At 44.1% G+C, this 72089-nt stretch overlaps 1 protein-coding gene across 1 annotated transcript; it reads left to right on the top strand.

Moving 5' to 3' along the window:
* The first annotated feature begins 42012 nt into the window (after positions 1-42012).
* On the top strand, positions 42013-47996 carry LOC125538663 (LRR receptor kinase SERK2). The gene is made up of 11 exons (XM_048701931.2): positions 42013-42341; positions 43603-43735; positions 43829-43900; positions 44458-44601; positions 45048-45119; positions 45242-45313; positions 45387-45499; positions 45625-45753; positions 45852-46193; positions 46716-47110; positions 47406-47996. Exons 1-11 carry the CDS (start codon positions 42242-42244, stop codon positions 47715-47717), a joined length of 1884 nt encoding a protein of 627 aa, XP_048557888.1. The 5' UTR covers positions 42013-42241; the 3' UTR covers positions 47718-47996.
* Positions 47997-72089: the final 24093 nt, after the last annotated feature.

Raw genomic sequence — 72089 nt, 5'->3', positions numbered from 1 at the left:
TAGAAGGATAAACTCATGCAATATGATGAAAACCTCATCTTGTTATCCTCGATGGCAACAATACAATACGTGCCTTGCTGCCCCTACTGTCACTGGGAAAGGACACCGCAAGATTGAACCCAAAGCTAAGCACTTCTCCCATTGCAAGAAAGATCAATCTAGTAGGCCAAACTAAACTGATAATTCGAAGAGACTTGCAAAGATAACCAATCATACATAAAAGAATTCAGAGAAGATTCAAATATTGTTCATAGATAGACTTGATCATAAACCCACAATTCATCGATCTCAACAAACACACCGCAAAAAGAAGATTACATCGAATAGTTCTCCACAAGAGAGGGGAGAACATTGTATTGAGATCCAAAAATAGAGAAGAAGCCATCTAGCTAATAACTATGGACTCGTAGGTCTGAGGTAAACTACTCACACTTCATCGGAGGGGCTATGGTGTTGATGTAGAAGGCCTCCGTGATCGATGCCCCCTCTGATGGAGCTTCGGAACAGGCCCCAAGATGGGATCTCGTGGATACAGAAAGTTGCGGCAGTGGAATTAGCTTTTTGGCTCCGTATCTGATCGTTTGGGGGTACGTAGGTATATATAGGAGGAAGGAGTACGTTGGTGGAGCAACAGGGGGCCCACGAGGGTGGAGGGAGCGCCTGGGGGGGTAGGCGCGCCCCCCTACCTCGTGGCCTCTTCTTTTGTGTCTTGACATAGGGTCCAAGTCTCCTAGGTCTTGTTCATTGAGAAAATCACGTTCCCGAAGGTTTTATTCCGTTTGGACTCCATTTGATATTCCTTTTCTTCAAAACCCTAAAACAGGCAAAAAACAGCAATTCTGGGTTGGGCCTCCGGTTAATAGGTTAGTCCCAAAAATAATATAAAAGTGGAAAATAAAGCCCAATAATGTCCAAAACAGTAGATAATATAGCATGGAGCAATCAAAGATTATAGATACGTTGGAGACGTATCGTAACCCGGCGGGCAGTCATAACCCAGCAGACAGAGTCGCCTGGAGTTAAGAAGCCCGAGACGTTAAGAAGCCCAAGATGTTAAGAAGCCCATGAAGAGAAGTCAGAATAGGTTAAGTCTTAATCTGAGTTGGACTCTACATGTAACCTTGCCCCTTCAACTTATATAAGGAGGGGCAGGGCACCCCAAGGGGGAAAGGGAAATAATCTTAAGGGTTAGACACAACTAGGAGAGCCAGTTTACGGTGACTCCCTCGTGATGATAATGAGACCTAGCCACAAACAGCATGTAGGGTTATTATCGGATGATGTTTCCCGGGGCCCAAAGCTGTCTAAATCCTCGTCTTGTGTGTTGCGTTTCTCGATTCTGCTCAATCCCTCTCAAGCTACCACATAGATGCGTTGGCCTCACGACTAAGTCCTCACACTAGGACATCTGACGTGACAAATCCACGACAGATGGGAAACTTAAATACATGTGTGAATACATAAACAAATATTGTGTCCCTAGTAAGCCTCTATTAGACTAGCTCGTTGATCAAAGATGGTTAAGGTTTCCTCACCATAGACATGCGTTGTCATTTGATAACGGGATCACATCATTAGGATAATGATGTGATGGACAAGACCCATCCGTTAGCTTAGCATAATGATCGTTCAGTTTATTGCTATTGCTTTCTTCATGTCAAATACATATTCCTTCGACTATGAGATTATGCAACTCCCGGATACTGGAGGAATACCTTGTGTGCTATCAAACGTCACAACATAACTGGGTGATCAGCAAGATGCTCTATAGGTATCTCTGAAGATGTTTGTTGATTTGGTATAGATCGAGATTAGGATTTGTCACTCCGAGTATCAGAGAGGTATCTCTGGGCCCTCTCGGTAATACACATCATAAGCTTGCAAGCAAATGACTAAGGAGTTAGTCACAAGGTGATGTATTATGGAACGAGTAAATAGACTTGCTGGTAATGAGATTGAGCTAGGTATGAAGACACCGACGATCGAATATTAGGCAAGTAACATATCAATGGACAAAGGGAATTACTTATGTTGTCATAATGGTTCGACCGATAAAGATCTTCGTAGAATATGTAGGAGCCAATATGGGCATCCAGATTCCACTATTGGTTATTAACCGGAGAGGTGTCTCGGTCATGTCTACATAGTTCTCGAACCCGTAAGGTCCGCACGCTTAACGTTCATTGACGATATAGTGTTATATGAGTTATATGTTTTGGTGATCGAATGTTGCTCGGAGTCCCATATGAGATCACGAACATGACGAGGAGTATAAAAATGGTCGAGAGGTAAATATTGATATATAGGACAATGGTATTTCGACACTGGAAGTGTTTTGGGACGTACCGGGAAGGAATCGGGTCACTGGAAGGGGTTCCTTGCACCCCTGGCAAGTTATGGGCCTTATGGGCCAAAGGAGGGGACATACCAGCCCACAAGGGGAATGGTGCACCCCCTCCCTTGTTTGGCCAGCCCTAGGGAAGGAAAAGGGGGAGGGCTAGCCCCTCCTGTCTTTCCCTCTCTTGGGAGAAAGGAAAAGGGGGGGCACCCTCCCGTGCCTTTTTCCCGTACTTATACAAGGCAGGGGGAGGGCGCGACTTGGGCGCCCCGTTTGGCTGCTCCTCCCTCCCAACCACCTAATATATGTGGGAGGGGGCGCCTAGCATAGAACAGACAATTGCCTAGCAGTGTGTGGCGCCCTCCCTCAACCGTTTACACCCTCGGTAATATTTTCGTAGTGCCTAGGAGAAGCCCTGCGGAGATCACTTCACCATCAGTGTCACCACGCCGTCGTGCTGCCGGAACTCATCTACTACCTCATAGTCTTGCTGGATCAAGAAGGCGGAGAACGTCACGGAGCTGAACGCGTGTAGAACACGGAGGTGTCGTACGTTCGGTACATGATCGGTTGGAGCGCGAAGAAGTTCAACTACATCTACCGCGTTGTTAAACGCTTCCGCTTACGGCCTACGGGGGTACATAGACACACTCTCCACTTCGTTGTTATGCATCTCCATGGATAGATCTTGCGTGTGCGTAGAATTTTTTGTTTTCCATGCAATGTTTCCCAACAGCGCACTACTTAGCAGATTCTGGGGGCTTGGAGCCAAACTTGAAGCATCCAGTGAAGCCATCAACAATGAGATCATCTTCAACGCATAACAGCGTGAGGCTCTTCCAAGCTCTCCTATTGGCTTCATGGGCAACGAATGCATTATTGGTGGAGAGGTTGCAAATGCGATTGACGTCAACAATAAAGCTCTGCATCTCGTGCTTCATCCAATCATGATGCTTATCATGATTTTGATGAAGAGAAACAAGAAGTTCTTGATCATTCAGCGTACGAGCCCGCTTCTGAGCCCCTGTGGTACTGTGCTGGTGGTCACTTCACTACAAAAAAAGACACATCTGTGACATTATGGCCCGAACTAAAAAAATTCTTTCATGGTTATGACACTTCTATGATAATAATTGTGACAAAAACACATATCATTATAGATGTGGTGGGCTCCTACTTCTATGATAGAATATCATGACAGAAAATAGGCTTTTCTTCCTGGGCCGGCCAGAGACGCACCTGCATGACATTCTTTGGGCCGTCCATGACGTAAAAAAATCATGGTAGAGGTGAGGGCGAGGAAAATATCGGGGAGTTCTCGGTTATGGTGGGTGGTCGGGGCCGAGTGATGCAGTGTGGTTTGCGCGTTTCTCTCATAGCGTGTGTGCGAGGTGCTCGTAGCTACATAGTGAACACGAGGGATCGATCCCACTACATATTGAAGTCGATCGATCCATCCCTTCGCTGCTAAGTGAAGCCGGCTGATTCCTTCGCTGCTAAGTGAAGCCGGCTGATTCCTTCACTGCTAACTGAAGTCGGCCGATTCCTACGCTGCTAACTGAATTCGATCCATCCTTCTCGCTGCTCACTAAAGTCGATCGATCCCCCGTGCAAGATGTAGCCAGCCGGTGTGTTGGGTTGCCTCTAGATGAACAGTACTCGTTGCTGTCATGCGCGAGATACGTAGAAATGAGTCGAGACGTGTGGTGAGTCCAGACGATTGGTTGGCTGTGGATGAACAGTTCCCGTTGCCGCCGCCCACTCGTACGTACGTGTACGCCCCACCCTAGCTGGCGGGGGTTGGATGAATAGGACCCCATGGTAGTAGGCGGTTGCCGCTGGAGGAACAGGACCCTGAGCAGGCCGCCACACCCCAGCCGGTTGGGGGTGGATGAACAACACCCCATGGAGGCTCTATAAACAGTAGCCGGTGGAGCCTACTGGAGGATGGCAGTGGATGAACAGTACCCCGTGGAGTCCCATTTGGTGGTAGGCCACACCCCTTCCGATGAACAGGACCCCGTTTCGACCGTAGGCACTCCAACAAAAGTCTGTTTCCTTTGTTTTGCGGTACGCCAAACCCCTCCCGGTCAACAGGACCCCATTTCAACCGTAGGGGCTCGAACAGAAGTTTGTTTCCTCTGTTTTGTTGTACGGCAGACCCCTCTCGATGAACAGGATCCCAGTTCGACCGTAGGCAGTCGAAAAGAATGCCATTTCCTCTGTTATGCGGTGCGCCATGCCCCGTTTTGTCTGTTCCGTCCAAGCAGTTGGCTCCCGATGAACAGGACACATTCCATTGCCTCCCGATGAACACCACGCGGTTTCTCCGTTCCGACCCAGCCGATTGCCTGCCGATGAACAGGACGTCGTCGCTGTCGTCCGTTGCCTCTCCATGTACATGAGCCATGGCCGTACGTATGCGGGAGTAAACGCTCGAGACCCCGCCCATATGTACATACGCGGCCATATTTTTTGGCATGTGGTTGTACATAAGTGTACACAGTTTAGAAGGGACTGCCTGAACTGATACGTCGAGGGCTCTACTAATACACATGTCGCTGCTTGCTCGGCCACGGTTCATCGTTGCAGAGAGACCAATCGACCAGTATGTACGTACACATTCGCGACCAGACAGACAACGCTACGTACACTTCGACCGGGTGGGTCCCAGCTATCAGGGAGGATAAGGACGCACTTCCTTACATGCGAAGATATAGCCGTTGGGTCCTAGCTGTTAAGGGAGGAATCATTTTTATTTTGCGAGTAATAAGGACTTCCTTGTGTTCCGAGATGTAGCTGGTGGGTCTAGTTGTCAGCCTCGCCACCTAAAGTCCTTTTTCGATGGCTATCGTTCATTGACCTCGTTGACCACACCGCGTCAAGAGCATCAAGGCGGTGGACGATGGCGAGGCCTAGGAAGGGAACGACGCAGAGCTAGGGAAGACGAGGCATGTGGATGCCCATGCGGAGGGGAGTATGAGGGTTCACTGGTTCGGCTGCGGTGTGAAGCTGTCGTCGCCGAAAAATAACAGGAGGTGTGGGTGAGTAGAAGGATGACATGGCCAGTGGTGGCAGCACAGCCGACCACGGAGGCAAGAGCAGGCGGTCTCGCCGGCACTGGTTTCGGCGGCTAGAGCAAGAAGATCATAGATTGAAGAAGCAACACGGTCGTTGGATGTTAATCCAACGGTCACTGCTGCTGGAATTGTTTGTTTCCTTGTCGTCTCCTTGTTTGTCGCATGTTCTCCTCCCGAAACTTCTGAGATCTCTTTTGTCCAGGAAAAAGAACTTCAAAAAGTTTCATAGCATTTGGACTCCGTTTAGTACAGATTTCCTGGAAAACCAAAAACAAGCAGAAAACAACAACTGGCACTAGACACTGGGTTAATAGGTTGGTCCCCCAAAGTGGTATAAAATTGTATAAAAAGTATTCAAGATTGATAATATAATAGCATGAAACCATCAAAAATTATAGATACGTTGGAGACGTATCAGTGGTCATCATGAACGAAGGAGCAACTTCCAAGCAAGATACTGTGTCTGAATCTAAAACAGCAGCCGAATACATTGTGTCTTCAGAAGCCGCAAAGGAAGGTGTTTGGATTCGAAAGTGTCTTGAAGATCTTGGTGTTTTTATGGGCTGGGAAAATTCGTTGGACCTCTATCATGATAATATGGTGTCATCACATAGGCCAAGGAATCACTACAACATCACAAGATCAAAGGCATAAAATGACATTATAATCTAATACGATCTATATAAAAGATGATGACATGAATATATGCAAAGTTCACATGGATGAAAATGTTGCAAATCCACTGACTAAGTTGCTTCCCCAACCCAAGCACGAGGGGCATGTTAGAGCTATGGGCATTATATGCCTGTAATATTGACTCTAGTGCAAGTGGGATACTGTTCAAAATATGCCCTGAAGACAATCATATATGATAATGATATTCCACAAGGTATTAATGGGTAAAGATAGTCCTTTAGGCATTATCAATGATGTGTATCAACAAGTACGTGACTTATTTGTGAGATTATGGATTGTATGATGATCATCCTAAATGGTCCCTACTCGAAAGAGTTGTGTGGACTCGCAGCCGACTAGACTAGCATATGATACGATGGATGGCTTGGTCTCACTTGTCATGTAGCATTGGGTGCTAGATGGATAATATGGACATGAAAAGTTATGGTCGGATACGATAGTCAGATCCAGGTTGAGACAAGGTCCGAATCGGACTGACCCAATTAGAGATGCAACGAGATATGGTAATCTGTTAGTCTTTAGTACGACATGTGTTTTGTGTCCTAAGACTTGAGCTAGGTGCATGGACTTGGGATGATGACCGACCTACTTTGTTCCGGCCAAACGCTACTCCATGACTGGTTAATTATAAAGGTTAGTTTTAGACTTGTCTAGATCCATGTCATGAGACATGGTCGAGCAAGATGAGATTTGCCCCTCCGACTGGAGATATATACTCTTGGCCCCTCGTGTGATCCAATCAGGATTAGCATGGACATGCAATGATTATTATGAGATAATCTGGTTCTGAGGTTGGTATCACTGGAATGAGAAAGAGGTCGGGCTGGCACAAGGATGACCAACTCGCCTTGAGCCTGGCAACTTATAGCGTGAGGTGGAAGGAACGAAAGCTAAAACATCGTACATGTTTGCCTACCTAGCTTCATCAAACATTTGGCTGTCGGCACACTTTGCTAGAAGTGATTACTGGCTGGCCGAGCCGGATATGATGCAACTCATGACCGAGTGGACGAGAAACTAAGGGTTTCATGCTTAAGGGTTAAGGGACCTACGAGGTTGCGTCCGATTTCGCTGGTCGGATGAGATACAACCAAGACTTGGATCCGAGCCGAGTAGAATTTCGGAATATAGAGTCCCGTGGTCCCCAAGTGTTGAGACCATGATGGGATGTCTAGTGGAGAGACACCCTCAGTGTTGGGTAATCGTCTTGGATCAGGAGCTGGTCTGAATAGAACTACAAGAGTTGCATCTAGCCATTCTCCACCCGTAGGCTATGCAGATCAGACCTAGCAGTCCACCTCCAGGTGTTCCTCTTGTACGTGAGGATACCATTAGAGGCGGTGCACTTGCGCTGCCCCTGTAAGCCTGTTCGAGGGATCGGGTGATTGATTATACGTGGGAATTCGGTGACGAGGAAGAGACGAATCCAAGGATGCGCTGCTCTGACTCTTCTTCCGGTGCTAGGGACTGCACATCTAGTGGTAATCTCATGATCTTTCTCCTAAGCATGCTCTTGGGTTGTCTGCATTGTAGGATTAAATTTTAATTAGCAATAGTTGCACACCGCGTAGCCCAATACGAGTAAGGACTGATCATAACACTCTTTCAACATTGGTGATTGGGTGTTCGTCAAGTTACAACCGCATTTCCAAGTATCTGTGGCGATGTGCTCTAATCATAAACTTACTTGGTATTTTGGAACCTTCAAGGTGGTGGCTCAAGTTGGTAACGTTTCGTGCAAACTGGAGTTGCCGACAACAAGCCACGTTCATCTTGTGTTTCACGTCTCACTACTAAGGAGTACTCTATCGCCAGTGTCTGAAGTGTGCACCAAAGTTTTAGGACCAAAAAGGTGCACACACACGCCCCTCTAGTACTTGAAGCTGTATCACCAAAGAGATCCATTGCGTGAGGTACAACATCCATTCCTCAAGCCCTCGTCAAGTGCTCCACACAACAGGCGTCGCTAGCGACCTGGGAAGATTTCCTTGAGGTGCAAACCAATTTCCATGGGCAACAACTTGGGGACAAGACGTTTCTAAAGGAGAGGTCGATGCCCCCTTCTACTACCCCTACTATTGGAATGGCTCAAGAGGAAAGCCCAAGTGTCGCAAGAAGCCCAACCAGAGGTTGACCCATCTACTTGGCTAGTGTGACTGAGTGATATATAGGGAGTGCACTGTGTGTATGAGAGGGTGTGCGTTATGGTCTAGCTTGTATTTGCTCCCCTGTCCTCTTCTTTTATTGCCCGAATCCCTCCTCTCTTGCTTCCTGATTCCCAATTGTCTCTCCCAAATACTCTTGTGAAGTGGTTAAATCTAGTTTCATTGATCGGGGCACACAACAAGGTAGTAGGGTAGTTGCACCTTGTCCACTACAAATCGGACCCTATTTTTTTTACATCTTAAGTGTCTCATTAAAAGATTATCGTTTTCGTAGGAGATGACATTGTCGTCGATGGTAAAACTGTAGTGATGACTGTCAATTTTGAATCTCCGGAGTCTCGGTCGTCAGTTGACACTACGTAATACAAACGAATTACGGAGAGGCAACCCATGATTAGATGACTTGAATGGGTAGTGGAATCAAACCTTTGTATGTGCTACCTCCGTCCTGATTTGGGTTTAAAGTTTGATCATATATTTAACTAGCAAAATCTTAATCATGTCACCAAAATTATATTTTTGAATTCATATTTGAATATAGTTTACAATAATATTGTTTTTATACATATAACTTATATTTTATATTAGTTAAAAGCAGGGTCAAAATATGAGAAAGACTAGTAGAGATGTAATACACATGCATTATATAATCCCAATCACCGCATCCAAGCTTGGGTTCGAAAAGCCAGTGAAGATAATCTTTCACTGTCCAAAAAATTACCTAGTTTGACCCTATAGGGCAATACTCGAAACCATAAAAAGATGACAAGTTGTGGTAGCGGCAGATCTGAGATCTGCGCGAGTTCTTGGCCGCGATTCCATTCACACCGCTTTCACCCAAAAGTGGAGGTCGCCCTCCATGGGCCTGGAGGCTGTAGCAACATGGCCAAGCCACGGCTGGTCGAGCCGGATATGAGGTGACTCGTGACCGAGTGGACGAGAACCTAAGGGTTGCACGCTTAAGGGTTAAGGGACCTACGAGGTTGGGTTCGATTTCGCTGGTCGGATGAGACACAACCAAGACTTGGATCCGAGCCGAGTAGAATTTCGGAATATAGAATCCTGATGGGCCCCAAGTGTTGAGACCACGATGAGATGTCTAGTGGAGAGACACCCTCAGTGCTGGGTAATCGTCTTGGATCAAGAGCTGGTCTGAATAGAACTACAAGAGTTGCATCTAGCCATTCTCCACGCGTAGGCTATGTGGATCAGACCTAGCAGTCCACCCCCAGGCGTTCCTCTTGTACGTGAGGATACCATTAGAGGCGGTGCACTTGCGCTGCCCCTGTAAGCCTGTTCGAGGGATCGGGTGATTGATTATACGTGGGGATTCGGTGACGAGGAAGAGACGAATCCAAGGATGCGATGCTCTGACTCTTCTTCCGGTGCTAGGGACTGCACATCTAGTGGTAATCTCATGATCTTTCTCCTAAGCATGCTCTTGGGTTGTCTGCATGGTAGGATTAAAGTTTAATTAGCAATAGTTGCACACCGCGTAGCCCAACACGAGTAAGGACTGATCATAACACTCTTTCAACATTGGTGATTGGGTGTTCGTCAAGTTACAACCGTATTTCCAAGTATCTGTGGCGATGCGCTCTAATCATAAATTTATTTATGGTATTTTGGAACCTTCTAGGTGGTGGCTCAAGTTGGTAACGTTTCGTGCAAACTGGAGTTGCCGCCAACAAGCCACGTTTATGTTGTGTTTCATGTCTCGCTACTAAGGAGTACTCTATCGTCAGTGTCTGAAGTGTGCACCAAAGTTTTAGGACCAAAAAGGTGCACACACACGCCCCTCTAGTACTTGAAGTTGTATCACCAAGGAGATCCATTACGTGAGGTACAACATCCATTCCTCAAGCCCTCGTTAAGTGCTCCACACAACAGGCGTCGCTAGCGACCTGGGAAGATTTCCTTGAGGTGCGAACCGATTTCCAAGGGCAACAACTTGGGGACAAGACGTTTCTAAAGGAGAGGTCGATGCCCCCCTTCTACTACCCCTACTATTGGAATGGCTCAAGAGGAAAGCCCAAGTGTCGCAAGAAACCCAACCAGAGGTTGACCCATCTACCTGGCTAGTGTGACTGAGTGATATATAGGGAGTGCACTGTGTGTATGAGAGGGTGTGCGTTATGGTCTGGCTTGTATTTGCTCCCCCTATCCTCTTCTTTTATTGCCTGAATCCCTCCTCTCTTGCTTCCTAATCCCCAATTGTCTCTCCCAAATACTCTTGTGAAGTGGTTAAATCTAGTTTCATTGATCGGGGCACATAACAAGGTAGTAGGGTAGTTGCACCTTGTCCACTACAAATCGAACCCTATTTTTTTTACATCTTAAGTGTTTCATTAAAAGAGTATCGTTTTCGTAGAAGATGACATTGCCGTTGATGGTAAAACTTTAGTGATGGCTGTCAATTTTGAATCTCCGAAGTCTCGGTTTTCAGTTAACACTACGTAATACAAACAAATTACGGAGAGGCAACCCATGATTAGATGACTTGAATGGGTGGTGGAATCAAACCTTTGTATGTACTACCTCTGTCCTGATTTGAGTTAAAGTTTGATCATATATTTAACTAGCAAAATATTAATCGTGTCACCAAAAATTATATTTTTGAATTCATATTTGAATATAACTTACAATAATATTGTTTTCGATACATATAACTTATATTTCATTAGTTAAAACCAGGGTCAAAATATGACCCCAAAAATGAGAAAGACTAGTAGAGATGTAATAAACATGCATTATATAATCACCGCATCCAAGTTTGGGTTCGAAAAGCCAGTGAAGACGATCTTATAGGCCAATACTCGAAACCGTAAAAAGACGACAAGTTGTGGCAGCGGCAGATCTGAGATCTGCACCAGTTCTTGGCCGCGATTCCATTCACGTCGCTTTCACCCAAAAGTGGAGGTCGCCCTCCGTGGGCCTGGAGGGCTGTAGCGACATGGCCAAGCCACGGCTCGCAAGCTGTTACGTGCACAAGTTGTGCGCCCCCAAGGCCCCCGTCGCTCACGCTGGATTATTGCGGGTCGCGACCGCGCAACGTTGTTTGGTAGTACTGTACCACTTTAATTATTGAGCGGTGGGCCAGCTAAATATCACGACAACATAGTACTAAAAGAGTCGAAAAATACAGCCAGCCTCGGCCCGCGGCGCCGCAGCCAGGCCCGGCTCGGCTCGGCTCGAGTCGCCCTCCACCGTCCGTTCCGGGAACCGCATCCGGTTCGCCGTGATGGCCACCTGTCGAGATCCCACAGGCCGCCCGAATTCTTTTACTGGCGTCCACGCGCCCGGCCCGCCCCCCCGGGCGAACCAAAAGCAGCCCAGCAGCCCCGGCCCCTCCACGCCGACCGGTAGGCCCAGGGGATGCCTGCCACCCACCCGTCATCGGGCGTCCCATGAATCTCCCCGCTGGGATTCCCGGTAGCTCTCGCGCCAGGCAGCGCCAACGTCGCGGCGCCCCGGGCCTGTCGGGCCCCGCCACGCCGCGCGCAGCCATTCGCCCGCCCCACCGTGCGCGTCGGGCGCGACCGGTTGGCGAGGGGGCGGGACGTCACGGGGACAGCGGCCGGCCGCGTGTTCGTGGGTGGGTCGTGGGCGGGTGTGGTGCCAAGCCTGTGGTTCCTCCTCACTCGGTTGCGACGCGGGAACGTCGGGGAATCTCCCACCCCTTTTCCCTTCCGACGGCGATTACGACGTTAACGTCTCGTCAGCGCGCGAGGTTAACAAGTAATTTGGCTGCGTGCTCCTCTTTGCCTTGGCCACCCAAACGGACGATGATGGGTGGTGGAGGCACTGTGCAGGAGTTGGTGAGGCGCGCGGGAGCCAATCATCCCCCGGTTTTGTTCGCCTCCGTGACGTGATCGCCATCCGATTTGGAAGTTCTCGCACGTTTAGTAGCCCCCAAGATTCCACAGGCCGGGCGGGGCTTGCGTCTCCGATGCGAATTAGACCGGCTGATCGGCTGTTATTGGCTGAGCCTGGTTGTTTAAGTGGGAAAAACTGGTAGTTTATGGGCCGTGGGCACGCGCGAGGGATCCACAGGCACGATCGTGCTTCCTGCGACGACGATGAGATCACAGGTTTAAAATGAGCGCCTCCTCCATGAATCCGCGGACGGAACCAATGCTTTCGTCAGTGAATACGGGATGGGAGCAGCGAATGCCTTATTTTTCAGCAAGTTGGCCGAGGGGCCAGTGGGGTTATGGCGTGGGTCAAAATGATTAGGTTCTCAGAATCTAAATCATCGGCGCAACCTTCCATTGGTGGTCACTCGCCAGTTGTGACTTGTGAGTTGTGTCGGCTCAAAAGATGCACGCCAGTTTTAAGGTAATGGCGAAAAGGCATCAGCTTTTTTTTTTGAGTGGAAGCTTTCACCACAGATATTACACAATGTAATGCACGTTTACACAGAGCCACGCACAAAAGAATGCAGGAAGATTTCTGCAGGTACACACTCATGTAGTTCCGTGTAACAGAGGGCCGAGAGCAGAAACAAAAAAAGTGATTCGAAGGAGAGGCAACATAAGCTACGTGTACTAGCCTTGTAGCACAAGCGTTCGCCGTGTTGTGTACCAAGCTAAACATCCTCCGTCGTCGTACGGTATGGAGGGTTTGTTTTCTTAGAAAATTTTTGGAGGTGAAGCAGGGTTTTTTTTTTAGGGGTGGAGGTGAAGCATGTGAAGAAGACAACGGGCCATGGGCCTTGTGCAGTCATCAATTATCTTCTTTAACCCCCCAACAGATGAGCTAGACTTTAAGGTGGTGTTTGGTTCTCTAGTCCTAGGATTTTTTCTAGTCCCAACTAAAAAGTCCCTAATCACTAACAAGTCTCTCCCTGTTTGTTTACAGATACTCCCTCCGGTCCTTTTTACTCTGCACATTGAATTTGCCGAAAGTCAAACTTTGCTAAGTTTGACCAAATTTATATTAGAAATTATTAGCATCTATAATATCTAATAAATATAATATGAAAATATATTTCAAGATGAATCTACTGATATTGGTGTTGTTATGTGAATGTCTATAATTTTTTATATAAACTTGGTCAAAGTTGGATGAGATTGACTTTAGACAAACCTAATATGCAGAGTAAAAAGGACCGGAGGGAGTACTAAAAAGTCCATAGTCCCTTCCTAGAGGTTATTAAATGACCATGTTGCCCCTAGTATATAGAAAAATAACGATCAAACAACACCATGGGATGGCGGGCCAATGGATGCATGGAGGGGCATTGTTGGAAAAGTCTCAAAAAGACCCTCCTTAAGAGTCTTCTTCATTTAGTCCCAAATGCCTAGTTTAGTCCCTAAAAAGTCTCTCCTGTTTGGTAAAAAAGTCTCTAAAAGGGACTTTTTTAGTCCCTACACAAAAAAGTCCCTGGAAACAAACACCCCCTAAGTCCAGAAAGAATAGATCCACTAGAACAGAATTTAGGGGAACTCCTATTTGCCGCTCTCTGCGGCAAGTTGTCGCCCCCACGTACAGGGGATTCTACGACTGGGCCAGCCCACGAAGGTAACCACACGCTGCGAAGTGTTGTAGCTCCCGAAAAAAAACCTCGCGGGGTTATCGAACAAACTGAAAGAACATGCGGTGCCCCCATGTTTGGTTTTGGTAATTGATGACAATCTCTATGGACTAATGGTTGCCTTGAGTTATATTTGAAGGTTTTGTCCATAGGATTTTCTTGGAGTACATGTGTTGGTTTCAAGGAGAGTTTGTGTCGACCAAGGTGCTATTCAAAGAATTACCTAAAGATTGGTCTTGTGAGAGGTCGATCAAGGCTAAGTTAAAGAGTGAATCAAGTTGATCAACCCACAAAGCGTAGAAGATGTACCGAGAGGGATCAAGTGATCCCATGGTATGGTAAGCATTGTCAATTACGCTTTGTGTACTAACCCATGGTCTTTGTGAGGGTTCTTTGTGGGATTAGGTTGCGGTGTGCAAGTTCAAGTGGAGCACCACGAAGAGATCAAATGCTTGAAGCTTGCTGTCCTTTGTGGTGACAATGGACCTGTGAAGATGTGCGGAAGAGTAGCTCACCCATAGTAGAGTATGGGGAAGCAATCAACTAGTCTTCATCGAGTCAACACAATCAAGAAAGGTTGCGGTGTGCAAGTTCAAGTGGAGCATCACGAAGAGATCAAATGCTTGAAGCTTGCCGTCCTTTGTGGTGACAATGGACTTGTGAAGATGTGCGGAAGAAAGGCTCACCCATAGTGGAGTATGGGGGAGCAATCAACTAGTATTCATCGAGCCAACACAATCAAGAAAGGTGGTCCAACTTGAGGAAGTCAAGATCGTCATCATCTAGCTCAAATGGACCATGTGCAAGGCAAAGGTTTGCCCTTGATAGGTTTTCTATTTTACCGGTCTCATGATGGTAGTTGGGAGACCGGGTTATAGGATCGATTGCCGTACTATCAAGGGGGGCTCTCAATGAGTAGCTTGATCGTATCGTTCGTAGAGAGCTCAAACCATTGCATCCTTGCATCATCTTTCTTGGTTCTTGTTTGGTTCTCTTTGTGAGTCTTAGAGCTTACGGTCATCTTGTTGACAAGCTTGAGTTCATCGAAAACGGAGTTCGCTTGCATCTTCTATGATGTTTTCGATGTTGGAGGTTTTGCCGGTTCTTCTCGGTTGGAGGTTTCACTCCTCTTTTTGTTAGGCATACCTCTCCTGCCTCTTCTTACTATAACCAGTCGTTGTTTTGATGCTACTCGTCGTCTTTTTTCCAACAAGCTTGAGTTTGCTCAATTCGGAGCTCATATGCAGAAGTTATGGCAGTTCTTGTTCTCTTGAGTGTGGTTTTGTCAGGGTCCGCGTTGGAAAGGTTTGGGTGGATTCATCACGTACACGTCTCCTTCTTTTCCCCTCCTTCTTCCTTGGAGCTTCCTCCGTTTTCTTGCCTCCCTTGTGTGGCTGCCGTTGTTGGTTGCGGTAGTACTGCTTCCAGGAAAGCGGTAGTACCGTAGGCATCAGCGGTAGTACCGTGCAGTGGCACGGTAGTACCGCAGGTGCCCACGGTAGTACCGCTCCCCTGGAGCCGCACTACCGCTGCCCACCAGGCTAGTGCCGCCCCTTTGCGGTAGTAGGAGCGGATGTAATTTTTTACATCCGCACCTACCGCGGTAGTACCGCTTTCGCCGTGCGGTAGTACCGCGCTATGCGGTCAGGCAGTAGTACCGCCCCTCGGCAGTACTACTGTGTCGGGTTTTTGCTACTTCCGTTTCTTTGCGGAAGTAGGCACGGAAGTTTTCCTTTTCCCCTGGCTGGGACTTTTGCCTCGCGATAGTACCGCATGGGGTGCCCGGTAGTACCGCGCGTGCGGAAGTTCCGCCCCCAGCTCCTGTGCGTCTGTTTAGTGGTTCTGTGCTGGGGTTGCGGCAGTACCGTGGGTCGGTACGGTAGTACCGCACAGCCGTGCGGTAGTACCGCTTGGATCCAAGCAGTAGTACCGCGCGGCCTTGCGGTAGTACCGCTGGCCAGGCGCGGTAGTACCGCTGGCCGCGGGCTGGTTGGTGGGTAACGATTGGATTTTTCCCCACCTATAAAAGGGGGTCTTCTTCCCCAATGAACCTAATCCTTTTAGCTCGTGTTCTTCCCACATTGTTGACCTTCTTCGAGCTTGCTAACTCTCAATCCCTCCAATGATTCTTGCTAGTTCTTGAGGGAAAAGAGAGAGGAGATCTAGATCCACGTTTCCACCAATCACTTTCTCCTCTAAGTGAGGGGAACCCCTTGGATCTAGATCTTGGAGTTATTCGTGTTCTTCTTTCGTTCTTCCTCTCATTTTCTTCCCTAGCATTAGTTGATTTGGTGGGATTGGGAGAGAAGGACTTGGGCACTCCGTGTGCCCTTGCCATTGCATTTGGTGCATCGGTTTGAGTTCTCCACGGTGATACGTGTGTTGGGGGAACGTTGCAGAAAACAAAAAATTTCCTACTCGTTTCACCAAGATCCATCTAGGAGTTCATCTAGCAACGAGTGATTAGATGCATCTACGTACCTTGTAGATCGCGAGCGGAAGCGTTCAAAGAACGGGGATGATGTAGTCGAACACGACGTGATTCAAATCACCGATGATCAAGCACCGAACGGACGGTGCCTCCGCGTTGAACACACGTACGGAACGGATGACGTCTCCTCCTTTCTTGATCCAGCAAGGGGGGAAGAGAGGTTGATGAAGATCCAGCAGCACGACGGCGTGGTGGTGGATGCAGGGCGTCACAGTAGCAGGGCTTCGCCTATACTACGAGAGAGAGACGTAACGGGGAGAGAGGAAGCACCAAAGGCTGAGGGATGAAATCCTCCCTCTCCTCAACTATATATAGGAGGTCCAAGGGGGGGGTGCGCAGCCTAGGAGATCCAATCTCCTAGGTGCGGCGGCCAGGGGAGGGTTTCCCTCCCCCCCAAGGCACCTCGGGGTGCCTTCCACCACTTGGACTCCTCCGTGGTGGAAACCCTAGGCGCATGGGCCTAGTAGGGCTGGTGCCCTTGGCCCATGAAGGCCAAGGCGCACCCCCTACAGCCCATGTGGCCCCCCCGGGACAGGTGGCCCCACCCGGTGGGCCCCCGAGACCCCTCCGGTGGTCCCGATACAATACCAATAACCCCGAAACTTGTCCCGATGGCCGAAACAGCACTTCCTATATATAATTCTTTACCTCCGGACCATTCCGGAACTCCTCGTGACATCCGGGATCTCATCCGGGACTCCGAACAACATTCGGGTTACTGCATATTCATATGTTCATAACCCTAGCGTCACCGAACCTTAAGTGTGTAGACCCTACGGGTTCGGGAGACAAGCAGACATGACCGAGACGACTCTCCGGTCAATAACCAACAGCGGGATCTGGATACCCATGATGGCTCCCACATGCTCCATGATGATCTCATCGGATGAACCACGATGTTGAGGATTAATCAACCCCGTATACAATTCCCTTTGTCAATCGGTATGTTACTTGCCCGAGACTCGATCGTCGGTATCCCAATACCTTGTTCAATCTCGTTACCGGCAAGTCACTTTACTCGTACCGTAATGCATGATCCCGTGATCAACCACTTGGTCACCTTGAGCTCATAATGATGATGCATTACCGAGTGGGCCCAGTGATACCTCTCCGTTATCCAGAGTGACAAATCCCAGTCTCGATCCGTGTCAACCCAACAGACACTTTCGGAGATACCTGTAATGCACCTTTATAGTCACCCAGTTACGTTGTGACGTTTGATACACCCAAAGCACTCCTACGGTATCCGGGAGTTACACGATCTCATGGTCAAAGGAAAAGATACTTGACATTGGAAAAGCTCTAGCAAACGAACTACACGATCTTTGTACTATGCTTAGGATTGGGTCTTGTCCATCACATCATTCTCCTAATGATGTGATCCCGTTATCAATGACATCCAATGTCCATAGCCAGGAAATCATGACTATCTGTTGATCAACGAGCTAGTCAACTAGAGGCTTACTAGGGACATATTATGGTCTATGTATTCACACGTGTATTACGATTTCCGGATAATACAGTTATAGCATGAATAAAGACAATTATCATGAACAAAGAAATATAATAATAATGCTTTTATTATTGCCTCTAGGGCATATTTCCAACAGTCTACCACTTGCACTAGAGTCAATAATCTAGTTACATTGTGATGAATCGAATACCCATGGAATTCTGGTGTTGATCATGTTTTGCCCTAGGGAGAGGTTTAGTCAACGGATCTGCTATATTCAGGTCCGTATGTACTTTACAAATCTCTATGTCTCCATCTTGAACATTTTCATGAATGGAGTTGAAGCGACGCTTGATGTGCCTTGTCTTCTTGTGAAACCTGGGCTCCTTGGCAAGTGCAATAGCTCCAGTGTTGTCACAAAAGAGTTTGATTGGCCCCGACGCATTGGGTATGACTCCTAGGTCGGTGATGAACTCCTTCACCCATATAGCTTCATGTGCTGCCTCCGAGGCTGCCATGTACTCCGCTTCACATGTAGATCCCGCCACGACGCTCTGTTTGCAGCTGCACCAGCTCACTGCTCCACCATTCAACATATACACGTATCCGGTTTGTGACTTAGAGTCATCCAGATCTGTGTCGAAGCTAGCGTCGACGTAACCCTTTACGACGAGCTCTTCGTCACCTCCATAAACGAGAAACATTTCCCTAGTCCTTTTCAGGTACTTCAGGATATTCTTGACCGCTGTCCAGTGTTCCTTGCCGGGATTACTTTGGTACCTTCCTACCAAACTTACGGCAAGGTTTACATCAGGTCTGGTACACAGCATGGCATACATAATAGAACCTATGGCTGAGGCATAGGGGATGACCCTCATCTCTTCTATCTCTTCTGCCGTGGTCGGACATTGAGCTGAGCTCAATTTCATACCTTGCAAAACAGGCAAGAACCCTTTCTTGGACTGATCCATTTTGAACTTCTTCAAAATCTTATCAAGGTATGTGCTTTGTGAAAGACCTATGAGGCGTCTTGATCTATCTCTGTAGATCTTGATGCCTAATATATAAGCAGCTTCTCCAAGGTCCTTCATTGAAAAACTTTTATTCAAGTAGGCCTTGATGCTGTCCAAGAGTTCTATATCATTTCCCATCAAAATATGTCATCTACATATAGTATGAGAAATGCTACAGAGCTCCCACTCACTTTCTTGTAAACACAGGCTTCTCCATAAGTCTGCGTAAACCCAAACGCTTTGATCATCTCATCAAAGCGAATGTTCCAACTCCGAGATGCTTGCACCAGCCCATAAATCGAGCGTTGGAGCTTGCACACCTTGTTAGCATTCTTAGGATCAACAAAACCTTCCGGCTGCATCATATACAATTCTTCCTTAAGGAAACCATTAAGGAATGCCGTTTTGACGTCCATTTGCCATATTTCATAATCATAGAATGCGGCAATTGCTAACATGATTCGGACGGACTTCAGCTTCGCTACCGGTGAGAAAGTCTCATCGTAGTCAACCCCTTGAACTTGTCGATAACCCTTAGCGACAAGCCTAGCTTTATAGATGGTCACATTACCATCCGCGTCTGTCTTCTTCTTAAAGATCCATTTATTTTCTATGGCTCGCCGTTCAACGGGCAAGTCAGTCAAAGTCCATACTTCGTTTTCATACATGGATCCTATCTCGGATTTCATGGCTTCTAGCCATTTGTCGGAATCCGGGCCCGCCATCGCTTCTTCATAGTTCGAAGGTTCACTGTTTTCTAACAACATGATTTCCAAGACAGGGTTGCCGTACCACTCTGGTGCGGAACGTGTCCTTGTGGACCTTTGAATTTCAGTAGGAGCTTGATCAGAAGTGTCTTGATCATCATCATTAACTTCCTCTCTAGTCAGTGCAGGCACCTCAGGAACATTTTCTTGAGTTGCGCCATTTACCGGTTCAAGAGGTAATACTTCATCAAGCTCTACTTTCCTCCCACTTACTTCTTTCGAGAGAAACTCTTTCTCTAGAAAGAATCCATTCCTGGCAACAAAGATCTTGCCTTCGGATCTGAGGTAGAAGGTATACCCATAAGTTTCTTTAGGGTATCCTATGAAGACGCATTTTTCCGACTTGGGTTCGAGCTTTTCAGGTTGAAGTTTCTTGACATAAGCATCGCATCCCCAAACTTTTAGAAACGACAGCTTAGGTTTCTTCCCAAACCATAATTCATACGGTGTCGTCTCAACGGATTTCGACGGAGCCCTATTTAAAGTGAATGCGGCAGTCTCTAAAGCATAGCCCCAAAAGATAACGGTAAATCGGCAAGAGACATCATAGATCGCACCATATCTAATAAAGTGCGATTACGACGTTCGGACACACCATTACGCTGAGGTGTTCCAGGCGGCGTTAGTTGTGAAACTATTCCACATTTTCTTAAGTGTGTGCCAAATTCGTGACTCAAGTATTCTCCTCCACGATCTGATCGTAGAAACTTGATTTTCCTGTCACGTTGATTCTCAACTTCACTCTGAAATTCCTTGAACTTTTCAAAGGTTTCAGACTTGTGTTTCATTAAGTAGACATACCCATATCTACTTAAGTCATCAGTGAGGGTGAGAACATAACGATAGCCACCGCGAGCCTCAACACTCATTGGACCGCACACATCAGTATGTATGATTTCCAATAAGTTGGTTGCTCGCTCCATTGTTCCTGAGAACGGAGTCTTGGTCATTTTTCCCATGAGGCATGGTTCGCACGTGTCAAATGATTCATAATCAAGAGACTCTAAAAGTCCATCTGCATGGAGCTTCTTCATGCGTTTGACACCTATGTGACCAAGGCGGCAGTGCCACAAGTATGTGGGACTATCATTATCAACTTTACATCTTTTGGTATTCACACTATGAATATGTGTAGTAATACGCTCGAGATTCATTAAGAATAAACCATTGACTATCGGAGCATGACCATAAAACATATCTCTCATATAAATAGAACAACCATTATTCTCGGATTTAAATGAGTAGCCATCTCGTATTAAACGAGATCCCGATACAATGTTCATGCTCAAACTTGGCACGATAACAATTATTGAGGTTTATAACTAATCCCGTAGGTAAATGTAGAGGTAGCGTGCCGACGGCGATCACATCGACCTTGGAACCATTCCCGACGCGCATCATCACCTCGTCCTTTGCCAGTTTCCGTTTATTCCGCAGCTCCTGTGGTGAGTTACAAATATGAGTAACGGCACCGGTATCAAATACCCAGGAGTTACTACGAGTACTGGTAAGGTACACATCAATCACATGTATATCAAATATACCTTTGGTGTTGCCGGCCTTCTTATCCGCTAAGTATTTAGGGCAGTTCCGCTTCCAGTGACCCTTCCCTTTGCAATAAAAGCACTCTGTCTCAGGCTTGGGCCCATTTTTTGACTTCTTCCCGACAGCTTGCTTGCCGGGCGCAGCAACTTCCTTGCCGTCCTTCTTGAAGTTCTTTTTACCCTTGCCCTTCTTGAACTTAGTGGTTTTATTCATCATCAACACTTGATGTTCCTTCTTGACTTCTACCTCTGCTGATTTCAGCATAGCAAATACTTCAGGAATGGTCTTTACCATCCCCTGCATATTGAAGTTCATCACAAAGCTCTTGTAGCTTGGTGGAAGCGACTGGAGGATTCTGTCAATGACCGCGTCATCCGGGAGATTAACTCCCAGCTGAGTCAAGCGGTTATGCAACCCAGACATAGTGAGTATGTGCTCACTGACAGAACTATTTTCCTCCATCTTGCAGCTGAAGAATTTATCGGAGACTTCGTATCTCTCGATCCGGGCATGAGCTTGAAAAACCATTTTTAGCTCTTCGAACATCTCATATGCTCCATGTCTCTCAAAACGCTTTTGGAGCCCCGGCTCTAGGCTGTAAAGCATGCCGCACTGAACGAGGGAGTAGTCATCAGTACGTGTCTGCCAAGCGTTCATAGCGTCTTGGTTCTGTGGGACGGGTGGATCACCTAGCGGTGCTTGTAGGACATAATCTTTCTTGGCAGCTATGAGGATGATCCTCAGGTTCCGGATCCAGTCCGTATAGTTGCTGCCATCGTCTTTCAGCTTGGTTTTCTCTAGGAACGCGTTGAAATTGAATACAACGTTGGCCATTTGATCTACAGGACATATTGTAAAGATTTTAGACTAAGTTCATGATAATCAAGTTCATCTAATCAAATTATTAATGAACTCCCACTCAGATTAGACATCCCTCTAGTCATCTAAGTGTTACACGATCCAAGTCAACTAATCCGTGTCCGATTAACACGTGAGACGGACTAGTCATCGTCGGTGAACATCTCCATGTTGATCGTATCTTCCATACGACTCGTGTTCGACCTTTCGGTCTCTGTGTTCCGAGGCCATGTCTTCACATGCTTAGGCTCGTCAAGTTAACCCTAAGTGTTTTTGCATGTGTAAAACTTCTTACACCCGTTGTATGTGAACGAAAGGATCTATCACTACCGATTAACACGTGGTGCTTCGAAGCGACGAACTGTAGCAACGGTGCACAGTTAGGGGAGAACACTTCTTGAAATTGTTGTAAGGGATCATCTTATTTACTACCGTCGTTTTAAGTAAACAAGATGCTAAACATGATAAACATCACATGTAATCAAATAATAATAGTGACATGATATGGCCAATATCACATAGCTCCTTTGATCTCCATCTTGGGGCTCCATGATCATCCTTGTAGATCGTCATACTCATCGACATATAAGTCGTGATTCCTTGTACAAGAACATGATCAATCTCATACATCACATATATCATTCATCACATCCTTTTGGCCATATCACATCACATAGCATACCCTGCAAAAACAAGTTAGACGTCCTCTAATTGTTGTTTGCATGTTTTACGTGGCTGCTATGGGTTTCTAGCAAGAACGTTTCTTACCTACGCAATGACCACAACGTGATATGCCAATTGCTATTTACCCTTCATAAGGACCCTTTTCATCGAATCCGATCCGACTAAAGTAGGAGAGACAGACACCCGCTAGCCACCTTATGCGACTAGTGCATGTCAGTCGGTGGAACCTGTCTCACGTAAGAGTACGTGTAAGGTCGGTCCGGGCCGCTTCATCCCACGATGCCGCCGAATCAAGATAAGACTAGTAACGGCAAGTATATTGAACAAAATCAACGCCCAGAACTACTTTGTGTTCTACTCGTGCAAGAGAACTACGCATAGACCTAGCTCATGATGCCACTGTTGGGGGAACGTTGCAGAAAACAAAAATTTTCCTACTCGTTTCACCAAGATCCATCTAGGAGTTCATCTAGCAACGAGTGATTAGATGCATCTACGTACCTTGTAGATCGCGAGCGGAAGCGTTCAAAGAACGGGGATGATGTAGTCGAACACGACGTGATTCAAATCACCGATGATCAAGCACCGAACGGACGGTGCCTCCGCGTTCAACACACATACGGAACGGATGACGTCTCCTCCTTTCTTGATCCAGCAAGGGGGGAAGAGAGGTTGATGAAGATCCAGCAGCACGACGGCGTGGTGGTGGATGCAGGGCGTCACAGTAGCAGGGCTTCGCCTATACTACGAGAGAGAGACGTAACGGGGAGAGAGGAAGCACCAAAGGCTGAGGGATGAAATCCTCCCTCTCCTCAACTATATATAGGAGGTCCAAGGGGGGGTGCGCAGCCTAGGAGATCCAATCTCCTAGGTGCGGCAGCCAGGGGAGGGTTTCCCTCCCCCCCAAGGCACCTCGGGGTGCCTTCCACCACTTGGACTCCTCCGTGGTGGAAACCCTAGGCGCATGGGCCTAGTAGGGCTGGTGCCCTTGGCCCATGAAGGCCAAGGCGCACCCCCTACAGCCCATGTGGCCCCCACGGGACAGGTGGCCCCACCCGGTGGGCCCCCGGGACCCCTCCGGTGGTCCCGGTACAATACCGATAACCCCGAAACTTGTCCCGGTGGCCGAAACAGCACTTCCTATATATAATTCTTTACCTCCGGACCATTCCGGAACTCCTCGTGACGTCCGGGATCTCATCCGGGACTCCGAACAACATTCGGATTACTGCATATTCATATCTTCATAACCCTAGCGTCACCGAACCTTAAGTGTGTAGACCCTACGGGTTCGGGAGACAAGCAGACATGACCGAGACGACTCTCCGGTCAATAACCAACAGAGGGATTTGGATACCCATGATGGCTCCCACATGCTCCACGATGATCTCATCGGATGAACCACGATGTCGAGGATTAATCAACCCCGTATACAATTCCCTTTGTCAATCGGTATGTTACTTGCCCGAGACTCGATCGTCGGTATCCCAATACCTTGTTCAATCTCGTTACCGGCAAGTCACTTTACTCGTACCGTAATGCATGATCCCGTGATCAACCACTTGGTCACCTTGAGCTCATAATGATGATGCATTACCGAGTGGGCCCAGTGATACCTCTCCGTTATCCAGAGTGACAAATCCCAGTCTCGATCCGTGTCAACCCAACAGACACTTTCGGAGATACCTGTAATGCACCTTTATAGTCACCCAGTTACGTTGTGACGTTTGATACACCCAAAGCACGCCTACGGTATCCGGGAGTTACACGATCTCATGGTCAAAGGAAAAGATACTTGACATTGGAAAAGCTCTAGCAAACGAACTACACGATCTTTGTACTATGCTTAGGATTGGGTCTTGTCCATCACATCATTCTCCTAATGATGTGATCCCGTTATCAATGACATCCAATGTCCATAGCCAGGAAATCATGACTATCTGTTGATCAACGAGCTAGTCAACTAGAGGCTTACTAGGGACATATTATGGTCTATGTATTCACACGTGTATTACGATTTCCGGATAATACAGTTATAGCATGAATAAAGACAATTATCATGAACAAAGAAATATAATAATAATGCTTTTATTATTGCCTCTAGGGCATATTTCCAACAACGTGGAAGTGAAGTTTGAGAAGCTTATTACTCTTGGGTGTTTGGGCACCCTAGAGCTTGTTCCTCTTGGGTGCCTTGGCGCCCTAGACGGTTGGTGGTGTTCGGAGCTCAATCATTGTGGTGTAAAGCTCCGGGCAAGCGTCGGGGTCTCCAATTAGGTTGTGGAGATCGCCCCGAGCAATTTGACGGGTACCGGTGACCGCCCCCAAGGGTTGCCAAAGTGTACGGGTTCGGTGACCGCCCCCAAGGGTTGCCATTTGTACGGGTTCGGTGACCGCCCTCAAGGGTCCCTTAGTGGAATCACGGCATCTTGCATTGTGCGAGAGCGTGAGGAGATTACGGTGGCCCTAGTGGCTTCTTGGGGAGCATTGTGCCTCCACACCGCTCCAAACGGAGATTAGCATCCGCAAGGGTGTGAACTTCGGGATACATCGTCGTCTCCGCGTGCCTCGATTATCTCTTACCCGAGCCCGTTACTTATGCACTTTACTTTGTGATAGCCATATTGTTCTGTGTCATATATCTTGCTATCTCATAGTTGCTTCTTGCTTAGCATAAGTTGTTGGTGCACATAGGTGAGCCTAGTTGTTTTAGATTTTATGCTTGGCAAATTAACTGCTAGGTTTATTCCGCATTTGTTCAAGCCTAAACCGTAATTATTTTAAAGCGCCTATTCATCCCCCCCTAGGCGACATCCACAATCTTTCACAAATGATCTCATTCAGGAGACAAGGTGATACAAACCAGTTGAGTTACCAAACATTTGTGGTTATAAAACAACACAAACTTTTAAGAACCAGACCCCAGCGCAGATCCGAAAATATATCTGAATTTCGGAACGCATTTTTTTCTAAGGCAGCACAAATCATTACAACCTGAAACATTTTCTGAAAATCATGAACAATTTTTTTAAACAAAAACATTTTTTGTAAATATAAAACGAAATTTGAAAATTGAACAATTTTTGGAACTCCTGAAGAAAATTTGAAAGCTTGGACATTTTTTAGATTTGTGAACAATTTTTAAAGCGGGTGCATTTTTTGAATCACCCAAAAATGGAAACATGAACATTTTTTAAATTTGATAAATATTTTTAAAACGGGAATTTTTTTGAAGTTTTGAATATTTTTTTAAAACCTTCTGAACAAATTATACACAAACATTTTCTGCAAAATGCGAACAATTTTTAAACGCGACACAAATTTTGAAAATCCTAAAAAAAAGAAACATGGGAACATTTTTTGAAATTCTGAACAACTTTTGAAAAAGTTGTGAACATTTAGTAGAAAACGTTCCGAACAAATTATGAATAACACGAACAATATTTGAAAGCTCGAACGTTTTTTGAGATTTGTGATCAATTTTTGAAATGTGAACATTTTTCAAACTCCTGAAAAAGATGAACATTTGCGAACAATTTTTAAAATGTGAACCCTCTTTCAATTTTGTCCACAATTTTGGAAAAATGGGAACATTTTTTGAAATTCTGATTTGTTTTTGAAAAGATCTGAAAGTCTAGAACCAAAACATTCCGAATAATTGATGAATACTTTTTGAAAACAAAAAGGAAAATAAAATTGACAATGAAAAATTAAAAATGGAAGGGAAAAACGAAATAGTAAAAACATTTTTTGAAATGTAAAAATTTGGAAACGTTAACACATTTTGGAATTCCTGAGAAAAATTTGCAAATAATATTTTTTTATAAACTTGTGAACAATTTTTGAAACTGGAACATTTTTTGAAACTACTAAAAACTGAAAATATGAACAATTTTTGAAAACAGGAACATTTTCTAAAAATAGTGAAACATTTGAGCAAAAACATTCCAAACCTTTTTTGTAAAAACAAGAACGGTAGCTGTTCTGGTGCGTCGGTTCTATGGGGCCTTGGCACAATGACTTTCCGACTGTCTACTACAACAACGTTTGCCCGGGCCGCCTAGGGAGGGGCGATTACAGTGGCGCGCCTTCGGCTCGCTTCAGTGGTTGTAGTCGTTGCTAGGTGGTCTACGGATCTTGATGTAATTTTTATTCTTTCTAGTGTTCGTTGTACTATCATGGATGAAGATGAATAGATGGATAGTTTTTGCCGAAAAAAAACCAATGAGAACCGATAAACAAAGGGAACAAAAACAAGAACAAGGAAGACCAAAGTAGAAGAAAGAAGAAGTATCAAAGAAAACAGGTGATAAAACAAAGAACACCGAAAATATACAAAGAAAAAAATAAGACATTTTAGAAAAATGTTTGTGACATTTACTAAAATGTTTACCCAAATATATAAAAATGCGCGTGTGGTTACAATTTTTTTACCATTATAAAAATTTTCAACATGTATTTATAAAAATTTCGACTATGTATTCACAAAAGTGTTTAAACATGTATGAAAAGAAAAACATACATCGTGTATTTGGAAAACAAATCAACATATATCAAAATAATGCTTCGTGTGCACATTAAATATGTATCTTGTGCACTGAAAAAACTAGACATGTGTTGAAAAAGATAAACCGATTTAAACTGTTATAAAATCAAATAAAACCGAAGAAAAACAAGAAAAAATCAAAGAAACCCTAAGTATAACAAAGGAAAATATTGAAAAAGAAAGAAAGTAGGTTATAAAAGAAAGAAAGCCCACAATGTACAAATAAAAAAATAAGGGCCGGTGAAAATAAAAAACAAAACAGAATAATTAGAAAACCCGAAGCGAACAGCAAGCCATCGAAGCAACAACGAATACGCGGTGACCCAGTATGTAGCATGCAGGAAATCCTTCAGGTGAGAACTCGAAATCACTAATTAAGGAGTATTCGTTGCAAAGAATACTTCACTTTCCTAGGTTGAGACAAGTGGCGCACATGTAACGCGTCATTTGTCGCAGCCTGAGAGTTTTTTTTTCGTAGATTCGTTTATTCAAAACGTTTTATCTTTTAAACCGTGCGTCCAAATCTCGAACCGTTTTCATTATTGGATTCCTCGCGTCGAGATCTTCAAAATTAGATCCCATGTTGATAGGTTTTGAAAAACTTTTTTTATGAAAAAAATTGGACAAAAAAAATTGGGTGAAAAAACCGAACCGGGAGCACGGTTTTTTTCCCTTTCCGAAAGAGGCACACCCGTGCCTCTCGCGAAATCACACCCGTGCCTCTTGTGGAAGCAAAACCATGACTCTCGTGGAAGGAAAAAAACAGAAAACTCATTTTTTTTCGTTTCCGAGAGGCACGACCGTGACTCTCGCGAAAGCACAACTGTGCCTCTCGCGAAAGCAAAACCGTGACTCTCATGAAAGCACAACAATGCCTCTCGCGGAAGCAAAATCATGACTCTCGCGAAAGAAAAAAAAACAGAAAACGCGTTTTGTTTTTCCCTTTCCGAGAGACACGGCCGTGACTCTCGCGAAAACACAACCGTGCCTCTCGCAGAAGCAAAACCATGACTCTCACGGAAGGAAAAAAAATAAAAAATGTGTTTTTTTTTTGTTTCCGAAAGGCACGGCCGTGACTCTCGCTAAAGCACAGCTGTGCCTCTTGCGAAAAAAAACTATGACTTTCGCGAAAGAAAAAAAAAGATAACGTGTTTTTTCATGCAAAAAAAATTAAATTTTTTTTTGTCGAAAAGCTAAGGAAGACCGGGAGAAAACCAAAACGTCAAATAAATCGGGAAAACCCCATTTAAAAAGCCGAAAAACATGTAGAAAAATTAAAAAAAACCGAAAGAAGCGTCCAGAGCGCGACACGTGACGAATGACTGAGAGCGCGCCAAATGGCGTTGATCGTTGCAAGGCTTCCAAAGAAGCGTTCATTAACTAGTTGCTCCCGTGAGAACTGCTTCCATCTCGCTATAAACGAGATATGGCTCTCGCGCCAGGGTTATATGTGGCCTAATGCGAGATTTAGCACTCTGGCTGGCTTATAGCACGCCATGAATGGGCCGGGCCAGTAACAAAAGGTTGATATTTGGGTTTTGGCCTGTTTCTTTGTTTTTTTTGTTTTTTCTTTGCGCCTCTTTTAGGTTCTTCTCTGTGATTTTTATGTGTTTTCGAATCTCTTTTATTTGGATTTTTTCTTTCTTTCATATACATGTCTACTTTTCTCAATACACGTGTTTAATTTTTGTGCATACAACTAGAACATCCTTTTGACACACCTTATTAAATACATGATGAATATTTTCAAACAGATTATCTGAATATATCTAATATATGTATAATATATTTTCAAACAAATGTTGAAGGGTTTTTTAATGAGACGAAACATTTTTTAAATTAAGCGAACATTTTTTGCATTTTTCTAAGATAGTTTTTTCAAAATTTCACTCAAAGCAATCTACTATTTACAATACACTTTGTTCATTTTTCATATAAATCTGGAACATTTATCGGCTCCACGTTCACAATTTTTCAAAGACATGATAAACATTTTATCAATACATTGTTTGAAGTTTTTCTGAATACGTGTTAAATCTCTTTGAAATACACGTTGAACATTTTCTGAATGAAATGAAATGACTCTGTAAACCTATGAGTATATTTCTTTACACTGCATAAACAGTTTCTAAAAATATCACGAACAAATTTTTGAATATGCATGAACATTTGTTCTTAAATGTCATGTACATTCTTTGGTACCTGAACATTTTTTAAATCATGTAATTTGTTTACACTGCATAACTATTTTTAAAAATGCAATGAACATTTTCTGAAACACGTTAACATTTTTAAAATATCAGCAAAATTTTATTTAGTTTATAAATATTTTATTTCGCGAACAAAATTTTACACTATGTTAACATTCTTTTCCAATGTGTGGTCAATGATTTAAAAAAATTGATGAACATGTACTTAAAATATTTTCAAAAGTACAAACAAAAGCAAAAAATATATATGAACAAATGAAGAAGTAGAGAAATAAAATGAATGAAATGTCCCTGGGTCGGCCCAATAGAAGTGCCGAAAGGGTGCACTTGTGGTGGGCACACGATGCGTCCCATACAAAGCGATACATGATGAAATCTTCTAGAGTCCCTCGGCCACTCATCTCTTTATATGCAAATTCACTGAAGAACTTGACATCATCCCGCGGAAGACACCTAAAGTTCCTGTGACCACCCACTGAACCATGGTGCATCCCAAAGCACCTCCGCATGAGTTAGCTAAAATACATGTTGATGCGAGTACTGCTCGGAATCATATTGGTGGAGCGGGAGCAGACGAAGAAGGGAATTATATGTGCAGATCATCCTTGGTGATTCATGGGATCAACAATGTGGTGACGTGGGAGGCCATAGCGTGCTGGGAGGCATTATTCCTGGTGGTGGATCTCATGTTGCATAGCTTCATCGTCGCCTCTGACACGGAGAATATTGTCAATGACATTCATAGAGGAAGTAATACATCTTACAGTATCATTATTAGTGAGGTTAAGAGCAGTGGCGGAGCCAGCTCGGCCGGCGAGCCGGGGCAAAGTACACGGAGCTGTTGTCTATCAGTTGTTTGCCCCTATAATATGGTGATTAGCTCTCTATTTACTGCTATTATTCAAACTAGAGTGCATGGCTGAGCCCGGGCAGCTGCCCCGGGTAGCCGGGAGGTGGCTCCGCCACTGGTTAAGAGTAAGGCTTTAATGTTCAATTATATCTTTACTTGTGAAAGAAGAGCTGCAAATGCGGATAGCTTAGCCAAGTTTTCTTATTCTCTTAATAGGGGACGACATGTTTGGTTGATCCACCTCTATGACCCCCTTTGTATCCCACCTAAATTGGAATTTAAGCAATAAAACTTGGTGATACCCCAAAAAACAAAGCGAGGCATACCGCTCCCCTGTAAATGCGCACACCGGGAGCGCTAACAAGGCTAAATGAGCCAACCCATTTGTGGGGTTTTCCCATGTCTTTCTCCGACAGGTTTTGAGAAGGTAACCTTCCCCTAACAGGTTTTCCTTTTTCCTATGTTTCTTTATGCTAGTTTTCTTTTCTTTTGTTATTTCTTTTTTCTTGTTTTTCTTTCTATTTTTTTATTTTGTGTTTTTGCAAAAAGAAATCCATGAATTTTTTTTGAATTCGTGAATTTTTTCTTAACTCGCGAACATTTCTCAAATTAGAGAACAATTTTATAATTCATAATATTTCGAAAATTTGCAAATATTTTTTGAAATTCATGAATTTTTCCTGTAATTATGAATTTATTTTAAAATTCACAGATATTTTTGTATTCATTAAGAGTTATTCCTTATTAACATTTTTCGAAATTTGTGAACATTCTCTAAACTTTTGAAAGCGTTTTAGTAGAAAACCGACCAACAACAAATAAATCCTGCTGAAAAAACCGCCCAGAAAAAAATATCGGCCCACTACAAAAGGAAGCGCTACATGCACACTTGTTACCAGGCAGAACCTTTAGCGTTGGCGCTGGTACGCAGGTGCGAGTTTGCGTGCTATGGCAAATTCCCTGGGTCCGATGAAGCAATATAATTTTGAACCAGACCTCACGCAAGTCAGAGAAAAGTGGCAAATCCTATTTGCCACATACGGCAAATAGTCACTGCTTCACACATGCACATGCATGAACGAGATAGGTCGGCCCATTGAGCAAATAGAACGTGCTACACAACCCCTCTTTTTTTAGTAGAAGGTTCTTGCACCGTTTTTTCCCCTTTTTTACTCCCTCCGTTCCAAAATTAACAATGGCAATAATTTTTGAACTAAAACCACGACAATAACTTGGAATGGAGGGATTAGTTTTTAGTTCCTTTTCATGTTTCTTTTCCCTTTTTTAAAACATGTTTGGAATTTTCAAAAATGTTTTTGTTTTCAAAATTAGCTCAATTTTTTAAAATGTCTGCATTTCAAAATATGTTTAGCAAGTTCAAAAAATGTTTGTATTTTCGAAATTTGTTCGGAATTTCAAAAGATGATTCTTTTTTTTCAAAATGTGTTCCCAAATTCAAAAAATATTTTGAAAATTCAAAGTTTGTTTTAAATTACAAAATGTGTTTGCTTTTTATAAATTTGTTCATAAATTGAAAACATGCTTTCAAAATTTTTCCTATTATTTAAAATATGTTAACAAATACAAAAATTATTTTGAATTTATTTAGAATTAGAATTTTCAAAAATGTCCATGTTCTTAATTTTTCCTGAATTAAAAAAACTTTACAAAATTTATTCACAAATTCAAAAAATGTCCACAAATTACCTCGTGCTACAACATGCACGAGGTGTTATAGTAGCCACGCCTGCTAATGAGATGGGATGTGGAGGGGGAATAGATTTTTTCTATATCTATACCAATATAAAAAGACTCAAAGAGGTAGATCCAAACCATTTCGACCGTCAAACCATGTTATGTAGCGGTTCAAATTGCTCCAATGTTGAGCACCAAACACGTTTAACGCTCTAATTACCCACCACTGCCATTGATTATAAACACGTTTTGACTCAACGCTATCCCATGAAATCTGCCATGTAATTAATATCCTACCATTCCCGTGAAAAAAGTAATTGATATCTTATCAAATACCAACATGCAACAGATATATCTTACCTAATATAACGAGCAACTAATATCCCACCTAATATAAACGTGCATTACACGTACATTATTACTAGTTTTAGTAAATGGAGGGGGAATAGATGTCGAGCTACCTCATGCTCGGGCTCCTAAGTGAAATTTTGTTTCTCTTCTCCGTTCACTATTTTTCATACGGAAAGCTGAAAACTTAAGGGCCCATAGACTATGGGTAAAGTGGCGGACTGCTACTAGTGAGTTGTGTTGCGGTTTTTCTTGAAGAGAAAAGGTGAAGCAGTACGATAGAGATAAGTATTTTCTTGCGTGAAAACCAAGGTTATCGAACCAATAGGAGAACCACACAAAACCCCTGTGAACAGCAGCTGCACACACAAAAGCAAATACTTGCACCCAACGCGGGCAAGTGGGTTGTCAATCCCCTTGAACACGTTATTTGCAAGGATTAAATCTTTTATGTAAATAAATTGCAGCAAGATATTTTCTATTTTTATAATACGATTAAAGTAGACCTTGGGGCCATAGTTTTCACTAGAGGCCTCTCTCTCGAACACATAGCATACGATGGCTAAACAAATTACTGTTGGACAATTGATAGAAAAGCGCGTAGTTATGACGTTATTCATGGCAATGACCACACATATATGCATCACATCTATGACAAGTAGACCGACTCCTGCCTGTATCTACTACAATAACTCCACCAATCAATTGCTATCCAGCATGCACCTATGGTATTAAGTTCATGACAAGCAGAGTAACGCTTCAAACAAGATGACGTGATGTAGGCAAATTAAACCCATTCAGCATGAATAAACCCCGTCATTTTATCCTTGGTAGCATCAATACAATACGTGGCTCACTACCCCTTCTCTCACTGGGTGAGAACACCGCATGATTGAATCCACTACAAAGTACCTCTCCCACTGAAGATAAATCAATCTAGTTGGCCAAATCAAATGGATAGATAAGAGATAAATATAAAGCTATCACAATCATGCATAACAAAATTCAGAAAAGACTCAATTACTTTCAATGAATAATCTGGTCATAAACCAACAATTCATCGGATCCAACAAACACACCACAAAAGAATAGTACATCGAATAGAACTCTAAGAAGATCAAGAAGAACATTGTATTGAAGATCAAAGAGAGAGAAAAAGCCATCTAGCTACTAGCTATGGAGTCGTAGCTCTGTGGTGAACTACTCACGCACCATCGAAAGGCAACAAGGATGATGTAGAAGCCCTCCGTGATCAATTCCCCCTCCGGCAGAGTACTGGAAAAGGCCGCCAGATGGGATCGCGGAAGAACAAAAGCTTACGACGATGAAAATAGTGTTTCGAGTTGCTCTCTGGGGGTTTCCCAATATTAGAGAATTTATAGAGGTGGAATTAGGTGAGACGGAGCTACATGGGGCCCACAAGGTAACCGGGTGCGCCCTACCCCCCTTTTGCCTTGTCGTCTACCTATGTTTTAGGGTTAGCATTGGTTTAGCTCATATTAGAGATAGAGCATTGCTCATCCACTTCAGATCTACTCCACAAGAGAGACCGCGGCCCCTCTTTAAAGAAGATCCCTTTGGATTCAAGACCTCCTTGCGGAGAAGACCATCAAGACCTCCTCACGGAGAAGACCCGTTACCTTTGTATCGTCCTTAGTTGTTCGTGGATCTTGTATCTTCCTTTGCGTTCATGGATCTAGCATATGTGTGACTATTTATTGTTGGTTTAGTGTTTCCTCTCGTGTTTCCCCTCATGATTTCCCTCATTTTTCCCCTTGTGTTCCTTGTGTTCTTCGCGGGATCCGCTCCTTTCGTGAAAGATCGGCCCCTAGGGTTTCTACCCTACATCACTCTTCTTCAATTTACACAAAATTATATATTTCCCTTAAGGCAGCTTGTTTCTTATGAGCAGGGAAATACCTAGCAGAGAAGTAATAAATCATGTCCTGGGGACTACGCACACAACCAGAATAAAGAGAATTAAACCATGTTTTAGCATCACCCTTTAATAAGAATGGAAACAACTTAAGGATAAAGTAATAGCGAGTTTTCTCATCATGAGTAGACATGGTGGCTAAATCATTTAATTTAGTAAGATGTGCCACAACAGTTTCAGATTCATAGCCATAGAAAGGATAAGATTCAACCAAAGTAATTAACTCAGGATCGAGAGAGAAATCATAATCCTTATCAGAAATAAAGATATGTGAAGTAGCAAAAGCAGGGTCATATTTCATTCTAGCATTTTTCTTTAAGCTTAACTAATAATTTCTTAAGATCAACTTTATCATTGCAAGCTAAAAAGTCTTTAGCAGTTTCTTCATCCATAACATAACCCTCAGGCACAACAGGCAATTCATATCTAGGGGGGAATCTTCATCATCACTTTCATCAATAGTATCAGTTTCAATAATTTCATTCTCTCTAGCACTAGCAAGTTGTTCATCAAGAAATTCACCTAGTGGCACAGTATTATCAAGCATAGAAGTAGATTCATCATAAGTATCGTGCAAAGCAGAAGTGACATCATCAATAGCATGTGACATATTAGAATGAATAACAGGAGTAGGTGTCGCAAGTTTACTCAAAACAGAAGGTGAATCAAGTGCAGAGCTAGATGGCAGTTCTTTACCTCTCCTCGTAGTTGAGGGAAAAATCTTGGCTATTTTATCTTTCAAGTTCTTCATAGTGATCAGCAGATATAAATCCCAAGTGACTGAAAGAATAGAGCTGTGCTCCCCGGAAACGGCGCCAGAAAATAGTCTTGATAACCCACAAGTATAGGGGATCGCAACAGTTTTCGAGGGTAGAGTATTCAACCCAAATTTATTGATTCGACGCAAGGGGAGCTAAAGAATATTCTCAAGTATTAGCAGCTGAGTTATCAATTCAACCACACCTGGAAACTTAATATCTGCAACAAAGTATTTAGTAGCAAAGTAATATGATAATAGCGGTAACAGTAGCAAAAGTAATAGTTTTGGTTTTATAGTGATTGTAACAGTAGCAACGGAAAAGTAAATAAGCGAAGAACAATATGTGAAAAGCTCGTAGGCAATGGATCAATGATGGATAATTATGTCGGATGCGATTCCTCATGCAACAGTTATAACATAGAGTGACACGGAACTAGCTCCAGTTCATCAATGTAATGTAGGCATGTATTCCGAATATAGTCATACATGCTTATGGAAAAGAACTTGCATGACATCTTTTGTCCTACCCTCCCATGGCAGCGGGGTCCTATTGGAAACTAAGGGAGGCCTCCTTTTAATAGAGTACCGGACCAAAGCATTAACACTTAGTGAATACATGAACTCCTCAAACTACGGCCATCACCGGTAAGTATCCCGATTATTGTCAGTTCGGGGTTAACGGATCATAACACATAATAGGTGACCATAGACTTGCAAGATAGGATCAAGAACTCACATATATTCATGAAAACGTAATAGGTTCAGATCTGAAATCATGGCACTCGGGCACTAGTGACAAGCATTAAGCATAGCAAAGTCATAGCAACATCAATCTCAGAACATAATGGATACTAGGGATCAAACCCTAACAAAACTAACTCGATTACATGATAAATCTCATCCAACTCATCACCGTCTAGCAAGCCTACGATGGAATTACTCACGCACGGCGGTGAACATCATGAAATTGGTGATGGAGGAAGGTTGATGATGACGATGGCGACGGATTCCCCTCTCCGGAGCCCCGGACGGACTCCAGATCAGCCCTCCCAAGAGAGATTAGGGCTTGGCGGCAGTTCCATATCGTAAAACACGATGCATCCTTCTCTCTGATTTTTTCTTCCCGAACGTGAATATATGGAGTTGGAGTTGAGGTCGGTGGAGCACCAGGGGCCCATGAGGCAGGGGGCGTGCCCAGGGGGGTAGGCGCGGCCCCCACCCTCATGGACAGGGTGTGTCCCCCTGGCCTTGATTCTTTTGCCAGTATTTTTATATATTTCTGAAATATTCTTCGTTGATTTCTAGGTCATTCCGAGAACTTTTATTTCTGCACAAAAATAACACCATGGCAATTCTGCTGAAAACAGCGTCAGTCCGGGTTAGTTCCATTCAAATCATGCAAGTTAGAGTCCAAAACAAGGGCAAAAGTGTTTGGAAAAGTAGATACATTGGGGACGTATTAGTTCCTACATATTCTACGAAGATCTTTATCGGTCGAACCTTTATGACAACATACGTAATTCTCTTTGTCCGTCGGTATGTTACTTACCCGAGATTTGATTGTTTGGTATCTCCATACCTAGTTCAATCTCGTAACTGGTAAGTCTCTTTACTAGTTCCGTAATACATCATCTTGCAACTAACTCCTTAGTCACTTTGCTTGCAAGCTTCTTGTGATGTGTATTACCGAGAGGGCCCGGAGATACCTCTCCATCATACGGAGTGACAAATCCCAATCTCGATTCATGCGAACTCAACAGACACCTTCGGAGATACCTATAAAGCATCTTTATGATCACCCGGTTACGTTGTGACATTTGATAGCATACAAGGTATTCCTCCGGTATCCGGGAGTTGCATGATCTCATGGGCGAAGGAATATGTATTTAACATTAAGAAAGCAGTAGCAATAAACCGAATGATCATATGCTATGCTAACGGATGGGTCTTGTCCATCACATCATTCTCCTAATGATGTGATCCCGTTATCAAATGATAACTCATGTCTATGGTCAGGAAAGCTTAACCATCTTTTGATCAATGAGCTAGTCTAGTAGAGGCTCACTAGGGACACGGTGTTTGTTTATGTATCCACACATGTATTTAAGTTTCCGGTCAATACAATTCTAGCATGGATAGTAAACCTTTATCATGATCAAGGAAATATAATAATAACCACTTTATTATTGCCTCTAGGGCACATTTCCAACAACATATTCTAGGATCATAGCAGTTATAGCATAGAATATAAATTCCGAATTATAAACACGAAAAAATAATAATATGATATCATTGCCTCTAGGGCATATTTACAACATAGTACAAGTAAAATAGTCTAATGAAAAGATAGAATAGCTTCGAAACAACAAACTGGATATGAATCTAAGCATAAGGCTAAACGACAGAACATGAAAGTTGGGAGTGAATTATTCACACGATGCAAATTACACAGAGTAAAGTACAGTGAAGAAAAGTGGAACCAGTTACGTCAATGACGCCACATGTTTGTTGCCCGAGTTCAAGTTGGTGGCACAACTCTACGTCTAGGTGGAGGGACTAAGCCAAAGCTTGGAAGACACGAAACACTTCACCATATTCTCCTTTAGCTAGGTTCCACACGAAACCCAGCAAACCCTCAGGGTAAATCTTGCAGTGATCTTTGATAAGTCCACAAGTTGTATGCTCTAAATTGACACCTAACCATCTCAAAGATACACAATCTTCAAGAGTAACACATCTTCAATGAACTATGACCAATTTTCTTCAGTGTTGCTCAATCACTTTGGTATTAGGTTTTCCATTTTTTCCTCACTTAGGATTCACTCAAATCCGCCAGGAGGATTGGTTTCTCACACAACACTTGTCTCAAATCATACGAAGCAACCAACCGCTTTGGTTGAGGTAGGGGCTATTTATACCTAGAGTCGCAACCCGAGGGGGAATATCACCGTTGTTCGGGATGCACCCACCAACGTGTTATCACCAACCGTCCTAATGGTCGAAAATTTGAACTCTCAAATTCTTATGCGTAGGACAACCTTATGGCTAGGGTTATATTACTCAGGTCGGGCTATTAGGCTTGCACCGCTAGCCTGGCTCAGACACGGCCATATGCTCTTGGACTCTAGCTGCCATGCCTTCTCAGATAGCATGGTGATTGGTGAGGGCCTCACCGTGAGTGGCTAGCATGACCCAATAAGAGAGGATCTTCCTTGTCTTTCTTGGACCTGTGGAGCCTGTGTGTTGTATCCTCGTCAGGAGGCAAGTGCCAAACGGAATGAGACCAATGAGGAAATGAAGGAGAAGAGGTTTAGAGCATTCAGGGAGACGCAACAAATGAAGGTTAGCCTCGAGGAGAAGAAGCTTGCTACCAAGCAAATGTGCGAGAAGTCCAAGGTCTTATACGCGAAGGCCAACGTCTTAGATCCCGAGGTGGCGAGGTATGTTCACCAAATGCGAGCAACATCTTTCCAGGTTATGCATAAAAAAGATGGGCAATGATTCATTCGGTTTGTTATTTGTTTGATGGATCAGATTATGAAACTCGTCCAACATGCAATGCCTTTTGCTTTTCATTATTTCGTTTACAAGTGTTGTATGTGTCATTGAATTGCTATTGAATGTTGCTCAACAAAGAACTTGACTTAGTGAATAAAAGGAGAAGGGGAGAAGGAGGGACGAACAAGTAGGGGGGGGGGATTTGAGTGCTAGCCTTGGATGGCCCTCGCCTGCCTGATTGTCCCTAGACACACGTGAACATTCGAGGGTGTCCGTTTGAGGTATAGCACTTCGCAGATACCGTTTGATGGCTAGATTCTTTATGGTGAAACTTACCCACCCAGATTCAAGTGCTAGAGACTTAGCATGAGTGCTCGCATATTTCTTGGATTTATTTCAAACTTTTTGGTGTTGTTCTTTATGTTGTTTGATGTGTCCGCCGACTGAAGTGTGTGTGGCAACTTCGTCAATCTCAAGATATACCGATGTGGTCTCTCCAAGGTGCTCACAGGGGTCTCAAGCCATATCATTTGGCAATGTGAATGTGTGTGTGTGTGCGCGCGCGCGCGCGTGAACTCCGACGAGGTTCGGGCTATCTAAAATGTAGTTGGAACATGTTTATCTTAAGTTTTCAAATTTGCAAGACGATTTTGCGGTATCTGTTCTGCGCCGGGCAAAAAGTGCCCGCAAAATCGATTTAGGGCGAACCGTAAATCAATTTTGTGGGCCGAGATTATAGCGGCTCACCTAGAGACGCTCTAAGACACAAGCCATTGAGGCGGAAATGCAATTTGGCTCCCGGGATCATGTGCTGCCGAAATGATTTTTGAAATTTCAAAATAATCCTAACAAATTTCTTATGTATTCATAGTGACATCTGAATAGTACCTGCAAATTTTATGCAAAAAGGTTAAACATTTTGGATTGTACAAAAAGAAACAAATTGAACAACAAGCCTTACCCCAAATTTGTTTTTTCACCGACGAAACACTATTGCTCCGTCTCACATGAAAATTGTCAAGCATGCTTGTGACACTAACACAAACACCCACATAAATATTTAGAAAATTTTGAAAACATTTTACCACTTTTTTTTAAGTTAATGTTCATGCGGGAGCACGTGGTCCCGGGAGCCAAAGCACTAAAAAACACGCACAAAAGTGTGTTTTAGTGCTTGAGCTCCACGGAGCTAATTTTTAATGAAAATTTTGAAACAAATGTTTCAAATTTCAATTTTGTTTGAAAATAATACACATTGTCGTATGGATGTATACTGGATGTGTGCAAATTTTCATTAGAAAATACATTGTTTAACAATGATTCACTAGAAAATACATTGACACGTAACGTGCAGAAAAATGACAAAAGGACGAGTTTGAAACCAGTGAAATGTGCGCACGGTTCACTGTATAAAATCAACGAATCTCACTTTTTCTGCGGCTTGCTAATCAATGTGTTTCTCTTGAAAATTTACGCACCTGTACCAGTATACATGCATATGTCAATGTGGAATTGTTTTTTTGACTTTTTTAGAACATTGAAATGCTAATTTTGAATGTTTCAAAAAAAGGGCTGCAAAGAGCCGGAGCACTAAAACGCCGCAATCGCTTTCAACACCTCTTTTCCTTATTTATTTTTGTTCCTCGAGAAAGACATGAAGCTTTTGGAACCTAGAACCGCAGAGTCTGCTGTGAAGCTATCTCCAACCTAGACTCTATACGCCTACAGCTACAGGCCACAGCCTTAGGCTGGTCAGTGAGGAGTAACTTATACTAGTGTCATGTATATGACACTAGTCTAAGTTACTACCTTTATAATGCAAAGTAACATAGCATTAGTGTCATAAAGGACTTCATTTATTAGCTTGTAGACTCATCTTGTTTTGAAAACCGCTATGTTAGGGCATCTCCAATAGTTTGTATGTTAGCTTATTGGTAAAATATGCCATGTCATCAACCAACAACTTAACATACAACAACTTCAATGGGTTGTATGTAGTTTGCCCAATAAGATGCGAGACAATAAATAAGGTGCTCGCTCATTCTACATTAGAGCTTGTGCAAGGGGTATTGGTCATACAACCTTCTTATCTTTCCTCATTATTGTATGACACATCATCAAAAATCCTATGTGGCAAAGTCTACCAACAATTATCTTACAACCATTGAAGATGCCCTTACAGTAACATATTATATTATTACTTCTCATTAACTATATGCCACATAAGCAAAAAAAAAATTAGAGTGCGCTATGTTATTAGCTAAGTTACTCCCACTATGACTAGCCTTACTGCATGCAGCTTCGGCACACGTCACGTCTAAGAAGCGTAGGCTGAACATGAACACACAGCTAATCGTGCCCTAGACCATCGCATCTCAGGCGTGCCATTTGGACAGCACGAGCCGTCGAGCACGACCTTCCGGCATCACTGTCGCTTTCGCATGCCACCGGACACAGTTGAATTTTCCGAATGACTTTTCATATTCCCACGCCTTTTTCTGATCAAACTTGCCGACTCCACTACGACACAAACACCAATCGTATTCGTGCGTGCTTCTGGCCAGACGGTGACACCACACATAGCATCCTCCCGTTTTCTTCGTTGATCGTCAATCAAAAACACAAAATGCAGACACGCGCGCCAACTCCCATTTCCTTTTCGTGAACAGTGGCGTTTCAGGCTCGCAGTCAAGTCTCCCCTCCCCCTCCGGAGGCCGGAGCCGTTCCAGACCCCCCACTCTACGACTCGTCTACACCACGCACCTAGCGGGAGGAGGGACGGGGTAGACCGTAGACCAGCGCGGTCCACAACTTTGACTGGGAAAATACGGGATCCGACCTGGCCCGTGGGCCCCACGTCCGTAGCAACGGGGAGGAGCGGATCGCGTGCGCCCGTCCCGAGCAGCCAACGGCGTCCAGCCGCTGTCACCCCGCCGCGTGACGGCCTCCTACTGGCCCATTCCGGCGGGACCCCCGAACGGCGCCGCACCGGATCCCCCGTTCACGAGGGGGAATTTTGACTGCGCCCTTCAGCTGGCGTCCTGCCACTGCCAGCGCCGGGCCCCCCGGTGGCCACGAGCCGGGCGCGGTGGTGCGTGGACGCGCCGTACTGCTCCGACCCGTTTCGGCACAGTACTTACTCCGCCCTGCTCTCCCGCCGCAAAACCCGTGTTACGTGGCCGCCTCGGTTACTCGTGGTCGAAGCCGCCGTGGGTTCAGTTATTTATTCGTGAATGATTGATTGATGTCTGGTGACGGGCGTACGAGGACAGCGTCCAGGGAAGCCCCGCGCTCCCGCATCACGCCGGCGTCACCGCCCATCCCTCCTGCTACGCTTCCGCCTCCCACTAACCCCCACCACCCTCGGCGGAAAACGACAGCCACCGTGGAGAGACCGGCTCTCCTCCACCGACCTGCGGGCCCCACGCGCGCCTTCCCCCACCTGACAGCGACGCGAGGTGGGCGGCGCGCGGTGACCCGGCCTTCCGCGAAACAGGCCTCCCTTGCCGATGGAACATTTTAGGTTGGGGCACGGGAAGACACCAGCAGAAATTTAAAAATCATCTCGAGCTGGAAAAATACTCCACACCGGTAAAAAAATCGCTTCCTCCGTGCCCTGCTCCGTCAGAGAAGAGGGGAGGGTCGAGGCAGCGCTGTCAACGCGGGGGGTAATCGGGGGCCGTCGTAGACAGCTCACAAGGGCGCCGGAGACCGGGAGCGCGCGTATGCTGCGGCTTTGAGACGGGCCCACCTGGCAGCCGCCTGCGCTCGGATGGCTGCGTCGCCGGAGATGCTGCGGAGGTGTTGGTGGGCGGCGGCGGCGGTCTTGTCGGCGGTGCTGACCGTGAGCCGGGTCTCCGCCAACACAGAGGGTGAGCCACTCCATCAATTTTCTCAATTTTAAGTTATTTGGCTTCCGCCCTCCTTTCGGGTTCACGAATTGCCTGGTCCACGGGTGCGCTCGCGAGTATATATTTCGGGGGAAGGGAGTAAGCATCTCGCATGTGTTGCTGTACTTCTTAGCAAGTTTCCGCCCATGGGCGTGGACTGATTTTTTTTTTCCTGTTAGTGGAAGGTCTTACAATCTCCCCTTTCCAGCTTCCATGGATTATGTAGGTTCTGTATCACCATGTCTCTCATATTGTGCTACGAATTTGTTCTTTCTTCGGGGTTTTTTCGCTATGGCTGATAACTTTGGTCTACTGGCAAATTCACAGAGATAGAATTAGCTTCCACTGTGCTTGTCCCAACTACGGTTTAAAATAAAAAAAACATTTTCCCCGTCTGAAGTAACGCCAAGTCTGTAATTTGGCTTATGCTTAAACTGGTTTTCTGGAGGTGCATGTTATGGCTCCACAAGTTTCATTATTCACGACAGTATTTGTTTGTAGAGACCACCACCGCACATATTTCTTTCTGTTTGAGCCTTTCGTGAAGATAATCTTGCCTTTTTTCACTTAGATTTCCATATCTTTGGGCTTTAACTGAACTAGTAGAATTTTATTGTCTGAAGGGACAACTAGTATTCTTCTTGTGTAAGAATCAAAATAGTGATATCGTTCTGTCTATGGTCATAATAATTTGCTTTGCATTTATTTTAGTAATGCCTGGCTCCTACACGAACTGTACATAACAAAGATGTGCCTGTTGTATGAATGTGTAGGTACTATTTGGGTCAATGAACAAAAATGTATTTGCTTTACCTTTGGTTTTTACCATATATTGGCCCATATACTAGAGTAACTGCTTGGTTCAAGGAATTGAAGCTAAATATGAGGACCACATTTATTCTTGCAAAAAATGGGGCAGTGCGCCTCTTTGGTTGCACAGGCCTAAAGAGATATTCTCTTCCATAATCTAAAAAAATCATGTTAAACACACATCAATTATCTGTTTTTATATCGGTATTCACACATTTATCTGTACTTTAGATATTGATTAGTAGGCTATGCTAAATTTTGCATAGCTTTTTGGACAAAATGGGAGCTGTATATTTGCGTGCATAATGTGGTGGCGAAGTAACTGTTAAATTTCTGCACATAAGATTATTGGGAGAATATCTGTATATTGCCTTAAATGACTAGGCATGTATAATATTGCTCATACCTGATCATATTGTACTTCCATTGGTAGGTGATGCTCTGTACAGTCTGCGTCAAAGCCTTAAAGATGCTAACAATGTGCTGCAGAGTTGGGATCCCACTCTGGTTAATCCATGCACATGGTTCCATGTTACTTGTAACACTGACAACAGTGTAATCAGAGTGTAAGTTTTTGATAGACTTTTCTCCAATTTACACTTGCTAAAAATTATAAAGGTGATCTTTTGTGTGTCGACTGTAACCTTTTACTGTCGCAGTGATCTTGGAAACGCACAACTATCAGGTGCATTGGTGTCCCAACTTGGACAGTTGAAAAATCTACAATATTTGTAAGTTTAACGTTCTAGCCTTCCGAGAATTATTTTCATAGTTATATGGCGCAGTAGTTGCATCTGTGTATGTTTTCGTAAGCTTGGTGCCTGAACTTCAGTAATATACATACATGACTTGGGTTTGCAGAACATAACTGTGCTGAGTACTGATGACAAAATGTGTAATTATGTTCAATAAAATCTGTCCTGCAATAAAATGAGTACATGACTTGGGTTTGCAGAACATAGCTGTGCTGAGTACTGATGACAAAATGAGTAATCTACATACCTGAACTGCTTTGGTTTTCAATAAATCTGTAATCATGTTCCAATTGTACTATTCTAGGATGTTTAGAGTGGCTACTACATGTGCTTTGTTCTCCTACAGATTTTGGAAATGATGTTTGTGAGATTTCTGCTGAGATCCTACATTGTGTAGTTTTATAGTTTTCTCATTATTTCTGTGCCTTCTATTCTTTGTCAATCATCTATGGTACCTTTTACAAGTTTGGTGCTCTCATTTATGGTACCTTTTACCTTGAAACTTTTAGTGAAATTTCACTGTTACATGACAGGGAGCTGTACAGCAACAATATAAGTGGGACAATACCTTTGGAACTCGGGAACTTGACAAACCTGGTCAGTTTGGATCTGTACCTGAACAAATTCACTGGCGGTATTCCAGACACATTGGGGCAACTCTTAAAGTTGCGATTCCTGTAAGAATATACCTTTTTACTCCTTTCGAAACGAATATAATTGTCAATTCCACGTGTCCTGTTTTTCTGGTTCAGATCACCACATTTCTTTGACATGTGCCCCACCCTTACCAAAAAAAAAACCCATAATAGGAACGCCGCACAGAACCACAATAAAGATGCATCATGGCACATGCATGCATTTGTACGAGCTTTTCTTCCCAGAAGTCCTCTTAGATTTGCATGTCTTATTGAATGATAAGGTGTTCTTGCAGTTTTCTTCTTTCATATGACCATATCCAGTTAGGTATCTAGTTACAATGGAGGGTAAATCTATTGTGTAGTTCTTTTCTTGTGGCTTTAATGCTTTTCTGTAGGCCCGCTGGTTCGAATGATTATTTTCTAGCCTTGCTTGTTGGAATGATTCTAATATACTTCTTTCTGGGAATGTCTACTTGGAATAACAGCCGTCTTAACAACAACAGTCTTTCTGGTCAAATTCCACAATCCTTGACCAATATTAGCACCCTCCAAGTTCTGTAAGTTATCTGTTCTACTATTCATAGTTCATATTCTATATGTATCTTAAGGATATGCTGTGGGCATGGTAACAAACATGCAAACCAGTACATTATAACAAATGCATCTGACAATCTCACAGGGATCTATCAAACAACAATCTCTCCGGAGCGGTTCCTTCAACTGGCTCGTTTTCACTCTTTACCCCTATAAGGTATTCTTTCTGGTTGAAATTCGGGTGCTTACTGCATCTTGTGAGGATGATGACTTTTAACTTATTGTCACAGTTTTGGTAATAATCCAAATCTTTGTGGCCCGGGTACTACGAAACCATGTCCTGGGGCACCTCCTTTTTCTCCACCGCCTCCATTCAATCCTCCAACACCACCCGCGGCACAAGGTGAATTTTGTTAAATTCTGTGGCACTGCGGCGATTCTTCTTGAAATGGACAATCCTTGAAACTCTCAAATTATCTGTATGATTGTATTTAACATGTGCTTGCTGGAATAATTCAATTCCGCTAGGTGACCCTAAAACCGGAGCAATTGCTGGAGGTGTTGCTGCGGGTGCTGCATTGATATTTGCTGTTCCTGCAATTGGATTTGCACTGTGGCGGCGGCGTAAACCTGAAGAGCATTTCTTTGATGTCCCTGGTCTGTATTATATATATATATATATATATATATAGCATGCTTTGATGTCCCAGGTCATGTTATTCAATTCGTTTATCTGTACTTTTGTTTATCTTCAGCTGAGGAGGATCCAGAAGTGCACCTTGGCCAGCTGAAGAGGTTCTCACTAAGGGAGCTTCAAGTTGCTAGCGATAACTTCAGCAATAAGAACATTCTAGGAAGAGGTGGCTTTGGAAAGGTGTACAAGGGGAGACTGACAGATGGTACATTGGTAGCAGTTAAAAGATTAAAAGAAGAACGTACTCCTGGTGGCGAACTCCAATTCCAAACAGAAGTTGAAATGATTAGTATGGCAGTGCATAGGAACCTGCTTCGTCTCCGTGGATTCTGCATGACACCTACAGAACGGCTACTAGTCTATCCATACATGGCTAATGGTAGCGTTGCATCACGTTTGCGAGGTACCTACTCTGTTGTACTAATTCTTCTAGACTCTTTTTACATTTCTGTACATTTTTTACCAACTGTAGGCCTAGTTGTCTCTTTCTCTGATACTGTCAAAGCTTGACTTTAAACTGTTTAATTGCTTCATCTGCATCACTTTGACACATGGGACATGATGTGATCAATGCAGCATTGCACTTAGCATGTCTCTAGTATTTAGTCTATAAAAAAGAAGAAACCAGAAAACGACTCTGAGCTTCATTATGTACTCACTTTTGCAAATCCAACTGACATGGGCTGCTACCTGGACTGCACTAAATTCTGATCCTAAAATTTAACCGATCAATAAGTTCGTGTCACCCATATGTACAACCTGTGAATGTGATCAGAAGCAATATAACTTTTACGGCAATTGAAATAACTAAACTTTACTTTATGTACTACTCATAGAGCATTTTTAGTTAATTCAGTTATGATATATGGTACCTCCGGTACATGATTAGCGATTTCAGTTTTGACTTATGGTACTTGATTTTTAGAGCGAGGGCCAAATGAGCCGGCTCTTGAATGGGAAAAGAGAACTCGGATTGCACTGGGATCTGCCAGAGGACTGTCTTACTTGCATGATCACTGCGACCCCAAGATCATTCATCGTGATGTCAAAGCCGCAAACATTCTCTTGGATGAAGACTTTGAGGCGGTTGTGGGTGACTTTGGACTGGCCAAGCTTATGGACTACAAGGACACTCATGTAACCACAGCTGTCCGTGGAACGATCGGGCATATTGCTCCCGAGTACCTATCCACCGGAAAGTCCTCTGAGAAGACGGATGTTTTCGGTTATGGGATCATGCTTCTGGAGCTTATCACTGGACAGAGGGCATTCGACCTCGCGCGTCTTGCAAACGACGACGATGTCATGCTGCTTGACTGGGTAAGTTCTCCTCTATCATTGGTTCATTGAACATACATATCATGAGCAGCGATGCAACTCTAGTTTTATTTGCATCGTGCATCTTAGCTGTCTGCCAGTTCTGGTTTGAGGGCTAGAGCAAACCGTTTCTCATTATTGGTTCAGTGTCCTATACACTAGCATGCATGATGAGTGAGTAAACAAACTGACTGACACCTGGCCTCCCTCCCATGTGTGATGTGTCATCCATGATTGGGAGGAGGGTGGCGTGAGAAGTGTAAAGTAATGGCGAGAATTGTGCGTGGCGTGGGTGCAGGTGAAAGGGCTGCTGAAAGAGAAGAAGGTGGAGATGCTGGTGGACCCGGACCTGCAGAGCGTGTACGTGGAGCACGAGGTGGAGGCGCTGATCCAGGTGGCGCTGCTGTGCACGCAGGGGTCGCCGATGGACCGGCCCAAGATGTCGGAGGTGGTGAGGATGCTGGAGGGCGACGGGCTGGCGGAGCGCTGGGAGGAGTGGCAGAAGGTGGAGGTGGTCCGGCAGGAGGCGGAGCTGGCCCCGCGAAACAACGACTGGATCGTCGACTCCACCCACAACCTCCGGGCGGTGGAGCTGTCCGGCCCGAGGTAACAGGAAAAAAGAAGAAAACAAAATCGTCTCCTCATCGACGAGCTCCGGCTAGTGGCGCCTCGTTTCAGAATTTCTAGCTCTCTTTTGTACATGATGACCGACAGATAGCTGGCCCCTTTAATTAGTGTCAAATTTGGAAGGGGAAATGTCAGCAGCAGTTCCCAGTTGTAGGCTGCTCTTGACTGCAACTCATTGTTGTGGTGGCTAATGCTACTCCTGCTGTATGGTACTTGTACGTGCACATATACTTCGTCCGTGCTAAGGCTAAATCCGTGCTAAGGCTAAATCCTTAATATTAGTAGTAGCAAAAAGGTCCGTGCGTTGCAACGGGAGAAAAAAAATACCACGTGCTCTTAATTTACAAAAAATGATTTATAATCTGAGAATTTGTAGCTACGGTCCAAACAAAGATGTTCTTAGCCTACAAAAGCGTAGTTCAAGATTCCACATGTATTTTATTTTAACACGGCTTACATATAGATTTAATCCGTACAAAAAAAGGGACAAGCGATCATGCATTTATTCAGATCATGTGTGAAATTAGGTATTGTTACGGGCCAGTAAAGTAAAACGATAAAAATAGACGATGACACATTAGCACACTATGGAGATATGTGTGTATCAAGGACGGTTTTCGGTTTAAGCATCACCAACTTAGGGTAACTCTTGAACACTTTTTTTCACATGCATATTTCATAAATACATTAAAAATTGTTAAAAGATACAGGATTTTTTAAGCATAAAGATATATTTTTTGTCAACATTTTTGTTTCCTAAATGCTTGTTAGTGCAGCTGCGCTATTGGTTGCAGCAAGCGCACCCGTTCAAGCCGTTCGATCCCAGTATTCTTAATGTGATTGCATTGCTACTAGTCTCATAAGTTTCAAAAGACGAGGTTTGACAAAAGAGGAAAAAACACCTGGTCGGCTGGTCCCCTCGCATCTTCACGTTCCCCTTCCGCCCTGTTATTCAGCAAGACCCCGCACGCATGCATTTATTTGGAGCTTCAAAATTTTTTAAAATCCGTAACTTTTGACTCGAGCGTCGAATTTCAAATCCGTTTTCACTATTGTGTTTGTCGTTATGAGTTCTTCAAAACTAGATCCTATATGGGTATGTTTCGACAAACTTTTTTTAAAGCAACTTTGCATGCTGCGGAGGCAACTTTAGTGTTATAAGAAAGCAACTTCTTATTAGTATGCGTAGTATGATCACCTATCAATAAAAAAACCCTTTGAAGTTTGTCAAACACGCATCATATTTGCTGCACCATCTTGTTTTGCTTTGGTTGTTAGGTGTCCTAGTTAGATAGACTAAGTTGTTAAAGTTTATCTCTATCTAAGATCTTTCTTTCTCTTCAAGATGTAATCTCCAACAACTTGTATGCGTTGTACAGTGAGGTGCGCCCCTGTTATATAAACACGTACATATCGCCCACATCGGGCAAGACGTTTCCGCCATCGCACATGGTAATCAGAGCCTTCCTCTTTCAATCTAGTCTCCCGATTGCATCTAGTGCATAGCCATGTCTTCATCCTCCGGCGCCTCCCCTAGCCTCATTGGCCAGGTCACCGAGAAGCTCAACCGCACGAACTACGTGCTATGGCGCACGCAGGTCACACCCCACCTGCGGGGCGCCGGTGTCTTCGGCTACATCGACGGCACCACGCCGAAGCCGGCCAGACTCCACGTCACGAAAGACAAAGACAGCAAGGAGACTTCTGAGCCCAACCCTCTCCACCAACTTTGGGTCCGAGAGGATCAATAGGTGCTTGGCTATTTGCTTAGTACCCTCTCCAAGGAGGTGCTGGTCGCGGTCACCGCGCTCACCACGGCGTGCGAACTCTAGGTGGCGCTGGTGGGCATGTTCTCATCCCAGTCACTCAGCCGCGTCAACAACATCAGGACTGCGCTCATCAACGCGTAGAAGGGCAACCAGTCGGTCGCCTCCTACTTCGCCTCCCTCCGCGGCCTCACTGCCGTCGGCAAGCCGATCCAGGACGACGAACTAACCTCGTACATCCTCCACGGCCTCGACGTCGACTACCAGCCACTCGCCTCCGCCCTTGACGCCCGTGTCACGCCCGTCACCATCGACGAGCTCTACACCATGCTGAGTAACTTTGATCAGCGCATGGCCCAGTTCCACGGCTCCTCCGGCGGCTTCAAGTCTTCTGCCAACGCCGCATCTCACGGCCGTGGTGGCGGCCCTCGCTCGCGTGGATCTCCCCGCAACAAGGGGAGGTCAGGAAGCAACAACAACGGTGGCGGCGGCTCCAGCAACTCTCGCAACGGGCGCCCCACCAACTCCAAGCCTCGTCATGGCGGAGGCTCCAGCAGGTCTCACCCAGATGCACCACGCTGCCAGATATGTGGCAAGCTTGGGCACACGACCAAAGACTATTGGTATCGCTATGATGAAGATGATGACTCCTCCCAAGACGAGGACAAGGTTGCTGCAGCTGCGGACGGCTCCTACGGCATTGACACAAACTGGTACGTCGACAGCGGGGCGACCAATCACATCACCAACGAGCTCGAGAAGGTCACCATGAAGGAGAAATATCGTGGCAAAGACCAAATACACACTGCCAACGGTGAAGGTATGAGGATCAGTCACGTTGGTCATTCACTTTTTAGTACCCCTCGTCGTAAAATTCATCTAAAGAAAATCTTGCTAGTTCCTAGTGCCGATAAGAATCTATCTCTGTGCATAGAATTGCCATTGACAACCATGTCTTTCTTGAGTTTCATCCTTATTTTTTCTTGATCAAGGATCAGGCAACGAAGACAATTCTCTATCGAGGTAGATGCGTTCGAGGACTCTACCCGTTGATCCCGGAGCGTAGAAGATCCAATAAACAAGCCTATGGTGTTGCCAGACTCTCGTCAACATGGTGGCACGATCAACTAGGACATGCTGCTTTCTCTTTAGTTGAAAAATTGCTTAGGAAAAATAAGCTCCCATATGTTGGTGAGCATGATCTTAAAACTATTTTGATTCTTGTCAACGAGCAAAAAGTCATCAATTGGCTTATCCTATATCTACTAGTGTCTCTACCAAACCATTGCAATTAATCTTCTCTGATGTTTGGGGCCCTGCCCCCAGTTCTGTTGGTAGACATACTTATTATGTGAGCTTCATAGATGACTACAGCAAATTATCCTGGATCTATCTTCTCAAAAGAAGATCAGATGTCTTTCAAGTTTTTCAAAACTTTCAAGCTCTCGTTGAACGAAAATTTGATAGTAAGATCATTGTAGTTCAGTCTGGTTGGGGAGGCGAATACGAGAAATTAAACTATTTCTTCCAAACCCTTGGCATATCACATCATGTGTCATGCCCCCACACTCACCAACAAAATGGCTCTGCCGAATGTAAGCACAGACATATAGTTGAGGTTGGGTTAGCCCTCGTAGCTGGTGCATCAATGCCTCTCAAGTTCTAGGATGAGGTGAAAGTGCGTTATATCGACTAGAGGGGGGGTGAATAGGCGATTTTTATGAAAGTCTTCAAAACGTGGAAGTTATGAAGACAAACAGTAAAGATATACCTATTACTATGCAGCGGAAGTTAGATTACACTAGGCAAGCCATGGTCAAGTATCAACAGAGTGAAAGCACAGTGACAAATAGCTGTAGTGTAATTAGGATCAGGTAGGAAGAAGTTATGAAGCCAAACAAATTATACAGTTACGTTGTGAAGACAAAAGATAGAGCAAGCATGCAATGGCTTCACAATGAGTAACAATAAGTAAAAGGAAGTGAAGATGAAACCAGTGACTCGTTGAAGACAATGATATGTTGGACCAGTTCCAGTTGCTGTGACAACTGTACGTCTGGTTGGAGCGGCTAGGTATTTAAACCTTAGGACACACAGTCCCGGACACCCAGTCCTGAACACGCAGCTCAGGACACCAAGTCCTCACCGTATTCTCCTTGAGCTAAGGTCACTTAGTCCTCGCTCAATCACTCTGGTAAGTCTTCAAGGTAGACTCCCAAACCTTCACAGACTTCGTTCACTGGCAATCCACAATGTCTCTTGGATGCTCTGAACGCGACGCCTAACCGTCTGGGGATGCACAGTCCTCAAGTGTAATAAGTCTTCATATCACACAGACAAGAAGACTTAAGTGATGCCCAATTTACTCTGGCTCTGGGTGGTTAGGGCTTTCTCCTCACTAGGAATTTTCTCTCAAAGGCTTCGAGGTGGGTTGCTCTCAAACGACAAAAGCCGTGCACTGAAATCTGAGCAGCCAACCGTTGATGGTTGTAGGGGGTGGGCTATTTATAGCCACTTGGCAACCCGACCTGATTTGTCCAAAATGACCCTGGGTCACTAAGGAACTGACACGTGTCTCAACGGTCAGATTTCAAACTCTCATGGCAACTTTACTTGGGCTACAAGCAAAGCTGACTTGTCCGGCTCTGGACAAGATTCGCTCTCATTGTCTTCACTCGAAGACATAGGTTTTAGGTTTAGGCATCACTTCAGTCATTCTAACTGGTTCTCCTGGACCCCACTTAACAGTACGGTGGTTCCTATGACTCAACACAAAAGAAAAAGAACTACGAAAGATCTAAGTCTTCGAGTTCCATAGGCTTCATAACGTGTCTTCTTTTGTCATAGTCTTCAATGTGAATATCTTCATATACCACCTTTGACTTCAATGTCTTCATACATTTTTAGGGGTCATCTCTGGTAGTAAAACCGAATCAATGAGGGACTTCTACCTGTGTTATCCTGCAATTCTCATAAACACATTAGTCCCTCAACTAGGTTTGTCGTCAATACTCCAAAACCAACTAGGGGTGGCACTAGATGCACTTACAATCTCCCCTTTTTGGTGATTGATGACAAACTAGTTGAAGTTTTCAACGGGGAATATAGTCTGTGAAACTGTAGAGGATAAGGAATTGTCTTCATAAGTTGCAAGGGCTCCCCCTGAAGATGTGCATATAAGTTAATTTGCTTTTGGACTGCAAATGCACATGGCAGGTTGTACTTTTGTAGATCCACTTCAGCTTATGATGACAATCCACTATGCATGTGAAAGTATATGAAGATAATGACATGCATAATGGAAAATGGACGTCTGCAGAATGAGATAAGTGCGGAATTTATCGTCGCACATGCGGAATTTATCTTCGCATAACAGGGTGGCAAACAAGTAGCAGACGACCATCTGGTTTAAGTGTTACAACTCATAAGAACCAAATGTAGCAAAAAAAAATGAGAGTTGTAAGCACGAAGCAAAATATAAGGCACCCGCCCATATGAACCCGCTTAAAGACTATCAACCCATATGCTTCTCCCCCTTTTGTCAGTAAGGACCAAAAAGGTTTGAAGACATAGAGTGTCTACTCGTTCCCAGGAGCAGCAGGGTCATTGGAGGTGTTTGGCGGTGCAGAAGAGCTTGGAGGTGCTGAAGCAGGTGGCGGTGAGGTAGCATCGTCTTCTTCATCGATGATTCTGGCAGTGACTGTGGCAGCAGATGAAGAAAACTCAGAGTCTTCAAGTGATGGTGTGCTTCGCATCACAGCCCTTCTAGGAGGTGTGGTGTCAAACTTGAATCGCTCAGTGAAGCCATCCTCTTCAAGTTCAGCTTCAGTACACATCATTGATAGCCCTTTCCATGTACGACGACAGGTTTCATGGGTAACGAAAGCATTCTTGGTGGCAAGATTTCGAAGACGATTAACATCCACCAAGAGGCTTTTCATCTGACGCTTTAGCCAGTCATGATGCCTATCTTGTTTTTGATGAAGGGCCACAAGAAGCTCTCGGTCATTGAGAACACGAGCGCGCTTCTTGGGTCTTGAAGCAGTTGCACTGTCAGTGGCTTCAGTTGAAGCAGGGTGTGGCGCACGTGTAGTGCCAGCCAAAGGATACACCCTGGAGATGGCTTCAACACCTTCATCGTTCTGAGTGAAGCTCTGGTGTTCTGCATTCTGAAGACTCAAAGGTTGCTTGGCAGGCTCAGGATATATAGCTTCAGCAGAGGTATCCACATCTGGCAAGAAGATCCGATGGTTGCGGGCTGAGGGCTGATATGAGATCGCAGAGTGAAGCTTGATCAGTCTCATTACCCAAGGAGCATAGAACTTTAAACCAAACAGATCTGAGCCTGATGCAGCTAGTTGGCGTATGAAGAAATCCAGTGCGTTGAAGCATTTGCCATGAAGGATACAAAATATTAGAGTCTTCATTGCACCCTCGATCTTGGCATTTGGAGAGTGCCCTTTGATAGGCCAGAGAGTCCGCCGGATAATGTGATAGATGGTTCTGGGCAGGTACTCAAAGTCTTCAACGAAGAACTCTGTTGGATAAGGAGCATCGAGGGGAAATGGCTTCATCATGGAGAGCATCTGACTCATATTCGGTTCAAGCCTCTGGAATATGCTCTCAAGAGCTTCAGTGTGTAGTGGACAGCCTTCCTCGAAGAGTTCGCCAGGAGTGGGCAGGCCGGTGAGCTCAATGATATCAAATGCATTGGCTTCGTGATGGACATTGCCGGTCATCCACTCCAGGGCCCAAATCTTTGGATCTCTATTGTATCCTTTGATGTGGAGGGTGGCATAGAATTGCAGCAGAACCTCTTCATTCCAGTGCTCTTCATCAGTTACAAACTGCAACAGACCCACTTGCTTGAAGCAATCCAACGCTTCCTCTAAACAGGGCAGACCAGCAATGGCTTCAACATCAAGGCGCTTGTGCGGGAAGATGCGACCTTGGTTGTATAGGATGCATGAATAGTAGCTGCGCTGAGGATAGCTCCAGAACCTATCTGATGAAATCCTTTCCCTTGAATAGGGGTTCTTGGAGCTATTGAAGAAAGTATTATCTGCCCTGAAGCCATTGATGTTGAAGGAGTCAGGTGCTGATGCAGGACCTGGGAACCTTGGCAGTCTGGGGATTGGCTTCTGGATCTGAGGCCTGTGCTCAACATGGTAATCAAATTGAGGACCTGCAGCAGACTCAGGAACAGAAGTGTCTGGATCAGTAGCTTCGCTGTCTTCTGAAGCTTTTGGTGGGGAGGGCTCCACATTGGCTTCAGTGTCGATTGTGGCAGCCTCAATATTTTCAGCCTCCGCTTGACTAGCTGGAGGGTCGGTCACAAGCATGTTCTCCTGGAGAACTGCTTCTTGGTGGAGCATAGGAGTGGGCTCTTGTGGTGCTTCTTCTGCGGCTGATGCAGCCGGAATGTCTTCAGCATAGACTTGAGGCCTTGGACCTTTGCGAAGCCTGCGGAATGCAGACGACGCCTGTGGTGTTGGAGCGGGCTGGGCCTCATTGTCTTCTTCCTCTTGAGGGCGATCCGCCCATGATGCATCTTGTGCGATTGGCGTCATAGGACGACCAATGCTGATGAGTTCGCTTTGATCATACTGAGGAAGGGCTGCATCATCTTGTACATTGTCCTGATGACCAATGTCTTCAGCAGCAATGGGGTCGGCTGCTGGTATGTCTTCAGCTTCAGGAGCCTCTGTGGAAGCAGGCTCATGAACTGTCAGTTGTCGTTCTGCGTTGGGGTGAACCATAGAAATAGGTTCAACTATCAAGGGCTCTGTGGGAGCAGCCCGAGATTTCTTGATCTTTCGCTTCTTCTTGCTGGGGGCAGTAGGAGAGGCTTCAGAGCTTTTCCTCTTCCTGGCTTCAGCCTCAGCAGTTCTTGTCTTCTTGAGCTCTGAAGCTGTTGACCGGCTCTTTGGCTTCGAGCCAGTCGTTGTAGTTGGGAAGACAATTGGAACTGCTTCTTGCCTTGGTGCCTCTGGTTCAGCCATAGCAGGCTTCTTCTTCTTCTTCGCGGCCATCTTGGGGTCGATGCCAGGACGCCCAAGCGCCTTGCGCTTCTCAGCCTCATTGTAGGCTTGCACACATCTTTCAGCCAGAGACTTCATCCGCTCACGTGAACCCTGAGCTTCAGCACGCTTCTTCAGAAAGTTTTCCTTTAGCTCATGCAACATGATCTTGAAGCTCTTCACTTCTTGCATGCTGAGCTTGGCCATATTCTTCTTGAACTGAGCCTTTTCATGATCAATTTTCTGCTTCAGTTCAACAATGCGCTGGGCAATTGCAAGTTCTGAAGCAATAGCGCCTTGGAAGGCGACGCTGAGGCCAACAGGCAGCTGCAGATCTTCGAAGCTGATGTTGGGTGTGGCAAACCATTCGTCGATGAAGTTGTGGATGATGGCGACATCAAAGAGAGGCAAATTGTTGAAGATTTCAGCTTCTTCTTTGCTCTTGATGAGCTGTTCGAGAGCGTCATCTCCAAGATCTTCATCACTTGACAGATCAATGGCTTCGCTGCGCAGAATGGCAGCAGCTGTGAGCTCTTTGCCGGTGTGTGGCTGAGGCATCTTGGCCTTCTGGGACTTGGAGATGCGGGATACGTCTTCAGACTGCACACTGTCTTCAGGAGGTGCAGTTGCCAATGGCTTCGCCCTTGAGATTTTTGGTGAAGGGGCCGGCTTTGAAGCTTTTGGCTTCTTCGACTACTTTGGCTTCGGTACAGCAGGAGCTTCATCAGACTCAGAGTCAGCTGGAGGGTCATTCACGGCAGTCCCTTGGACTAAGATGCGGGTGATGAGGCCCTCAAGGTTGGCATACAGACCGATGATATTGGGTTCTGCGTCGCGTGTGCCATCTGCCCTTGGTGCTGAGGGACCAGGGTTGAAGTCTAACCCAAATTTCTTCTTGTTCTGCTTTGCTGATTGTTGGGCAAACTGGAAGTTGCGCTTGAACAGATTGTTATCACGACACCAGAATAGTGACGACGGATGTGCTTCAGCAGGCTGTGGTCCTCGGACCATGCATGGGTAGAAGCCTTGAGCAATGCCTTCATCTCTGGTCCTGGGTATGAGGTTCTTGTAAAGGACATCCCCCCACGGTCTCTTGATGGCACTTTTCTCAGCATACTCTTGGGTTGTGAAGCGGTATTTGAACCATTATTCTGCCCAATAGCGTCGAATCCATTGGATTCGGGTCTTGCGCTGCTCATAATTCTCTTCAGGATTTGTTTTATACATTTCTGCCAGTTCATCAGGCAGATCTTTGGATGTTCCTCCACGTCGCTGTCTGCCCCCCTTCCTTGCTGCTGCTTCTGAAGCCATAAACTTTAACTTGAAAGGCTTCAAAACTTTCAAAGGCTTCAAAGGCTTTCTTTTGCTGGACCAACAGGAACCGACTTCAGGAGATTTTATGTGATGCTGTAGGAATTCTGTAAATGAATGCAGACTATGAGAACCAAAGGATTCTCCCACGGACATGTACCTATGACAGCATTAAGGTGCGAGGGAAGGGGAAGAGGTCATATGCATTCTCAGAAGATTTTGAAGATAAATCAATTTAGAAGACATTGACCTCATCGTGCGAAGACATTCACTCATAGATAAGAAGTTGGTTCCAGATTTGTACGAATCCACAGATCAGTACAAGTGAGGAATCTAACTACTTCATGAAGCACAAGTGAATATACTAGGCATGTTATGAGATGCAGATTGAGAGATCTAACTTGTGTGAAGAGAAACTTCTTATGGTAGAAAGTGACAGAACCATGAGATCAAAAGGGGCTGTGAAAAGAAGTTTTATTTACCACACTTGGAACTGCTAGATGGAGTGGGAAGTGATGCCGAGCAGTTCAATCCTCCGTGCCCTAACTTGGCGACGGAATACACCTACGGCGACGGCGGAGAGGACGATGTCCGCGGTCGGCGTGAAGACGGCGTCGGAGAGGTTGCGGCAGCGAAGCGCTTCGTCGCCGGCGTCGTCGAGAGCTAGCGGTGGCGCTAGTGTTCGTGCGAGGGTGGAAGAAGGAGATAATGACCGCGGTAAGTGTGAATTTATAGGCACAGAGGTGGCACTGTGCTATTACACAGGTGCCCCTGGCGATTCGCATCTGAGGAACACGTGGCCAGTTTGCGGAAGTTTGGGGTTTGTTCCACGTCCCACGCACGCCTGGATTGTCGGGCGGTCGTTCCTGCTTCTCCGGATTTTATGTGGAGGAATGAGCATTGAAAACGGACTTTATGGTTGTCTCTATATCTTCTGCTGACAAGGACGCAGTGAAGACATTCGACAGTTTCAATAGAATGCATATGACTTAGATAGAGTTTGAGATAGAAAGTATAGAGAAGTTTGGGGTCCGATCACATTCACTTAGTTCAAAAAGATTCAACACGAAGACATAGCTATAAGTGAATGCTGTAGAGGACAGAACACTAGCATATATATATATATATATATATATATCTGTAGTCAACATAGTGAAGATAATCATGAAAATATGTTGAGTTCGAAGCCAAATCAAATGTGAATACATTGCAAGGTAACGCCATGAGTGAAATACTTCAAAATGGAACGTTTGGTGGTGGCGTTACCCACCGTATAGGAAGTATTAGACCCAGACACGGCGCACAATTATCATGGCGCTCCGAAGTCAAATTCCACATTAATGTATTCACACTTAGAATGTATGTCTTCATTGATTGAAGATATACTTCACTTCGTGTGTTGCACATCTAAGTCATCAATATGCATAAGGGTTAGGATGTGTGCCTGATCACAGGACATTTGAGGATTCCAGGATATTTAGCTCACACCGTAACTTGCAAAACCTCTTCTCATCCAAGGGCTTGGTGAACATATCTGCCAATTGCTCCTCAGTGTTGACGTGTATGATATCAATGTCTTCCTTCACAAAATGATCTCTGAGAAAGTGATGACGAATTTCAATATGCTTTGTCTTCGAGTGCTGAACTGGGTTGTTGGCAATCTTGATGGCGCTTTCGTTGTCGCAGTAAAGTGGCACTTGCTTCAGATGAATGCCATAGTCCTTGAGTGTTTGCTTCATCCACAGAAGCTGAGCGCAGCAAGATCCAGCAGCAATGTATTCAGATTCAGCAGTGGAGAGAGATACACAGTTCTGCTTCTTTGAAGACCAACATACAAGTGATCGTCCCAGAAAGTGACATGTGCCTGATGTAGACTTGCGATCAACTTTGTCACCAGCATAATCAGCATCCGAAAATCCAACCAAATCAAACTCTGAGCCCTTTGGATACCATAATCCTAGAGTTGGGGTGTGAGCCAAATATTGAAGAATTCGCTTCACAGCTAAGTGATGCGACTCCTTTGGTGCCGCTTGAAATCGAGCACACATGCAAACACTAAGCATAATATCTGGCCTAGATGCACATAGATAAAGTAAAGAACCAATCATGGAGCGGTATACCTTTTGATCGAACTCTTTACCATTGTCGTCAGGACCCAGATGATGTTTGGCTGGCATTGGTGTTGTGAAGCCTTTGCAGTCTTGCATACCGAACTTCTTCAGGCAATCTTTGAGATACTTCTCTTGAGATATGAAGATGCCATTGTGTTGTTGTCGTATTTGAAGACCAAGGAAGAACTTCAGCTCCCCCATCATGGACATCTGATATTGCTCTTGCATCATATATTCAAACTCTTCACTGTACTTCTGATTGGTGCAGCCGAAGATAATGTCATCCACATATATTTGGCACACAAACAGTTCACCATCATATGTCTTCGTGAAAAGAGTGGGATCTAAGGAACCAGGTATGAAGCCTTTGCTCTTCAGGAAGTATTTGAGTGTGTCATACCAGGCCCAGGGAGCTTGTTTGAGGCCATACAGTGCCTTGTTGAGCTTGTATACCATGTCAGGATGTTTTGGATTTTCAAAGCCAGGTGGTTGTGCAACATACACTTCTTCTTCAATCTTGCCATTGAGAAAGGCACTTTTCACATCCATTTGATATAGAAGTATGTTATGATGATTTGCATAGGCCAGCAGTATGCGTATGGCTTCAAGCCTAGCCACAGGAGCAAATGTTTCATCGAAGTCAATGCCCTCCACTTGAGTATATCCTTGAGCAACGAGACGAGCTTTATTTCTGACAACTTGACCATGCGCATCTTGCTTGTTGCGGTATATCCATTTGGTGCCTATTATGTTGTGCTTCCGTGGATCAGGACGCTTGACCAGTTCCCATACATTATTCAGTTCAAACTGTTGAAGCTCTTCTTGCATAGCTTGAATCCATTCAGGTTCCATGAAGGCTTCTTCAACTTTCTTGGGTTCTGATATTGAGACGAATGCGAAGTGCCCACGGAAATTTGCTAGCTGAGTTGCCCTTGAACGAGTGAGTGGACAAGGTGCATTGATGCTGTCAATTATTCTGTCAATCTGCACTTCATTGGCAACACGAGGATGTACAGGGCGAAGACTTTGCTCTTGCTGATCTGTGTTGTTGTTGGGAGGAATGTCTTCAGGCTGAGCAATGTCTTCATGTTGATCAGGTGCTGAGATGATAAGTTCTTCTTCAGGATGAGCTTCAGAAGGTATAATCTCTCCAGTTCCCATAAGCTTGATTGATTCATTAGCTGGAATTTCATCTAGCACATTTGGCAGTTGCTCTCTTTGTGAACCATTTGTCCCATCGAACCGCACATCCACTGTTTCAACCACTTTGTAATGAAAGAGATTGAAGACTCTGTAGGAGTGCGAATCCTTTCCATATCCAAGCATAAAACCCTCATGTGCTTTTGGTGCAAATTTTGAGGTGTGATGTGGGTCCTTGATCCAGCACCTTGCGCCAAATACTCTGAAGTAACTGACATTTGGCTTTTTGTCAGTAAGGAGCTCATAAGATGTCTTGTTCAGAAGCTTGTGAAGATAAACACGATTGATTGTATGGCATGCAGTGTCAATGGCTTCAGTCCAGAATTTTCTTGGAGTCTTGTATTCATCTAGCATCGTTCTGGCCATCTCAATGAGTGTTATGTTCTTGCGTTCGACGACGCCATTCTGCTGTGGCGTGTACGGAGCTGAGAATTCATGTGTGATGCCCAAGGTATCAAGATATGTATCAAGGCCAGTGTTCTTGAATTCAGTGCCATTGTCACTTCTGATGTGCTTTATCTTGGCGCCAAAATTGTTCATAGCTCGATTGACGAAGCGTCTGAAGACATCCTGCACTTCAGTCTTGTAAAGGATTATGTGCACCCAAGTATATCTAGAGTAATCATCAACAATGACAAAGCCATAGAGACAGGCAGTAGTAGTAAAAGTTGAGTAGTGAGTGGGACCAAAAAGATCCATGTGAAGCAGTTCGAAGGGTCGAGTAGTGGTCATGATTGTCTTCGAGGGATGTTTTGCCCTCGTCATCTTCCCTGCTTCACATGCACCGCATAAGTGATCTTTCTTGAACTTGACGCCCTCGATGCCTATGACATGTTTCTTCTTCGCAAGGGTGTGGAGGTTCCTCATGCCAGCATGCCCAAGCCTCCGATGCCAAAGCCAGCATTCTGAAGCTTTTGCAAGAAGACATACTGCAAGTTGTGGCCCTACTGAGAAATCTACCACGTACAGATCATCTTTTCGATACCCTTCAAACACTAGAGACTTTTCAGATTCCATTAGTACAAGGCAACGATATTTTCCAAACATTACAATAATGTTCAAATCACAAAGCATTGAGACAGACATTAAGTTGAAGCCAAGGGATTCAACAAGCATGACTTTATCCATGTGTTGATCCTTTGAGATTGCAACTCTACCTAGACCCAATACCTTACTTTTACCAGTGTCAGCAAATGTGATGTGGCTTTTGTCGGATGGACGTAAGGTTGAGTCCATAAGAAGGCTTCTTTTGCCAGTCATGTGATTTGTACACCCACTGTCAATAATCCATTCTGAAGACTTTGAAGACGCTGGTGTCGTACCCTACAGTGCAGTTAGGGGGATAGGCTTCACAAAGAGAATTGTGAAGCAAAAACATTTGACGAACCAGTGGGTTATGAAAACTTAGATCCAGATTAGGACTTATAGGGAGAGTAGCATGCGATTCAGGAACGAAGTACATAATGATGCCATTCGGGCATTTTATCTTGCGCCCTACAAGATTTTTAAGGTCCCCAGCAATAGCGTCAGAAGATTTTGGTTTTCTGCTGGAGACCATTCCCTGCAAAAGAGAGTTAAGCCTTCTTAACCACCCACATCTTCAAGGGTGGCTTAGAAGCAATAAGTCTAAGTGCAGCATCTAAGAATTTTGGTTTTGAAGCCTTAGCAAACAGTCTTGCAGGTGGACAATAGTACTCATAAGAATAAGCAGAATAATTTTTGGTCATATGAACATGACGGTTTGATGAACCGCTCTCATATTCATATGCCTGAGTATGGTTTCCCTGCAAAACATTTGCGTTAGTGTGACTCAGGTGAGTCCTCTGTTTGTATGAAGCCTTTGGACCGTATGAAGCCTTTGGTCTGAGGTTTGTCTTCTTCAAGTGAGGTGTCATGAAGACATTCACAGGAAGATTTTCCAGACACTTTTTCGGAACCCAGATCTTCTTCATAGGCGGTCCATTCCTGTAGTTAGTACCAATGTACCTGGCAAACACTTCACCATTCTGATTCTCAAACAGTATATAGTTTGCATCAAAGGATTCATCAATGATAATGGGGTTAGCACAAGTGAAGCCAGATAAATTGGATGGATCTGCTAAAGGTTCCTTTGCAGCAACCCACTTGGTTTTGGGGTACTGCTCAGGTTTCCAGTAAGAGCCATCTGCATTTATTTTCCTTACGAACCCAACACCCTCTTTCCTAGGGTTTCGGTTCAGAATCTGCTTCTTGAGGACATCACATAATGTCTGATGTCCTTTAAGACTTTTGTACATCCCTGTTTCAAGCAATGTCTTCAACCTAGCATTCTCATCAGCAATAGCAGTGGTATCCTCAGCAGAGGGGTTAGTTACCACATCAACAGTTGAAGATATTGCAACAGCAGTAGCAGTGGAACATTCAGCAATAGAAGTAGCATTATCACGCTCAATGCATTTAAGACATGGTGGTTCAAATCCTTCCTGAGCGGAACTGATCTATTCGACGTGAAGTGACTCGTTTTCCTTTTGAAGATCTTCATGAGCCGCTCTCAATTTCTCAAGTTCTTGCTTCCTTTGAAGATAATCATAGGAAAGCTTTTCATGAGTTGTTGAGAGAGTATCAAGACGATCTTCAAGTTCCTGATACTTAACGTGAAGATTTTTTATGTCTTCAATTAAGGATTCAGATCGAGTCATTTCAGCACCCAACAGATCATCGCTTCTGTCTAACAGTTTTTGAATATGTTCCATGGCCTTTTGTTGTTCAGTTGCAATTTTAGCAAGTGTTTTGTAACTGGGTTTTGAATCACAATCAGAGTCATCGTCATTGGATGTTTGATAGCGAGTAGTCCGTGTGTTTACCTTGGTACCGCGTGCCATGAAGCAGTAGGTAGGAGTGGAGTCATCCTTGTCATTTGCATCGGTGTCGGTGATGAAGTCATTGTCTTCAGTGTTGAAGATGGACTTGGCAATGTATGCTGTAGCCATACTTGCAATGCCAGAATCAGACTCCTCCTCAGACTCCACCTCTGCCTCCTCAGAAGCGGATTCCTCCTCAGAATCCATTTCCTTGCCAACAAACGCACGCGCCTTGCCAGATGAGCTCTTCTTGTGTGATGAAGACTTTGAGGAAGACTTGGAAGAAGACTTTGAGTATTTCTTCTTCTTCTTGTCGTCAGAGTCATATTCCTTGCTCTTCTTCTTCCTTCTGTTCTCATTGTCCCACTGTGGACACTCAGAGATGAAGTGTCCAGTTTTCTTGCACTTGTGGCATGTTTTCTTCTTGTAGTCATGAGCAGAAACTTCATCATTCCTTGAGCTTGATCGTGAAGACTTTCTGAAGCCTTTCTTCTTGGTGAACTTTTGGAACTTCTTCACAAGCATTGCAAGTTCCCTTCCAATGTCTTCAGGATCATCAGAACTGCTGTCAGATTCTTCTTCAGATGAGGAAACAGCTTTTGCCTTCAAGGCACGAGTTCGCCCATAGTTTGGACCGTAGATATCTCTTTTCTCAGAAAGCTGAAACTCATGTGTGTTGAGCCTCTCAAGTATGTCAGATGGATCGAGTGTCTTGAAATCAGGACGTTCTTGAATCATCAGGGCTAGGATGTCAAACGAACTATCAAGTGATCTCAGCAGCGTTTTGACGACTTCGTGTTTGGTAATCTCAGTGGCGCCGAGGGCTTGAAGCTCATTTGTGATGTCAGTGAGTCTGTCAAATGTGTGCTGGACATTATCATTCTCATTTCGCTTGAAGCGGTTGAAGAGATTGCGAAGGACACTGATTCTTTGATCTCTCTGGGTTGAGATGCCTTCATTGACCTTGGAGAGCCAGTCCCAGACCACCTTGGATGTCTTCAAGGCACTCACACGGCCATACTGTCCTTTGGTCAGATGACCGCAGATGATATTCTTGGTAGTAGAGTCCAGTTGAGTGAACTTCTTGACATCAGCAGCAATGACACCTTCTCCAGCCTTGGGAACGCCGTTCTCGACGACATACCATAGGTCGACGTCAATGGCTTCAAGATGCATGCGCATCTTATTCTTCCAGTAGGGATATTCAGTTCCATCGAAGACGGGGTACGCAGCGGAGACTTTGATTATCCCTGCAGTCGACATAGCTAAAACTCCAGGTGGTTAAACCGAATCACACAGAACAAGGGAGCACCTAGCTCTGATACCAATTGAAAGTGCGTTATATCGACTAGAGGGGGGGTGAATAGGCGATTTTTATGAAAGTCTTCAAAACGTGGAAGTTATGAAGACAAACAGTAAAGATATACCTATTACTATGCAGCGGAAGTTAGATTACACTAGGCAAGCCATGGTCAAGTATCAACAGAGTGAAAGCACAGTGACAAATAGCTGTAGTGTAATTAGGATCAGGTAGGAAGAAGTTATGAAGCCAAACAAATTATACAGTTACGTTGTGAAGACAAAAGATAGAGCAAGCATGCAATGGCTTCACAATGAGTAACAATAAGTAAAAGGAAGTGAAGATGAAACCAGTGACTCGTTGAAGACAATGATATGTTGGACCAGTTCTAGTTGCTGTGACAACTGTACGTCTGGTTGGAGCGGCTAGGTATTTAAACCTTAGGACACACAGTCCCGGACACCCAGTCCTGAACACGCAGCTCAGGACACCAAGTCCTCACCGTATTCTCCTTGAGCTAAGGTCACTTAGTCCTCGCTCAATCACTTTGGTAAGTCTTCAAGGTAGACTCCCAAACCTTCACAGACTTCGTTCATTGGCAATCCACAATGTCTCTTGGATGCTCTGAACGCGACGCCTAACCGTCTGGGGATGCACAGTCCTCAAGTGTAATAAGTCTTCAGATCACACAGACAAGAAGACTTAAGTGATGCCCAATTTACTCTGGCTCTGGGTGGTTAGGGCTTTCTCCTCACTAGGAATTTTCTCTCAAAGGCTTCGAGGTGGGTTGCTCTCAAACGACAAAAGCCGTGCACTGAAATCTGAGCAGCCAACCGTTGATGGTTGTAGGGGATGGGCTATTTATAGCCACTTGGCAACCCGACCTGATTTGTCCGAAATGACCCTGGGTCACTAAGGAACTGACATGTGTCTCAACGGTCAGATTTCAAACTCTCATGGCAACTTTACTTGGGCTACAAGCAAAGCTGACTTGTCCGGCTCTGGACAAGATTCGCTCTCATTGTCTTCACTCGAAGACATAGGTTTTAGGTTTAGGCATCACTTCAGTCATTCTGACTGGTTCTCCTGGACCCTACTTAACAGTACGGTGGTTCCTATGACTCAACACAAAAGAAAAAGAACTACGAAAGATCTAAGTCTTCGAGTTCCATAGGCTTCATAACGTGTCTTATTTTGTCATAGTCTTCAATGTGAATATCTTCATATACCACCTTTGACTTCAATGTCTTCATACATTTTTAGGGGTCATCTCTGGTAGTAAAACCGAATCAATGAGGGACTTCTACCTGTGTTATCCTGCAATTCTCATAAACATCATTAGTCCCTCAACTAGGTTTGTCGTCAATACTCCAAAACCAACTAGGGGTGGCACTAGATGCACTTACATGAGGCTTTCCTCACAGCTGTTCATATCATAAACATGCTCCTTAGTCGAGTCATTAACAATGAAACTCCACTAGAACGCCTCCTTCACATTAAACCCGACTACAGATCTCTTCGTGTCTTCGGCTGTGCCTGTTGGCCCAATCTTCACCCATACAACAAACGCAAGCTCATGTTTCGCTCAAAACAATGTGTTTTTCTAGGCTATACAAACCAACATAAAGGTGTGAAGTGCCTCGATGTTGCCACTGGCCGTGTCTATATTTCACGCGATGTTGTCTTTGATGAAACCAAGTTTCCTTTTGTTGATCTTCATCCTAATGCTGGTGCTCTTCTTCGCCAAGAGATTCTTCTTTTGCCTCCTCATCTCTTTGGTGTTGATCAAGGGGGAAACGATTGTGATGATGATCAACTATTGACTAACCCTCTTATTGATGATATGCATGAGCCTTGCGGTGTTACACGTGAAAACAACGAAGAAAACGACGAAAGCACAAAAGAAAATGGTGAAAAAACCCTCAGCCGGAGCCATATTTCATGTGCCCGGAATCTGGAGACAAATCCTCCTCGGGATCTGTTCGCCTCCAAGGGATCAGATCCTCCTTAGGATCGGTGGTGGTAGACGCGCCAGGGGTGCAGTCTGCATGCGCACCCGCCTTGGTCCAGGCACGCGCCCCGTTGTCACCCGCGGGCTACAGCACGACACCGCCTCCGCGCCAATCGCCATCTGCCACATGTCATCGCACAGTTGGCGCGGGCGGCGCACGCTTCTCCAGCCAGCCTGTATGTTACAAGCGGTGCCCCCCCGACTCGCCCGGCCAACGTGGGGCCCGAAGCTAGCGCGGGATCCAGCGTCGATGCGCGCGCGCCCTGATACGTCTCCAATGTATCTATAATTCTTGATTGTTCCATGCTATTATATTATCTGTTTTGGATGTTAATGGGCTTTATTTTACACTTTTATATTATTTTTGGGACTAACCTATTAACCGGAGGCCCAGCCCAAATTGATGTTTTTTTGCCTATTTTCAGTGTTTCGCAGAAAAGGAATATCAAACGGAGTCCAAACGGAATGAAACCTTCGGGAACGTGATTTTTGGAACAAACGTGATCCAGAGGACTTGGAGTGGACGTCAAGCAATCAACGAGGCGACCACGAGGCAGGGGGGTGCGCCTACCCCCCTGGGCGCGCCCTCCCCCCTCGTGGCTCAACCGACCTACTTCTTCCTCCTATATATGTTCACATACCCCGAAAACATCCAGGAGCACCACGAAACCCTATTTCCACCGCGGCAACCTTCTGTACCCAAGAGATCCCATCTTGGGGCCTTTTCCGGAGCTCCGTCGGAGGGGGCATTGATCACGGAGGGCCTCTACATCAACTCCATGGCCCCTCCAATGATGTGTGAATAGTTTACCTCAGACCTTCGGGTCCATAGCTAGTAGCTAGATGGGCTTCTTCTCTCTCTTTGGATCTCAATATAAAGTTCTCCTCGATTCTCTTAGAGATCTATTCGATGTAATCTTCTTTTGCGGTGTGTTTGTCGAGATCCGATGAATTTTGGATTTATGATCAAGTCCATCTATGAACAATATTTGAATCTTCTCTGAATTCTTTTATGTATGATTGGTTATCTTTGCAAGTCTCTTCAAATTATCAGTTTGGTTTGGCCTACTAGATTGATCTTTCTTGCAATGGGAGAAGTGCTTAGCTTTGGGTTCAATCTTGCGGTGCTCGATCCCAGTGACAGAAAGGGAAACGACACGGATTGTATTGTTGCCATCGAGGATAAAAAGATGGGGTTTATATCATATTGCATGAGTTTATTCCTCTACATCATGTCATCTTGATTAAAGCATTACTCTGTTCTTATGAACTTAATACTCTAGATGCATGCTGGATAGCGGTCGATGTGTGGAGTAATAGTAGTAGATGCAGGCAGGAGTCGGTCTACTTGTCACGGACGTGATGCCTATATACATGATCATACCTAGATATTCTCATAATTATTTGCTTTTCTATTAATTGCTCGACAGTAATTTGTTCACCCACCGTAATACTTATGCTATCTTGAGAGAAGCCACTAGTGAAACCTATGCCCCCCGGGTCTATTTTCCATCATACAAGTTTCCAATCTATTTTATTTTGCAATCTTTACTTTCAATCTATATCATAAAAATACCAAAAATATTTATCTTGTTATCATTATCTCTATCAGATCTCACTCTTGCAAGTGGTCGTGAAGGGATTGACAACCCCTTTATCGCGTTGGCTGTGAGGTTCTTATTTGTTTGTGTAGGTACGAGGTGACTCACGCGTGGTCTCCTATTGGATTGATACCTTGGTTCTTAAAAACTGAGGAAAATACTTACGCTGCTTTGCTGCATCACCCTTTCCTCTTCAAGGGAAAACCAACGCATACTCAAGAGGTAGCAAGAAGGATTTCTGGCGCCGTTGCCGGGGAGATCTACGCCAAGTCAAGACATACCAAGTACCCATCACAACTCTTATACTTTGCATTACATTATTTGCCATTTGCCTCTCGTTTTCCTCTCCCCCACTTCACCCTTGCCATTGTATTCGCCCTCTCTTTCCGTTCGCTTTTTCTTCGCTTGTTTGCTTGTGTGTTGGATTGCTTGCTTGTCACGATGGCTCAAGATAGTACTAAATTGTGTGACTTTGCCAATACTAACAATAATGATTTTATCAGCACTCCGATTGCTCCTCTTACCGTTGCTGAATATTGTGAAATTAATACTGGTTTGCTGAATCTTGTCATGAAAGATCCGTTTTCTGGCCTTCCTAGTTAAGATGCCGCTACCCATCTAAACAACTTTGTTGATTTGTGTGATATGCAAAATAAGAAAGATGTGGATAATGATATTGTTAAACTTAAGCTATTTCCGTTTTCGCTTAGAGATCGTGCTAAAGCTTGGTTTTCGTCTTTGCCTAAAAATAGTATTGATTCATGGAATAAGTGCAAAGATGCTTTTATCTCTAAGTATTTTCCTCCCACTAAGATCATCTCTCTTAGAAACGATATTATGAACTTTAAGCAACTTGATCATGAGCATGTTGCACAATCTTGGGAGATGATGAAATTAGTGATACGTAATTGCCCTACACATGGTTTGAATTTATGGATGATTACACAAATTTTTTATGCTGGATTGAGTTTTGCTTCTAGAAATCTTTTAGATTCGGCCGCGGGAGGCACTTTTATGGAAATCACTTTAGGAGAAGCTACTAAACTCCTAGATAATATTATGGTTAATTATTCTCAATGGCACATGGAAAGATCTACTAGTAAAAAGGTGCATGCAATTGAAGAGAATAATGTTTTGAGTGGAAAGATGGATGAACTTATGAAATTGTTTGCTAATAAGAGTGCTCCCACTGATCCCAATGATATGCCTTTTTCTACTTTGATTGAGAGTAATAATGAATCTATGGATGTGAATTTTGTTGGTAGGAACAATTTTGGTAATAACGCGTATAGAGGTAATTTTAATCCTAGGCTGTTCCCTAGTAATTCCTCTAATAATTATGGTAATTCCTACAACAATTCTTATGGAAATTATAATAATATGCCCTCTGATTTTGAATCTAGTATTAAAGAATTTATTACTTCGCAAAAGAGTTTCAATGCTTTGATTGAAGAAAAATTGCTTAAGATTGATGAATTGGCTAGGAACATGGATAGAATTTCTCTTGATGTTGATTCTTTGAAACTTAGATATATTCCACCTAAGCATGATATCAATGATTCTCTCAAAGCTATGAGAATTTCCATTGATGAGTGCAAAGAAAGAACCGCTAGGATGCGTGCTAAAAAAGATTGCTTTGTGAAAGCGTGTTCTTCTAGTTTCCATGATAATAATGATGAAGATCTCAAAGTTATTGATGTGTCCCCTATTAAATCTTTGTTTTGCAATATGAATCTTGATAATGATGGGACTAGAGATGAGTCAACTTTAGTTAGAAGGCGTCCCAATGATTCAGAGTTTTTAGATCTTGATGCAAAAATTGGTAAAAGTGGGATTGAAGAGGTTAAAACTTTATATAGCAACGAACCCACTATCTTGGATTTCAAGGAATTTAATTATGATAATTGTTATTTAATATATTATATTTCCTTGTTGCAATCTGTGCTAAATTCTCCTCATGCTTATAGTAAAAATAAAGCTTTTACTAAACATATCATTGATACTTTGATGCAATCTTACGAAGAAAAACTTGAGTTGGAAGTTTCTATCCATAGAAAATTTTATTATGAGTGGGAACCTACAATTAAAATTGAAATTAAAGATCATGAATGCTATGCTTTGTGTGATTTGGGTGCTAGTGTTTCCACGATCCCAAAAACTTTGTGTGATTTGCTAGGTTTCCGTGAATTTGATGATTGTTCTTTAAACTTACACCTTGCGGATTCCAATATTAAGAAACCTATGGGAAAGATTAATGATGTTCTTATTATTGCAAAAAGGAATTATGTGCCCGTATATTTCATTGTTCTTGCTATAGATTGCAATCCTTCATGTCCTATTATTCTCGGTAGACCTTTCCTTAGAACAATTGGTGCAATTATTGATATGAAGAAAGGGAATATTAGATTCCAATTTCCGTTAAGGAAAGGCATGAAACACTTCCCTAGAAATAAAATTAAATTACTATATGAATCTATTATGAGAGCTACCTATGGATTGCCTACCAAAGATGGCAATACCTAGATCTATCATTGCTTTTATGCCTAGCTAGGGGCGTTAAACGATAGCGCTTGTTGGGAGGCAACCAAATTTTATTTTTATTCCTTGCTTTTTATTCCTGTTTAGTAATAAATAATTTATCTAGCCTCTGTTTTGGTTATGTATTTTGTGTTTAATTTGTGTTTGTGCCAAGTAGAACCGTTGGGAAGACTTGGGGAAAGTCTTTTTGATCTTGCTGTAAAAAATAGAAACTTTAGCGCTCACGAGAATTGCTGCCATTTTTTATTGGTGAGTGCTATTTAGTTAATACTTTTTTCAGATGATTAATAGATAAATTCCTCACGTCCAGAAATTTATTTTAGAATTTTTGGGGTTCCAGAAGCATTCGAAACCTACAGATTACTACAGACTGTTCTGTTTTTGACAGATTCTGTTTTTCGTGTGATGTTTGCTTATTTTGATGAATCTATGGCTAGTAATAGAGTTTATGAACCATAGAAAAGTTGAAATACATTAGGTTTAACACCAATATAAATAAAGAATGAGTTAATTACAGAACCTTGAAGTGGTGGTTTGTTTTGTTTTACTAATGGAGCTCACGAAGATTTTCTTTTAAGTTTTGTGTTGTGAAGTTTTCAAGTTTTGGGTAAAGATTTGATGGATTATGGAACAAGGAGTGGCAAGAGCCTAAGCTTGGGGATTCCCAAGGCACCCCAATGTAAAATCCAAGGACAACCAAAAGCCTAATCTTGGGGATGCCCCGGAAGCATCCCCTCTTTCGTCTTCGTCCATGGCTAACTTTACTTGGAGCTATATTTTTATTCGCCACATGATATGTGTTTTACTTGGAGCGTCTTGTATGATTTGAGTCTTTGATTTTTAGTTTACCACAATCATCCTTGCTGTACACACCTTTTGAGAGAGAGACACATGAATTGGAATTCATTAGAATACTCTATGTGCTTCACTTATATCTTTTGAGTTGGATAATTTTTGCTCTAGTGCTTCGCTTATATCTTTTAGAGCACGGCGGTGGTTCTATTTTATAGAAATAATTGATCTCTCATGATTCACTTATATCATTTTGAGAGTCCTTTAGAACAACATGGTAATTCACTTTGGTTATAAATTTTAAATGCTAAGAGAAGTTGGATGCTTGATAGATTGTTTTGAGATATAAATATGGTAATATTAGAGGTGTGCTAGTTGAGTAATTGTGAAATTGATGTATACTTGTGTTGAAGTTGTCAAGTCCCGTAGCATGCACGTATGATGAACGTTCTGTGACAATTTTGAAGCATGGGGTGTTCTTTGATTGCTTTCCTTATGAGTGGCGGTCGGGGACGAGCGATGGTCTTTTCCTACCAATCTACCCCCCTAGGAGCATGCGCGTAGTGCTTGGTTTTGATGACTTGTAGATTTTTGCAATAAGTATGTGAGTTCTTTATGACTAATGTCGAGTCCATGGATTATACACACTCTTACCCTTCCATCATTGCTAGCCTCTTCGGTACCGTGCATTGCCCTTTCTCACCTTGAGAGTTGATGTAAACTTCGCCGGTGTATCCAAACCCCATGATATGATACGCTCTATCACACATAAGCCTCCTTATATCTTCCTCAAAACAGCCACCGTACCTACCTATTATGGCATTTCCATAGCCATTCCAAGATATATTGCCATGCAACTTTCCAC

This window comes from Triticum urartu, chromosome 2A (assembly GCF_056163025.1).
Source record: "Triticum urartu cultivar PI428250 chromosome 2A, HENAU_Tu73, whole genome shotgun sequence".
NCBI lineage: Eukaryota > Viridiplantae > Streptophyta > Magnoliopsida > Poales > Poaceae > Triticum > Triticum urartu.
Note: the sequence above shows the minus strand (reverse complement) of the source record. Positions and strands in the feature narration are given on the sequence as shown.

What these genes read in the sequence shown, in the direction of transcription:
- LOC125538663 (XM_048701931.2), top strand. Translation starts at nt 42,242, where the DNA reads ATGGCTGCGTCGCCGGAGATGCTGCGGAGGTGTTGGTGGGCGGCGGCG. An exon ending in GACAACAGTGTAATCAGAGT is followed by an intron (nt 43,736 to 43,828) that starts GTAAGTTTTTGA and finishes TTACTGTCGCAG; the next exon opens with TGATCTTGGAAACGCACAAC. An exon ending in AACACCACCCGCGGCACAAG is followed by an intron (nt 45,500 to 45,624) that starts GTGAATTTTGTT and finishes CAATTCCGCTAG; the next exon opens with GTGACCCTAAAACCGGAGCA.